At 42.5% G+C, this 72089-nt stretch overlaps 2 protein-coding genes across 2 annotated transcripts; one reads left to right on the top strand and one right to left on the bottom strand.

Moving 5' to 3' along the window:
- Positions 1-28282: 28282 nt before the first annotated feature.
- Positions 28283-29692, top strand: LOC125538736 (uncharacterized; the record flags this gene model as incomplete). Its single annotated transcript, XM_048702012.2, has 2 exons — positions 28283-28357; positions 28857-29692. Coding segments are annotated over 2 exons (657 nt in total), but the record flags the coding sequence as incomplete, so codon positions are not given.
- A 37573-nt stretch (positions 29693-67265) lies between these two features.
- LOC125538735 (eukaryotic translation initiation factor 4B1) lies at positions 67266-71381 on the bottom strand. Its single transcript, XM_048702010.2, has 3 exons — positions 70061-71381; positions 68095-68478; positions 67266-67589 (listed from the first exon to the last, which is right to left on the bottom strand). The coding sequence occupies exons 1-3, from the start codon at positions 71257-71259 to the stop codon at positions 67565-67567; spliced, it is 1608 nt and encodes a 535-aa protein (XP_048557967.1). The 5' UTR covers positions 71260-71381; the 3' UTR covers positions 67266-67564.
- Positions 71382-72089: the final 708 nt, after the last annotated feature.

Here is a 72089-nt window from a genome sequence, read left to right as displayed (position 1 = left end):
CCTTGATTGAGGATCATAAATTTCCTTGCATTGAGCTTTGAATTAGTCAGTTGTTCCTATAATCTGATGCCTTTGCATTCCTTCTTCCTCTGAATGAGAACCGATACTCACATCAGCCCTGTTATGGACCGTCAGATACTTTTTTTGGATTTTATCTGACATCGTCCTTCATATTCAATAATCTTCTGAGCCGTCCTCGGATACATAATGCCTTGGGTAAATTGTATCCTCTACTTTCTCAACCATGTGCTGCTTTCGAGCTTGTATGAATTATTCCTGGAGTTGTGGTATATGTTTCTAAGATGCCCCGATGGGTTGAACATATACCTTCCTTAATATGTGTGAACTCGAAAGTTTTCACGAGTCATACACTTCTGGTATTTTGCCAGATAAAATTTCAACACTACAACTTCCTCGAAAGTGAGAAGTGAGAAAGGGTATGCATTGGAGAAGTGGGAGTCGACCTTGAACTTTGTGTTCATGCCCATGGACACGATGTAGATCTTATCATTAAAGCTTCTTTTAAATTAAATTATTCCTTTGGTATAAGTTCATCTTATATCCGGGATCTGGCCTTTTGCAATAGTGTTTCCGACCATGTTCTCCTTTAAATACCATTTCTCGGACAAGTTGAAGTAATTATCTTCTACAGATCATTGCACCCGACCAACCTTTACTTTGATCTACCGTCGTGTATTACACTCTGGTATCTCAAGAATATCATAGAACTGCATAACTTCTTATGGGTTCTTCATCAACTATTATTTCTCACCGACTCCAATTTTCCCAGGTTCTGGGTTGTCATCAACCGAGGACACCAATAAGTGAATCGATTCCGCACTCTGGTTCAATAACTCTTAAATAATTGTTGTTGCTTACGAGTTAATAATCACTTAAGTCATTCCTAGCCTGATCGGCTATATCATCATGGTGCTAAATTTTAACTGTGCTACTTGGCCCTTCTTCACGGAGCACAATTCTTGACGATGAGCTAAGCTTACGTCGATTTTCCTCATCATATCATTTCACCTTGAACCGCAAGCTTGATTTTGATTTTGTGTCGTAACCATGGTTCCAATAACCTTCCGTTTATCATTCGTTTGACTAGATGTCATCACCGATTGATTACATCTTCATAAAATCTCTCGACAAATGTGTCGTGATCATCATCAGCATTCCGAGCTCTTCCAAGATATCAATTGAGTTCATGATGATAAATACCATCCTTGCCCTCGATGATTTGTGTTACCATCGACCACTTTATTGACTTCCCTCCAGAACAAACTTGTTCGTGTTTTGTGTTATACCTTGAGTTCCTTGCTATCCCGCATTGTTCTTCTTTACCTTGGGGTATTACCATCTTTAATGTCAAGAAAGTCGTGAGGATTTCATCACCTCTTAAGGATTCTTGATACAGGTAATACTTCTCACCATCACCGTTCTTTCTTGGTCCCCGTGTTGGTTCTAACCGGGATTCCAACAAGTGAACGGTACTGCGTGGATTTTGTACTTCTAACAACCCTATTGCTTTGAAGTTGATGGTCGATAGTTCGTTCTTAGACTATTGGTTGTTGAACCACCATTTTAACGTTGATCATGCTACCTAAGCCCATCTTTCGGGTGCACCTTTCAATCAATGTTCAATTGTGTATGCTTTCCTCGAGCATACATCATTATATTATATCATTTGATCTGACAAATGTTATCTCCTTGTTCACATAATTGTGGAAACCCATCCTTTCGAAATCTCGATGAATTGTCACTGAGTTCATCAACTACCTCCTTATTCCTTCCTTGGTTTAATAATGAGCTCTTGTTCTGGAACTCCCTTCCATAGTACATTTCCCGAGAATCTTACAATGTCTTCTCGTCAAATTGTGTCGCACCTATTCTTCTCAGGTATCCAAATGTCTGAGGTATCCTGACACCAACCAGATCTGAATCTCGGCCAGATATGATGGTTGGAACATATTTCCAAGAGTTATAACATTGGTCTTTATATGACCCGGTAAGGTGATGTCATGCCTAGCACACCTGACCGGAGGACCTATTGTTATCGTTTCCTTTTGGCAAGGTTAGTCATTCTTCCGTGAGGAAATTGTAAGACTTATTCTATAAGTTGTTCCTGATGGATCCTTTTTGTTTCCAAAGTCTGATCTTCACCTGTTGACCATGTCAATGCTATCTAAAAGCATGTCTGTGGTACTCTGATTTTCAACAAGAACATTTGAAGCCTAATGCTAAATGTTACTTTCTCAATTATCCAAACACCGTTGTATGGGCAATGTCATGAAAATTCTCTCCCGTACCTAAAGAGTTTTCTACATTATATCCTATCATGGATATCATGCTCTACTTGTCCTTGGGAAGGATATACCTTTCAAATGTGTGTTTAAACCCATTTTCCTTTCCATTGTTCTGTTTAATCTGATAATCATATTTGCCTTTCCATTGGTTGGTTTAACACGTCTTGTGATCTATATGATCTAAGCGGTAATATTCTCCTGCTTATGTAAACACCTCGGTGTACAATTCTGTCAGCAAGACCCTGTTACTATTGTTGATGACATTTCGGTAGCCACCGATGGACGAGAACCTTGCCTATTGGCTCGCCTCGTTCAACGAGCAGGAAAATGGTTCTCTTCGTCCCTCGCCCTTGGTATCGATGTTGTTGCCGACATAGCTGACATGCTATCCTCTGACATGCCTTGCTTACATGATCTTGCAAGACGTCACTGCCCTTCCTACTTTAACCCACATGGTGGGCCCATAACCCACAGTTCCACATGATCGAAACCTGGCTCTCCTGTACACCCCTGTTGCAAAAATTATTTCTCGCGTTTGGCTTCGTATGTAATTCGCGAGCCAACTTCCTAGTGATCCATTCCGGTATCAGACGCAATACTTATTCTCGTTGCTTTGAACCCCTTTCATGCCCTGTTTCAAGCACCGAACAATTGCCTGCTTCTCATGAGACCTTCTTAACTTGCTCTCAATATTTTCTAAGGTTTCAATTCGAGAGTTACTTTCACCACCTTCCTCGATGTTATCGACCAGATAGTCGACCTTGAAGAGGTCTGTTCTCCCTGTATGCCCACCCTTTATTCTTTCATAAGTACGATGGAGTTCCGGAAGAAAGGACGCCGACTTCATCATGATGACCTGGAGCAGAGAAATGAATACATCAATGTATTGGTCCGGCCTCTTCGAGAAGAGCAAGCCAGGATGAGAAGACCCGCTAGATTCATTACCAAACCTTTCCCCCTTTCACTACCTCTTAAATCTCGAGACGATATTTCTTGTAGTGGAGGAGAATTGTGACGCCCGGATAATTAGGCTACAGTAATCCCATGTTAACGATGCCACGTCACCACAGTTACTGTTGTTAATCTCGCGTTAGTTCAAAAACTGATTCGAAATTCAAATTCAAAAATAGGCAAACAACAAAGGTTTTCAAATATTAAAACTAAATTGATCGGGTTGTGTCAGATAAATCATAAGTAATTATGGTGGAGAGGCCACACTTTTATGAAATGTTTAAATGCTCTAAAATGAATAAAACGGGGGCTAAATCAATTATCCTAATGCTTTTAAAATAGTAGACAATGCAAGCTAATTAATTAATGTGCCAAATTAATTGTGGCAGTGGAATGTTTTGAAACACTATTTTAGGTGTTGTTGTGGTATTTTATAGAACTAGGTTTATTAGAATATAAACAGACAACAATAAAAGGTAATAAATAAAAGAAAAGATTAAAACCAGAAAACAAAAGAACAAAAAAAATAGAAAGAGAACCCCCCCTCTCCCCTGGGCCAGGAGGCCCAACTAGCCACACAGCCGGCCCAAACCCCACTCCTTATCCACTCCCCTCACCCCTCGCAACCCTAGCCGACACCCCACTTGCCCCCCACGATCCCCTTCTCCTCCCCCATCGAACTGGATCGGGATCGGCCCCGATCCCGTCGCCCCCGACGCCCTGCGGCCACCCGTGGCCGTCCACCATCGCCCGAGGTCTCCGCCGGCGTCGCCTCCTCGCCCACTCTCTCGGCGCCTACCTCGCCGGAACCATGCCGCCGGCCTCCTCGAGCTCCTCCTCGACCCGATGCCGTCGCCCGTCGTCGCCACCACCACGTTGCCGGCCTGCCTCCTTCTCCTCCTCCCCGGCGGCTGCATCGCGTCGTATTCATCCTCGTCATCGATCATCGCGACCCCGAGCTCCGGCGCCTCCCCGAGCTCATTTTTAGCACAACTACAGGGCCCCGTGAGCATGTTTTCCCCATTCCCCCTCTGTTCCGTCGCCGTTTCGCCGTGGCTGCGCGCTCGCCGCGTCCGCGCGCGCCCCTGCTAGCCGGCCCTGACCGCGTCCACCCCTCCCGGCTGTTTGCCGCCTTGGGACTCCGTCCCTCGCCCGGTCCGACGCCCCGCCTCGCCCAGCCTACCTCACCTCGCCGTGCCTGTGGCCGGCGGCTTCCCCCTTCGATCTGGGCGTACGCCCGCTCGGGCTGGGCGCCAACGCCCGTGCGCCCACTCGCCCATACCCAACCATTGCGGCCCTGTCCGCCCCCTCGTTCGGGCGCTGCCCCGGTGCCCGCAACGCCCGCACCCGCTTAGGCCCACTGGCCCTATGACATAGGGGCCCCACCCCACAGAACGTTTCCAATAATAAAAAAATAATAATAAATAAATAAACTTAATTAATTAATTAACTAAATTAATTAATTTAATTGATCCTAGTTAATTAATCTAACTAATCTGTTAGTTAATTAAACAGTAGTTTGTTTAGCCTAATCTCTAATTAACCTAAACAGTGTATGACAGGTGGGTCCCACTGGACCCACTGGTCAGGTTGACCAAGTCAACTCTGTTGACTGCTGATGTCAGCATGACATCATGCTGGTGTCATTAATCTATTTTTTGAATTAATTTAAATAATTAATTAAATTCCAGAAATTAATAAAATCTTAGAAAATCATATCTTTTAATCCGTAACTCGAATTAAAATATTTTCAACATGAAAGTTGCTCAGAACGTCGAGACAATTCCGGATACGTAGCCCGTTCGTCCGCCACACATCCCTAACATACCGAACTCGCAACTTCCCCCCTCCGGTTCATCTGTTCGAAAATGCAAAACACCGGGAATACGTTCCCGGATGTTTTCCCCCTTCACCGATACCACCTCGAACCGCGTTAGGGCACACCTAGCATCACGTTTTGTCATGTCATGCATCATTATGCAGCTGTTTGCATTATATTTATTGTTTCTTCCCCCTCTTCTCTCGCTAGACACTGAGACCGACGCCGCTGCTACCCAGTACGACTACAGTGTTGACGACCCCTCTCTCTTGCCAGAGCAACCAGGCAAGCCCCCCCTTTGATCACCAGATATCGCCTACTCTTCTCTATACTGCTTGCATTAGAGTAGTGTAGCATGTTACTGCTTTCCGTTATTCCTATCTTGATGCATAGCCTGTCCTTGCTACTACTGTTGTTACCATTACCTGCTATCCTACTGCTTAGTATAGGATGCTAGATTATCATCAGTGGCCCTACATTCTTGTCCGTCTGCCATGCTATACTATCGGGCCGTGATCACTCGGGAGGTGATCACGGATATATACTATATACTTTATACATGATACATGTGATGACCAAAGTCGGGTTGGCTCAAGGAGTACCCGCAGTTGATTCACGAATTGGGGGCTGGAAGGACATACTTTCCCGACGGCCCTCTGTGTGGATCTTTGTGGCGAAGTGACAGGGCAGGTTGAGACCACCTAGGAGAGAGGTGGGCCTGGCCCTGGTCGGCGTTCGCGGATACTTAACACGTTTAACGAGATCTTGGTATTTGATTTGAGTCTGGCTACTGGCCTATACGCACTAACCATCTACGCGGGGACAGTTATGGGCACTCGACGTCGTGGTATCAGCCGAAGCCTTCGTGACGTCAGCGACTGAGCGGCGCGCACCGGATTGGACTGGAACGCCACTAGGCTAGGTCTGCTTCCGGCCGCGTTCGCGACGTGCAGGTGTGCAAAGGGCGATGGGCCCAGACCCTTGCGCCATAGGATTTAGACCGGCGTGCTGACCTCTCACATGTAGATCCCGCCACGATGCTCTGCTTGCAACTGCACCAGCTTACTGCCCCACCATTCAAAATATACACGTATCCGGTTTGTGACTTAGAGTCATCCAGATCTGTGTCGAAGCTAGCATCGACGTAACACTTTACGACGAGCTCTTCGTCACCTCCATAGAGAAGAAACATTTCCTTAGTCCTTTTCAGGTACTTCAGGATATTCTTGACCGCTGTCCAGTGTTCCTTGCCGGGATTACTTTGGTACCTTCCTACCAAACTTACGGCAAGGTTTACATCAGGTCTGGTACACAACATGGCATACATAATAGAACCTATGGCTGAGGCATAGGGGATGACACTCATCTCTTCTATATCTTCTGCCGTGGTCGGACATTGAGCTGAGCTCAATTTCACACCTTGCAACACAGGCAAGAACCCCTTCTTAGACTGATCCATATTGAACTTCTTCAATATCTTATCAAGGTATGTGCTTTGTGAAAGACCTATGAGGCGTCTTGATCTGTCTCTATAGATCATGATGCCTAATATATAAGCAGCTTCTCCAAGGTCCTTCATTGAAAAACTCTTATTCAAGTAGGCCTTTATGCTGTCCAAGAGCTCTATATCATTTCCCATCAAAAGTATGTCATCTACATATAATATGAGAAATGCTACAGAGCTCCCACTCACTTTCTTGTAAACGCAGGCTTCTCCATAAGTCTGCGTAAACCCAAATGCTTTGATCATCTCATCAAAGCGAATGTTCCAACTCCGAGATGCTTGCACCAGCCCATAAATCGAGCGTTGGAGCTTGCACACCTTGTCAGCATTCTTAGGATCGACAAAACCTTCCGGCTGCATCATATATAATTCTTCCTTAAGGAAACCATTAAGGAATGCCGTTTTGACGTCCATTTGCCATATCTCATAATCGTAGAATGCGGCAATTGCTAACATGATTCGGACGGACTTTAGCTTCGCTACCGGTGAGAAAGTCTCATCGTAGTCAACCCCTTGAACTTGTTGATAACCCTTAGCGACAAGCCGAGCTTTATAGATGGTCACATTACCATCCGCGTCTGTCTTCTTCTTAAAGATCCATTTATTTTCTATGGCTCGCCGATCATCGGGCAAGTCAGTCAAAGTCCATACTTCGCTTTCATACATGGATCCTATCTTGGATTTCATGGCTTCCAGCCATTCGTCGGAATCCGGGCCCGCCATCGCTTCTTCATAGTTCGAAGGTTCACCGTTGTCTAACAACATGATTTCCAAGACAGGGTTGCCGTACCACTCTGGTGCGGAACGTGTCCTTGTGGACCTACGAAGTTCAGTAGCAACTTGATCTAAAGTTTCATGATCATCATCATTAACTTCCTCTCTAGTCGGTGCAGGCACCTCAGGAACATTTTCTAGGGTTGCGCCACTTTCCGGTTCAAGAGGTAATACTTCATCAAGTTCTACTTTCCTCCCACTTACTTCTTTCGAGAGAAACTCCTTCTCTAGAAAGGATCCATTCTTGGCAACAAAGATCTTGCCTTCGGATCTGAGGTAGAAGGTATACCCAACAGTTTCTTTAGGGTATCCTATGAAGACGCATTTTTCCGACTTGGGTTCGAGCTTTTCAGGTTGAAGTTTCTTGACATAAGCATTGCATCCCCAAACTTTTAGAAACGACAGCTTAGGTTTCTTCCCAAACCATAATTCAAACGGTGTCGTCTCAACGGATTTCGACGGAGCCCTATTTAAAGTGAATGCGGCAGTCTCTAAAGCATAGCCCCAAAAAGATAGCGGTAAATCAGTAAGAGACATCATAGATCGCACCATATCTAATAGAGTGCGATTACGACGTTCGGACACACCATTACGCTGAGGTGTTCCAGGCGGCGTGAGTTGTGAAACTATTCCACATTTTCTTAAGTGTGTGCCAAATTCGTGACTCAAGTATTCTCCTCCACGATTTGATCGTAGAAACTTGATTTTCCTGTCACGTTGATTCTCAACTTCACTCTGAAATTCCTTGAACTTTTCAAAGGTTTCAGACTTGTGTTTCATTAAGTAGACATACCCATATCTACTCAAGTCATCAGTGAGGGTGAGAACATAACGATAGCCACCGCGAGCCTCAACACTCATTGGACCGCACACATCAGTATGTATGATTTCCAATAAGTTGGTTGCTCGCTCCATTGTTCCTGAGAACGGAGTCTTGGTCATTTTACCCATGAGGCATGGTTCGCACGTGTCAAATGATTCATAATCAAGAGACTCTAAAAGTCCATCTGCTTGGAGCTTCTTCATGCGTTTGACACCTATGTGACCAAGGCGGCATTGCACAAGTATGTGGGACTATCATTATCAACCTTATATCTTTTGGTACTCACACTATGAATATGTGTAGCATTACGCTCGAGATTCATTAAGAATAAACCATTCACCATAGGAGCATGACCATAAAACATATCTCTCATATAAATGGAACAACCATTATTCTCGGATTTAAATGAGTAGCCATCTCGAATTAAACGAGATCCCGATACAATGTTCATGCTCAAAGCTGGCACTAAATAACAATTATTGAGGTTTAAAACTAATCCCGTAGGTAAATGAAGAGGCAGCGTGCCGACGGCAATCACATCGACCTTGGAACCATTCCCGACGCGCATCATCACCTCATCCTTCGCCAGTCTCCGCTTATTCCGTAGCTCCTGTTTTGAGTTACAAATGTGAGCAACCGCACCGGTATCAAATACCCAGGAGCTACTACGAGTACTGGTAAGGTACACATCAATTACATGTATATCACATATACCTTTTGTTTTGCCGGCCTTCTTGTCCGCTAAGTATTTGGGGCAGTTCCGCTTCCAGTGACCACTTTCCTTGCAATAAAAGCACTCTGTCTCGGGCTTGGGTCCATTCTTTGGCTTCTTCCCAGCAGCTTGCTTGCCAGGCGCGGCAACTTCCTTGCCGTCCTTCTTGGAGTTCTTTTTACCCTTGCCCTTCTTGAACTTAGTAGTTTTATTTACCATCAACACTTGATGTTCCTTCTTGACTTCTATCTCTGCTGATTTCAGCATTGCAAATACCCCAGGAATGGTCTTTTGCATCCCCTGCATATTGAAGTTCATCACAAAGCTCTTGTAGCTTGGTGGAAGCGACTGGAGGATTCTGTCAATGACCGCGTCATCCGGGAGATTAACTCCCAGCTGAGTCAAGCGGTTATGTAACCCAGACATAGTGAGTATGTGCTCACTGACAGAACTATTTTCCTCCATCTTACAGCTGAAGAACTTGTCGGAGACCTCATATCTCTCGATTCGGGCATGAGCTTGAAAAACCATTTTCAGCTCTTCGAACATCTCATATGCTCCATGTCTCTCAAAACGCTTTTGGAGCCCCGGCACTAAGCTATAAAGCATGCCGCACTGAACGAGGGAGTAGTCATCAGCACGTGTCTGCCAAGCGTTCATAACGTCTTGGTTCTGTGGGACGGGTGGATCACCTAGCGGTGCTTGTAGGACATAATCTTTCTTGGCAGCTATGAGGATGATCCTCAGGTTCCGGACCCAGTCCGTATAGTTGCTGCCATCGTCTTTCAGCTTGGTTTTCCCTAGGAACGCGTTGAAGTTGAGGACAACGTTGGCCATTTGATCTATAAGACATATTGTAAAGATTTTAGACTAAGTTCATGATAATTAAGTTCATCTAATCAAATTATTCAATGAACTCCCACTTAGATAGACATCCCTCTTCTAGTCATCTAAGTATAACATGATCCGAGTCAACTAGGCCGTGTCCGATCATCACGTGAGATGGACTAGTCAACGTCGGTGAACATCTTCATGTTGATCGTATCTTCTATACGACTCATGCTCGACCTTTCGGTCTTCTGTGTTCCGAGGCCATGTCTATACACATTCTAGGCTCGTCAAGTCAACCTAAGTGTTTGCATGTGTAAATCTGTCTTACACCCATTGTATGTGAACGTTAGAATCTATCACACCCGATCATCACGTGGTGCTTCGAAACAACGAACTGTCGCAACGGTGCACAGTTAGGGGGAACACTTTCTTGAAATTATTATGAGGGATCATCTTATTTACTACCGTCGTTCTAAGTAAACAAGATGCTAAACATGATAAACATCACATGCAATCAAATAATAATAGTGACATGATATGGCCAATATCACATAGCTCCTTTGATCTCCATCTTGGGGCTCCATGATTATCTTGTCACCGGCTTGACACCATGATCTTCATCATCATGATCTCCATCATCGTGTCTCCATGAAGTTGCTCGCCAACTATTACTTCTACTACTATGGCTAACGCGTTTAGCAATAAAGTAAAGTAATTTACATGGCGTTTCTCAATGACACGCAGGTCATACAAAAAATAAAGACAACTCCTATGGCTCCTGCCGGTTGTCATACTCATCGACATGCAAGTCGTGATTCCTATTACAATAGCATGAACATCTCATACATCAGATATAGATCATTCATCATTCATCTCAACTTTGGCCATATCATATCACAAAGCACTTGCTGCAAAAACAAGTTAGACGTCCTCTAATTGTTGTTGCAAGTTTTACGTGGCTGAAGTAGGGTTCTAGGAAGAACGTTTTCTTACCTACGTGAAAGCCACAACGTGATTTGTCAACTTCTATTTACCCTTCATAAGGACCCTTTTCATCGAATCCGCTCCAACTAAAGTAGGAGAGACAGACACCCGCCAGCCACCTTATGCAACTTGTGCATGTTAGTCGGTGGAACCGGTCTCACGTAAGCGTACGTGTAAGGTTGGTCCGGGCCGCTTCATCCCACAATACCGTTGAAGCAAGATAAGACTAGTAACGGCAAGAAAGTTGACAACATCTACACCCACAACAAATTGTGTTCTACTCGCGCAAGAAGAACTACGCATAGACCTAGCTCTGATACCACTGTTGGGGAATGTTGCAGAAAACAAAAATTTTCCTACGGTTTCACCAAGATCCATCTATGAGTTCATCTAGCAACGAGTGATCGGATGCATCTACATACCTTTGTAGATCGCGAGCGGAAGCGTTCAAAGAACGGGGATGAGGTAGTCGAACACAACGTGATCCAAATCACCGGAGATCCTAGCACCGAACGGACGGCACCTCCACGTTCAACACACGTACGGTCAGCGTAACGTCTCCTTCTTCTTGATCCAGCAAGAGGGAAGGAGAGGTTGAGGAAGATGGCTCCAGCAGCAGCACGACGGCGTGGTGGTGATGGAGCTGCAGTACTCTGTCAGGGCTTCGCCAAGCGCTATGGAGGAGGAGGAGGTGTTGGAGAGGGAGAAGGAGGCAACCAAAGGCATGGGTGAAAAAGCCCTCCTCCCCCCACTATATATAGGAGGGCCTAGGGGGGGCGCCGGCCCTAGGAGATCCAATCTCCTAGGGGGGCGGCGGCCAAGGGAGGTTTCCCTCCCCCCCAAGGCACCTAAGGGTGCCTTCCACTTGTGGGACTCTTCCCCTTTGGAAACCCTAGGCGCATGGGCCCCTTGGGGCTGGTGCCCTTGGCCCATGTAGGCCAAGGCGAACCCCCTACAGCCCATGTGGCCCCCGGGGCAGGTGGACCCACCCGGTGGACCCCCGGGACCCTTCCGGTGGTCCCGGTACAATACCGGTGACCCCGAAACTTGTCCCGATGGCCGAAACAGCACTTCCTATATATAATTCTTTACCTCCGGACCATTCTGGAACTCCTCGTGACGTCCGGGATCTCATCCGGGACTCCGAACAACATTCGGGTTACTGCATATACATATCCCTACAACCCTAGCGTCACCGAACCTTAAGTGTGTAGACCCTACGGGTTCGGGAGACATTTAGACATGACCGAGATCGCTCTCCGGTCAATAACCAACAGCGGGATCTGGATACCCATGTTGGCTCCCACATACTCCACGATGATCTCATCGGATGAACCACGATGTCGAGGATTCAAGCAACCCCGTATACAATTCCCTTTGTCAATCGATATGTTACTTGCCCGAGATTCGATCTTCGGTATCCCAATACCTCGTTCAATCTCGTTACCGGCAAGTCACTTTACTCGTACCGTAATGCATGATCCCGTGACCAGACACTTGGTCACTTTGAGCTCATTATGATGATGCATTACCGAGTGGGCCCAGTGATACCTCTCCGTCATACGGAGTGACAAATCCCAGTCTTGATCCGTGTCAACCCAACAGACACTTTCGGAGATACCCATAGTCTACCTTTATAGTCACCCAGTTACGTTGTGACGTTTGGTATACCCAAAGCACTCCTACGGTATCCGGGAGTTACACGATCTCATGGTCTAAGGAAAAGATACTTTGACATTGGAAAAACTCTAGCAAACGAACTATACGATCTTTAAGCTATGTTTAGGATTGGGTCTTGTCCATCACATCATTCTCCTAATGATGTGATCTCGTTATCAATGACATCCAATGTCCATAGTCAGGAAACCATGACTATCTATTGATCAACGAGCTAGTCAACTAGAGGCTTACTAGGGACATGTTGGTGTATGTTATTCACACATGTATTACGATTTCCGGATAACACAATTATAGCATGAATAAAGACAATTATCATGAACAAGGAAATATAATAATAATGCTTTTATTATTGCCTCTAGGGCATATTTCCAACAAAATGTTCTAGTCATATTCTTCATGATGCTCTCTTTATGTTTCAATTCTTATCTTTTATGTGAGCATCATTGAAATCATCATGCCTAGCTAGGGGCGTTAAACGATAGCGCTTGTTGGGAGGCAACCCAACTTTATTTTTATTCCTTGCTTTTTGTTCCTGTTTAGTAATAAATAATTTATCTAGCCTCTGTTATGATTGAGTTTTTTTATGTTTTAATTAGTGTTTGTGCCAAGTAGAACCTTTGGGAAGACTTGGGTGAAGTCGTTATGATCATGCTGTAAAAAACAGAAACTTTAGCGCTCACGAGAATTGCTGCCATTTTTATTTGGAGAGTGCTATTTAGTTAATTATTTTTGCAGATTATTAATAGATAAATTCCTCACGTCCATCAATTTATTTGACAATTTTATGAGTTCCATAAGTATATGCTTGATCCAGATTGCTACAGATTGTTCTATTTTTGACAGATTCTGTTTTCGATGTGTTGTTTGCTTATTTTGATGAATCTATGAGTAGTATCGGAGGGTATGAACCATAGATAAGTTGGAATACAGTAGATATTACACCAATATGAATTTATAATGAGTTCATTACAGTACCTTGAAGTGGTGTTTTGTTTTCTTTCGCTAACGGAGCTTACGAGTTTTCTGTTAAGTTTTGTGTTGTGAAGTTTTCAAGTTTTGGGTAAAGATTCGATGGACTATGGAATAAGGAGTGGCAAGAGCCTAAGCTTGGGGATGCCCAAGGCACCCCAAGGTAATATTCAAGGACAAAAAATAGCCTAAGCTTGGGGATGCCCTGGATGGCATCCCCTCTTTCGTCTTCGTTCATCGGTAACTTTACTTGGCGCTATATTTTTATTCGCCACATGATATGTGTTTTGCTTGGAGCATCATTTTATTTAATTATGTTTTGCTTGCTGTTTGAATAAAATACCAAGATATGAAATTATTAAATGTTAGAGAGTCTTCATATAGTTGCATAATTATTCGACTACTCATTGATCTTCACTTATATCTTTCGGAGTAGTTTGTCATTTGCTCTAGTGCTTCACTTATATCTTTTTAGAACACGGTGGTGGTTTTATTTTGAAGAAATAGATGAACTCTCATGCTTCACTTATATTATTTTGAGAGTCTTAAATAGCATGGTAATTTTCTTAAATAATCCTAATATGCTAGGCATCCAAGGATAGTAAAAACTTTGATATAAGTGTGTTGAATACTAAGAGAAGTTTGATGCTTGATGATTGTTTTGAGATATGGAGGTAATAATATCAAAGTCGTGCTAGTTTAGTAGTTGTGAATTTGAGGAATACTTGTGTTGAAGTTTGCAAGTCCCGTAGCATGCACGTATGGTTAACGTCGTGTAACAAATTTGAAACATGAGGTGTTATTTGATTGTCTTCCTTATGAGTGGCGGTCGGGGACGAGCGATGGTCTTTTCCTACCAATCTATCCCCCTAGGAGCATGCGCGTAGTGCTTGGTTTTTGATGACTTTTATATTTTTGCAATAAGTATGTGAGTTCTCTATGACTAATGTTGAGGCCATGGATTATACGCACTCTCACCCTTCCATCATTGCTAGCCTCTTCGGTACCGTGCATTGCCCTTTCTCACATTGAGAGTTGGTGCAAACTTCGCCAGTGCATCCAAACCCCGTGATATGATACGCTCTTTCACACATAAACCTCCTTATATCTTCCTCAAAACAGCCACCATACCTACCTATTATGGCATTTCCATAGCCATTCCGAGATATATTGCCATGCAACTTTCCACCATTCAGTTTATCATGACACATTCATCATTGTCATATTGCTTAGCATGATCATGTAGTTGACATCGTATTTGTGGCAAAGCCACCGTTCATAATTCATTCATATATGTCACTCTTATTTCATTGCAAATCCCGGTACACCGCCGGAGGCATTCATATAGAGTCATACTTTGTTCTAGTATCGAGTTGTAATCATTGAGTTGTAAATAAATAGAAGTGTGATGATCATCATTTTCTAGAGCATTGTCCCAAGTGAGGAATAAAAAAAGAGAAAGGCCATAAAAAAAGAGAAGGCCCCCCAAAAAAAGAGAAATGCCATATAAAAAAAGAGAAGGCCCCAAAATATATAAATAAATAATAATAATAATGAGAGAAAAAGAGAGAAGGGACAATGCTACTATCCTTTTTTCCATACTTGTGCTTCAAAGTAGCACCATAATCTTCATGATAGAGTCTTTTGTTTTGTCACTTTCATATACTAGTGGGAATTTTCATTATAGAACTTGGCTTGTATATTCCAACAATGGGCCTCCTCAAGTGCCCTAGGTCTTCGTGAGCAAGCAAGTTGGATGCACATCCACTTAGTTTCTTTTGTTGAGCTTTCATACATTTATAGCTCTAGTGCATCCGTTGCATGGCAATACCTACTCCTTGCATTAACATCAATCGATGGGCATCTCCATAGCTCATTGATTAGCCTTGTTGATGTGAGACTTTCTCCTTTTTGTCTTCTCCACATAACCCCCATCATCATATTCTATTCCACCCATAGTGCTATATCCATGGCTCGCGCTCATATATTGCGTGCAAGTTTATAGGTTTGAGATTACTAAAGTATGAAACAATTTCTTGGCTTGTCATCGGGGTTGTGCATGATGAGAGCATTCTTGTGTGACGAAAATGGAGGATGACTAAACTATATGATTTTGTAGGTATGAACTTTCTTTGGCGATGTTATTTTGAGAGGACATGATTGCTTAGTTAGTATGCTTGAAGTATTATTATTTTTATGTCAATATGAATTTTTATCTTGAATCTTTCGGATCTGAATATTCATGCCACAATTAAGAAGAATTACATTGAAATTATGCCAAGTAGCATTCCACATCAAAAATTCTGTTTTTATCATTTACCTACTCGAGGACGAGCAGGAATTAAGCTTGGGGATGTTGATACGTCTCCAACGTATCTATAATTTTTTATTGTTCCATGCTATTATATTATGTGTTTTGGATGTTTATGGGCTTTATTATACACTTTTATATTAATTTTGGGACTACCCTATTGACCCAGAGCCCAGTGCCAGTTCCTGTTTTTTCCCTTGTTTCAGTGTTTCCCAGAAAAGGAAAATCAAACGGAGTCCAATTGACCTGAAACTTCACGGAACTTATTTTTGGAAGGAAAGCAACACGGGAGACTTGGAGTCCACGTAAGGGAAGCAACGAGGAAGCCACGAGGCACAGGGGCGCACCCACCCCCCTGGGAGTGCCCTCCACCCTCGTGGGCCCCTCGTGCCTCCCCTGACATACCTCTTCCTCCTATATATACCCATATACCCTAAAAACATTCGGGAGCACAATAGATCTAGAGTTCCGCCGCTAGAAGCCTCCGTAGCCACTGAAAACCAATCTAGATCCGTTCCGGCACCCTGCCGGAGGGGGGAATCCCTCTCCAGTGGCCATCTTCATCATCCCGGTGCTCTCCATGACGAGGAGGGAGTAGTCCTCCCTCGGGGCTGAGGGTATGTACCAGTAGCTATGTGTTTGATCTCTCTCTCTCGTGTTCTTGAGGTGATACGATCTTGATGTATCGCGAGCTTTGCTATTATAGTTGGATCCTATGATGTTTTCTCCCCCCTCTACTCTCTTGTAATGGATTGAGTTTCCCCTTTGAAGTTATCTTATCGGATTGAGTCTTTAAAGATTTGAGAACACTTGATGTATGTCTTGTCGTGCGTATCTGTGGTGACAATGGGATACCACGTGATTCACTTGATGTATGTTTTGGTGATCAACTTGCGGGTTCCGCCCATGAACCTATGCATAGGGGTTGGCACACGTTTTCGTCGTGATTCTCCGGTAGGAACTTTGGGGCACTCTTTGAGGTTCTATGTGTTGGTTGAATAGATGAATCTAAGATTGTGTGATGCATATCGTATAATCATACCCACGGATACTTGAGGTGACATTGGAGTATCTAGGTGACATTAGGGTTTTGGTTGATTTGTGTCTTAAGGTGTTATTCTAGTACGAACTCTAGGGCTGTTTTTGACACTTATAGGAATAGCCCAACGGATTGATTGGAAAGGATAACTTTGAGGTGGTTTCGTACCCTACCATAATCTCTTCGTTTGCTCTTCGCTATTAGTGAATTTGGGGTGACTCTTTGTTGCATGTTGAGGGATAGTTATGTGATCCAATTATGTTATTATTGTTGAGAGGACTTGCACTAGTGAAAGTATGAACCCTAGGCCTTGTTTCCTAGCATTGCAATACCGTTTACGCTCACTTTTATCATTAGTTACCTTGCTGTTTTTATATTTTCAGATTACAAAAACTATTATCTACTATCCATATACCACTTGTATCACCATCTCTTCGCCGAACTAGTGCACCTATACAATTTACCATTGTATTGGGTGTGTTGGGGACACAAGAGACTCTTTGTTATTTGGTTGCAGGGTTGCTTGAGAGAGACCATCTTCATCCTACGCCTCCTACGGATTGATAAACCTTAGGTCATCCACTTGAGGGAAATTTTCTACTGTCCTACAAACCTCTACACTTGGAGGCCCAACAACATCTACAAGAAGAAGGTTGTGTAGTAGACATCAGGCGACAAATAAACGACCTTGTTCAAACATTACAAAGGACAACATGATTGGCATTCATGGAAATATAATGTCCTTGGTGCATAGCTCCGCTGCAAGGTAGGATCCTTTCAGGACACTCTCATAATATAATTCCGGCTTGCGGTGCTCCTTCCCCTCCGGCGGTCCTCCAGTCATCAGCTTTGGGCATTCATCTTCCCCCAGTGCACCTTTGCGCGGGCGAAGGTCATTCGTGCTCCTTCTATACAGACCGACCGCTTGATGACGTCAAGTCGAGGGCAAGCGCTTACAAGCCGCCTCACAAGCCCGAAGTAGATGCTTGGGATCGGCTTGGCAGGCCATAGCCGGATAATCATATCCTTCATGGCTAGTTCCGTCGCTTTATGCAGTCCGATCAGCTGTTTCAGTTGATCGGCAAAAGGCACCGGATAATTCGGCGCCAAATACTGCGACTAGAAGAGCTTATCTACGGTGTTCCTTTCTTCGGCTCGGTAGAATTGGGCGGTGATACGTCTCCGTCGTATCTATAATTTTTGATTGTTCCATGCCAATATTATTCAACTTTCATATACTTTTGGAAACTTCTATTTTTGGGACTAACATATTGATCTAGTGCCCAGTGCCAGTCCCTGTTTGTTGCATGTTTTTTGTTTCGCAGAATATCCATATCAAACGGAGTCCAAACGGAATAAAAACTGACGGAGATTTTTTTGGAATATATATAATTTTTGGGAAGAAGAATCCATGCGAGACGATGCTCGAGGGGCCCACGAGGTAGGGGGCGCGCCCTGGGGAGGCAGGCGCGCCCCTGACCCTCGTGGCCACCCCGTAAGGCGGTTGATGCCCTTCTTTCGCCACAAGAAAGCTAATTTCCGGATAGAGATCGTGTCAAAATTTCAGCCCAATCAGAGTTACGGATCTCCGGGAATATAAGAAACGGTGAAAGGGAAGAATCTGAGAACGCAGAAACAGAGAGAGACAGAGAGACAGATCCAATCTCGGAGGGGCTCTCACCCCTCCCATGCCATGGAGGCCAAGGACCAGAGGGGAAACCCTTCTCCCATCTAGGGAGGAGGTCAAGGAAGAAGAGGAAGAAGGGGGCCCCTCTCCCCCTCTCCTCCGGTGGCGCCGGAACGCCGCCGTGTCCATCATCATCATCACCGCGATCTTCACCAACACCTCTGCCATCTTCACCAACATCTCCATCACCTTCCACCCTCTATCTACAACGGTCCACTCTCCCACAACCCGCTGTACCCTCTACTTGAACATGGTGCTTTATGCTTCATATTATTATCCAATGATGTGTTGCCATCCTATGATGTCTGAGTAGATTTTCGTTGTCCTATCGGTGGTTGATGAATTGCTATGATTGATTTAATTTGCTTGTGGTTATGTTGTTGTCCTTTGGTGCCCATCATACTATTGCGTGCGTGGATCACACCCTAGGGTTAGTTGTATGTTGATAGGACTATGTATTGGAGGGCAAGAGTGATAGAAGCTTCAACCTAGCATAGAAATTGATGCATACGGGATTGAAGGGGGACCAATATATCTTAATGCTATGGTTGGGTTTTTACCTTAATGAAAGTTAGTAGATGCGGATGCTTGCTAATAGTTCCAATCATAAGTGCATAGAATTCCAAGTCAGGGATGACATGCTAGCAGTGGCCTCTCCCACATAATACTTGCTATCGGTCTAGTAAAGTAGTCAATTGCTTAGGGGCAATTTCGCAACTCCTACCACCACTTTTCCACACTCGCTATATTTACTTTATTGTTTCTTTATCTAAACTGCCCCTACCCTTTATTTACGTAATCTTTATTATCTTGCAAATCTATCCAACAACACCTACAAAGTACTTCTAGTTTCATACTTGTTCTAGGTAAAGCGAACGTCAAGCGTGCGTAGAGTTGTATCGGTGGTCGATAGAACTTGAGGGAATATTTGTTCTACCTTTAGCTCCTCGTTGGGTTCGACACTCTTACTTATCAAAAACTGTTGTGATCCCCTATACTTGTGGGTTATCAAGACTTTTTTCTGGCGCCGTTGCCGGGGAGCAATAGCGTGGGGTGAATATTCTCATGTGTGCTTGTTTGCTTTATCTCTAAGTAATTTTTATTTGTTGTTCTTAGTTGTTTTCTACCTTTATTTATGGGTAGGAAACGCAAAATACCAAAAAAATAGTTGTACCTACTGAACAAATGGTTGAAGAACCACTCAAAATCTATCACACTGCTGAAGATTTTTACTTGGATCATCTTCGATCCCTTTGTGCTCGTGCCGAAACCCCGACTAGCTTAGTTGAGGGAAAATATTTAGATGAGCATGCTTGTTATGTGCGACACCGTATATCTGAAAAAGGGAAACTATTATGGAGTCAAATTCAACGTTTGCAATGCTATGCTTGGAATTTATGTGAATTATATGATTTCACTTGTTGTTCTGAAAACCCTAAGAAACACCTTCCCTACCAATGTGAGTTTAGTGATAATGGAATCATATCTTCGTATGCTAAGGGTGTTTACAATTACTATGATGTTCAACAAATTGAAGAATTTGTTGCTTTTAAGGGTGCTTTTGAAATTGCTTCTTTGATTGAAAAGTATGATGCTACTCTTCACAAATCTGAAATTTTTTCCATACTTGAATATTGTTATGAGAATTATGCTTCTAATGCCTATGTTAAACTATATATTGAGGAATACTCCGCTGTCCAAGAAGAGACTAATATTTTGCAGGAGTCTATGGAAGAAGAAATTGATGAAACTGTGAGCTCATTGGATGAAAAAGATGAGGAGGAGAGCGAAGAACAAAAGGAGGAAGAGCGGATTAGCTACCCGTGCCCACCTTCTAATGAGAGTAACTCTTCAACTCATACATCGTTTAAATTCTCTTCGTGCTTATCGAAGGATGATTGCTATGATGACTGTTATGATCCCTTTGATTCTCTTGAAATATCCCTTTTTGATGATGCTTGCTATGCTTGTGGCCAAGATGCCAATATGAATGATTCTTATGGAGATGAACTTGCTATAGTTCCTTATGTTAAACATGAAATTATTGCTATTGCACCCACGCATGATAGTCCTATTATCTTTTTGAATTCTCCCGACTACACTATATCGGAGAAGTTTGCCCTTATTAAGGATTATATTGATGGGTTGCCTTTTACCGTTGCACATGATGATTTTAATGAATATAATATGCATGTGCTTGATGCTCCTACTTGAAATTATTATGAGAGAGGAACTATATCTCCACCTCTCTATGCTTCCCACATGATAAAATTGCAAGAAACTGTTTATACTATGCATTGGCCTTTACTAGGTGTGCATGAATTGTTCTTTTATGACATGCCGATGCATAGGAAGAGAGTTAGACTTCGTTATTGCTTGATATATGTTGCTTTGTGCTCACTACTAAATTACAAATCATTGTTAATTAAAATTGGCTTTGATATACCTTGGGATCCGGGTGGATTCACTACTTGAGCACTATATGCCTAGCTTAATGGCTTTAAAGAAAGCGCTACCAGGGAGACAACCCGGAAGTTTTAGAGAGTCATTTATTTCTGTTGAGTGCTTTCATACACTATTAGGGAAAAGCCTATACACAGAATTTTACCAGTAGCGCTGTATAAAATCAAGCGCTGCTGCTACTTAGTAGCAGCGCGCGCAAATAAACCGCGCTACTGCTATGACTTTAGCAGTAGCGCGTACTAGCGAAAAGCGCTGCTGCTACGTTTGAACTGGGCGCACATGGCTAGCCCAACCTAGCAGTAGTGCGTATAATGGCCCAGCGCTACTGCTAATCTCCTTAGCTGCAGCGCGCTTACATGTAAAGCGCTGCTGCTAACGGAAATAAAATAAAGTGAAAAACAAGTAGAAAAGTAAATGAAAATGAAAGAAATAGAAAAAGGAGAAAGGGAAAAATAAAATATAAAGAAAAATAAAAGAAAAAAGGGAAAAAAGGAGAAAGGAATAGCAGTAGCGGGTTTCAGTAAACGCGCTATAGCTAACTTAGCTATAGCACGTTTCCGGAAACGCGCTACCGTTACGTTTCACTTAAACAGCGGTTTCCCCCCACCCCGCCCCCGGCCACCAATTCTTCCCCAAATCGTCCCTCGCCCTCGCCGCCGTCTCTTCACCGCCGCCGCCCGAGGCCGCCCTCAGCCTCACCGCCGCCGCCCGAGGCTGCCCTCAGCCTCACAGTGTTGGGGAACGTTGCAGAAAACAAAAAAAATTCCTACGTTTTCACCAAGATCCATCTATGAGTTCATCTAGCAACGAGTGATCGGATGCATCTACATACCTTTGTAGATCGCGAGCAGAAGCGTTCAAAGAACGGGGATGAGGGAGTCGTACTCGTCGTGATCCAAATCACCGAAGATCCTAGCGCCGAACGGACGGCACCTCCGTTTTCAACACACGTACGGTCAGTGTGACGTCTCCTCCTTCTTGATCCAGCAAGGGGGAAGGAGAGGTTGATGAAGATCCAGCAGCACGACGGCGTGGTGGTGGATGCAGCAGTCACCGCAGCAGGGCTTCGCCGTTCTTCTGCGAGAGGGAGAGGTGTAGCAGGGGAGAGGGAGGCGCCAAGACTTCAGGGTGCGGCTGCCCTCCCTCCCCCCTTTATATAGCCCCCCTAGGGGTGCGCCGACCCTAGGAGATGGGATCTCCTAGGGGGTCGGCGGCCAAGGGGTGGAGTGCCCCCCCAAGGCAAGTGGAGGCGCCCCCTCCCCTAGGGTTCCCAACCCTAGGCGCATGGGGGGCCAAGGGGGGGTGCACCAGCCCACTATGGGCTGGTTCCCTCCCCACTTCAGCCCATGGGGCCCTCCGGGATGGGTGGACCCCCGGGACCCTTCCGGTGGTCCCGGTACAATACCGTTGACCCCCGAAACTCTCCCGATGGCCGAAACTGCACTTCCTATATATAATTCTTCACCTCCGGACCATTCCGGAACTCCTCGTGACGTCCGGGATCTCATCCAGGACTCCGAACAACTTTCGGGTTACTGCATACTCATATCTCTACAACCCTAGCGTCATCAAACCTTAAGTGTGTAGACGCTACGGGTTCGGGAGACATGTAGACATGACCGAGACGACTCTCCGGTTAATAACCAACAGCGGGATCTGGATACCCATGTTGGCTCCCACATGCTCCTCGATGATCTCATCGGATGAACCACGATATCGAGGATTCAAGCAACCCCGTATACAATTCCCTTTGTCAATCGGTATGTTACTTGCCCGAGATTCGATCGTCGGTATCCCAATACTTCGTTCAGTCTCGTTACCGGCAAGTCACTTTACTCATACCGTAATGCATGATCCCGTGACCAGACACTTGGTCACTTTGAGCTCATTATGATGATGCATTACCGAGTGGGCCCAGAGATACCTCTCCGTCATACGGAGTGACAAATCCTAGTCTTGATCCGGGTCAACCCAACAGATACTTTCGGAGATACCCGTAGTATACCTTTTATAGTCACCCAGTTACGTTGTGACGTTTGGTACACCCAAAGCACTCCTACGGTATCCGGGAGTTGCACGATCTCATGGTCTAAGGAAAAGATACTTGACATTGGAAAAACTCTAGCAAACGAACTATACGATCTTGTGCTATGTTTAGGATTGGGTCTTGTCCATCACATCATTCTCCTAATGATGTGATCCCGTTATCAATGACATCCAATGTCCATAGTCAGGAAACCATGACTATCTGTTGATCAACGAGCTAGTCAACTAGAGGCTTACTAGGGACATGTTTGGTGTCTATGTATTCACACATGTATTACGATTTCCAGATAACACAATTATAGCATGAATAAAAGACAATTATCATGAACAAGGAAATATAATAATAATCCTTTTATTATTGCCTCTAGGGCATATTTTCAACACATAGCCGCCGCCCAAGGCCGCCCTCCACGTCACCGTCGGCGCCCTCCACCTCACCGCCGCCCGAGCCCGCCCAGGACCGCCCTTGCCCGTGCCCGAGCCCGCCCTCTCCGCCCCTGCCTCCGTCACCGAGCACCTCCCCGCCACCATCTCTCCCCTCTCTGTAAGTCCCCCACCCCTCCCCCTCACTCATCTCTCTCTGTATTTTAGAGAAAAAATTAGATGTTAATTAGATGTTTTTCAGTTAGGGCACTAGAGTTTTGCTAGGTTAATTAGGTTAGTAGTGCTGCTAGTAGTATTGGTACAATAGGTTAATTAGGTGATGTTAAATGAATAACCTAAATGAATGAAATTAGTAGTTAACTGAATTTTTTTCCTTTCATCATTATAGAGCACTAAAGTTAACTGAATTTTGTTCTATTAGTAGTTAAATGAATTTTCTTCTACACTATTTGCACATGTGGTTGCTCGTGTATATTTGGACACTGTTTGCAGGGAATGATGCTTAGTGGCCTATGTTTTGCCGGAATGTTGATTCATTTCTTTTCCGGCAAATTTCAGGTTCTTGATTTGTCCACTTTTTAGCGAAGCTCATGCCAAAAAATTTTGTGAATTTCGGCATGACTTGTGCTACAAACTAGGACATATCGAGTGCCCGTGATTTGCCGCACCAGGAAGGAGTCAACATTCCTGCAAAACAATAGGCCTTTTTTATGTCATTATTCATTTTAGCAAAGCTCAACAAGGTATGAACATCAACACCCCACCTACCCAATTATCGTCGGGTGTCGGGTTGGGTGATAGCGGACGGGGTAAGGAGGAGGCTCCATTAGTCGTTGATGACGTCGCCATGGATGAGGATGAGGACGACGATGGCGCTGCTGAACAGTATGTCTATACTGGCGCCTCCTCAGGGTTTGAGCGTCATGAGTCGGTGCCTGAATTGCCATCTCAACATATTATGGACGACCTTCCGGTAGTAAAGAAGTTTAGGAAGAGAGCGAGGAAAGGCAAAAAAGTTGTTTCTATGATCCAGCCGCCTCAGCAGCCTTGGCTTCAGGACCATATAGATATACCCGGTGCGGATAAATGGCATATCCTCGGTCAACCAATCCTACCTGCAACAACGCTACGGGCCATATTCGGCGATCTAAAGAGACTTCATGACGATGTGTTGCGGGTAGAGAAAGACCTCATCGCCTCGAAAGATCCAGGATACCCACTCTACGTGGTTAACGTTCCGCAGCAAATGTCGTACGTCGACAGCTTCCCCGCGGATAAGTTCTTCCTCCGATTCGATTACATATTCGACATGTTTCACGTGAAGAAGCTGGATTTTACGTTTGTCCGCCTTTATGCCTTGCACATGAACTACATCATCCGGGTTGAGCAGATATCTCATATCTGTGTCGCTGACCCGTACTACATGCACGAGGGCTTCTTGGGAGTCTGCGCAAATCACCGTGAATACGCGAGGGATTACATCGTCAGTTTCATGCTCACCAATAAGGACAAGGGGGCGATTCTCGTGCCTTATCATCTCGTGTAAGTCATCCGCGCTGCTATCCTTCCTTTGATTTCAATCATTCATTTGCACGGTGGAGGCTAATTAATTTGAGGACTTATTTTGCGCAGCGGCGGGCGCGCCGTCCTCATCATCCTCTACCCCCGATTCTCCCACGCTCTTTACTTGGACACGTCGAAGAACATTCACAAAAAGGATTACACCCACATCAAGGATGTTCTCGACAGTGCTATGTATCACTACCAATCACTGGGTGGAGAGGTCAGGGACAAGAAGATGAGGGGCGGCAGGGTCGCCTTCGGCCATAAGACCAACTTCTGCTCCAAGGTCTCGCTCCCCGTTAAACTCTGCTCCAAGGTCTCGCATTTACTTACGGTCTCTTGCAGCTCCTGCTCAGCTTTAATAACTCTGGCCTCGTATTTCTCACGAAGAGTCCGCTCTGTGGACGCCTTTTTCTCGGCCTCGGCCACGACCCTTTTGAGGGCCTCGACTTCGGTCATAACCCCTAGCACAAATTATGCGGCTTATATCATACTAAACATTTATTTCACAATAAATGCGCGCAATGCTTGTGCATACCTTGTTTATCCCTTAACTGCATTTTCAATTGGCCAAGTTCTTCTATGTCCCGCTCCAGACTTTGCTTCAGTCCGGAGATCTCCGCAGTACGAGAGGCTACAGCCGCTACAGGTACCTGCTTGAAACAGAAGAGAAATCAATGTCATTCAACAAGTCTTCCCGCGATCATTGCTACGTCTTGAGCTTGCGTTGGTTTTCCCCGAAGAGGAAGGGATGACGCAGCAGAGTAACGTAAGTATTTCCCTCAGTTTTTGAGAACTAAGGTATCAATCCAGTAGGAGCCCACGCTCAAGTCCCTCGTACCTGCACAAAGCGATAGCTACTCGCAATCAACACGATTAGGGGTTGTCAATCCCTTCACGGTCACTTACGAGAGTGAGATCTGATAGATATAATATTTTTGGTATTTTTGGAATAAAAATGCAAAGTAAAAAGTAAAAGCAAAGTAAAAAAGCAAAGCAAGATTAAAGTGATGGAGATTGATATGATGAGAATAGACCCGGGGGCCATAGGTTTCACTAGTGGCTTCTCTCAAGAACATAAGTATTCTACGGTGGGTGAACAAATTACTGTTAAGCAATTGACAGAATTAAGCATAGTTATGAGAATATCTAGGCATGATCATGTATATAGGCATCACGTCCGTGACAAATAGATCAAAACGATTCTGCATCTACTATTATTACTTCACTCATCGACCGCTATCCAACATGCATCTAGAGTATTTTAACATATAAATGAGGCTAGCCAACTCGTCTTTACGGTTGCCCTCGATTTGCTCCAGTTTCGGCCGTTCGATGTTGGTCAAACAGCAGTTTTCTTCGTTGGTTGACGTTGGATCTGCGGTTGTTTTCGTTTTGACCGCTGAGTGAGTTCGTGCAGCCCATGACCTGTGGGCTCGGCCTCTTATCGGATTGGCTGGGTGAGCCTCTTTCGGGTGCTGGGCGGCCGATCCTGCCGCGCCACGTACGCGATCGTCACGGGCGGGCGGGCGTCGTGGGCGATGCCCGTTTCCCGATCGCCCCTTCTGTGGTACCCGCTCCCCACTGTAGGTGGACCTGCCTTCTCCTTTGTCCCGTGGGTCGGTGTTGTGGCTGTGGTTTTTTTCTGTGCGAGCGGCCTCCCGCGTCTGGATCGTGATTCTGCTGACCGTGGCTGGCGTATGGGATTCTGCTGACCGAGGGGCTCGCGTATGGAGCTGGCGCCATCGCCATGCCGCGTCGCTTCGTGATACTGGTCAAACTGGTTTTCCTTCGAGTCGTTTGTTACCGATTGCGGGCGCGTTCCTCTCTGTCCGGTGGGTCACTTAGCCGCTGCCTCTTCGGTCCCGCTTCCCTTGACCCGCTCGTCATTGGGAATCAACTTTTACCCTGTGTTCTCTTTGACCCGTCGCCCATCTCTGTGCCCTCTGTTCGGGTGGGTGGGTGTGGCTTGCTGGGTGCCATGCTGTTGGACCTGACGCGCGGTGGGGTCGCTGCGGCGTCGTGTACGTCTGCCATGCCCAGGCTGCGGAGTGCCTTGCGCGTGTTCGCCGCTCTCACTGACAGTGGGCTCCGACCCCACGCAGGCCGCGTGTCGGTGTTTGCTTCGTGGGTTCCGATGCCGCTCTGTGCGAGTTGGGCGCGCCGTTGCGGTGGGCAAGGGCCTCCTTTTCTCTTCGGTTTCCCCCTTTTCTTCTTGTCCTGCTTCTCATTCTGTGCACGCTCGCTTCGCCCACTCGCTGCGCGCTCTCTTCATCGCCTCGCTTCGTCCCGTTCGAACGCCCTGTCCTCCGGCTCTGCACCATGGCCATCCGTTCCTCCATTGGTGATGTTGGTTGAGGTTCTTTCTATTCTGCTCCTCCGGTTCTTTCCTGCCATTGTCTCTACGATTTACTGATCTGGTCTGTTTCCATTTGCTCCCTTCGTGCGCAGCTTCCTTGGATTTCGCGTTGGCTCCTCAGTAGGAGCGTGGGTCGTTCGGTCCTTGCTGTTCAGGTTAGTTCGAGCCTCTTTGCTTCTCTATGGGTGCATGCCTGTTAGGTGTTTGATGAAATGCGCGAGGGTTGCTCGATGAATGCTGCCGTGTGTTTTCATCTTGCGTTAGTTGTGCATGTTTCGCGGTGTCAGTTTCCGCGGCCTGTATGAGGATATGATGATGCTGATACTTTTGTATGATAGTGATGTTTGAAGGCGATGTGTCTTTTTGTTTTGCTTCTATTTTGTTGCTTGTTTTACTGTTTGCGTTTGGATGCATGAACGCTTTTGTTTCCATCGTTGCGCCTGTTTTGGAGTTCCCAGGAGAATCACAGGTGAGCACACCCTCCACTTGATAATTAGGTTAGAGATATGTGCCTTTCTTTCTAACTAGAGCTAGAGCCGTACTTTTACAGCAGCTACCAACGGACGCAGAAGAGATATGTGCCATATTTTCTCCAGCCGAAGAACATTCCGTCAATGACCAGCCTAAAGAACAGCCGGATGAGGTTACTTCCTCTCCCCAACAAACCAGATGTTTAGAGTGATTTCTTTACCAATTCCTGTAATGCCTATAATTTCTGTCTTGCCCATACGCCACTGCTCATATTGTTTGACTTCTGGTCCCAGCTCATACTATATTCTGCTGTGATTGACAGAATTCTCTGTGGTTGATGATATGCTACAATTAGGTTCAACCTAGGCATTATAAAATACAGAACGACAGACGCAAATAAACAGAACATGTACAAGTGCAGAATTCCTAAGAAATCTCTTTTATAACCAAACTAAACAATTAATTAATAACTGGAAAAAAGTGTTTTCACCATTATAGTATTCCTCTCCTTAGCTTGCTATGTGCTTCCCTTAAATGTCAACAGCCTGTATAACCTACTAATTAATATCTGCACACTGCAGGATGAGGTGGCAAGCATGGAAGTAACCCACAGGCCACAGCCAGTTTTCTTCATATGCGGCATGGTACAAACAATATGAGAATTCACGGCACGGTTCTGAGGTTAGTGATTACAATTAAAAACAGCCAGTCCCAGTTATTTCAGAGACAACCTAATATTAGCATTGGCCTATATATTATAACGGAATTCAACTAACTCCATTTACAGTTTATTTTAGCCATTTTATTCCTTTGGACCTCAAAATAGTAACTCACATCTTCCCTACGTTGCATAAAATTTTTAGCGCTATCGTATCATGTAACTGATCTCTCGTTACTATCGGAACCTTGATAAAACTCCTGAAAATGAAGCTAAAGCTATGTACAGCCAAAATGTGTGGGTTCTGTTGTTGTTAAACCTATTGCAAGTCAGGCTACCTCACATTGTTTCCAGTATATCAGCGTTTAATCTGTAGAAAGAGATGGTGTTTGCGCTGGTTGTGATTTTTTTTTTATTTTCATTGCTGGAGAGAACAAAATTATCTTATTTCGCAAATTTATACCGCCTCTGTATTATTGTCATGCTACCCTTCTGAACAATGGCATCTATTTAAAACCACAGGCAGTACCAGCGATGGTCAAAATACCTTACGGGATGATGTTGGATGTTCTTTTAGAGACTCTGGGCCTTCCACCAGCTGAGTACCGAACCAGAGTATATGATGGCAGCAGGGTGTGTGTGACTGTATTGTTCCATACACCCACATCATATGTTGGGAATGAAAGGAATCGAATGGCTATTCCCGTGGTACAATCTGTTGATCATTCTATGTCAGAAGACAGTGCTGCTATGGAAGCAATTGGATACATTAAATGCACAGTGAAGACAGAGATAAGAGACTATAATTGCAGCACCATGAAGAAACTCGAGGAGGAAAATCGTTCTCTAAAACATGAGGTTAATATAGCTAGGTACAGCAAGAAGAAGATGAAGACAAAGATCAGATCCATCAAGAACAAGCTAATGATTGCTACATATGAAAAGAAGCAAAACGCTATGGGCTGGTTCGTCTTAACAAGATACATGCATGGATTATCTGATCATATATCCAACGTAACAGTGTTGAATATGTCATCTGGGAAAGGACCCGTAGATAAGATTATCAATGACCCTCTTATCAACATAGAGAAGAAAAGAAGCTAAGAGCCATCAGGATGGGTTTTTAGAACCTGGGCCTTTCAATCTATGTTGTATTCTGCTCCTTTTGCTTGCCGTAGCTGCAGAAGCTAGATGCAATTGTATAATTAGCTTTCTCTTTAAACCAAGACTTGCCAAAGCTATGTGTGTAAGAAGTAATGGTACCGTTTAATATATTCCTATATGAACGATGTAGCCACAATCATTCATGTAAATAACTCATTTTTCTCCCGGTTATGGAAAAGAGCTGATAATGTGAAGCTAATTTACTAAAAAAAATTGATGCAATTAATACATGGTTTTATTTTCCATTTGTTACATACTGTTTGTCCAAAAGTAAAAGAATTAATACATGGTTTTATTTTCAAAGCACACATGAGATCATGGGGCCTCTGCGCCATTTGGCGCAACGGGTCAACTAGTTAAGTTAAAAATAGAGTAACGCCTTAAGCAAGATGACATGATGTAGAGAGATAAATTCATGCAATATGAAATAAACCCCATCTTGTTATCCTCGATGGCAACGATACAATACGTGCCTTGCTGCCCCTTCTGTCACTGGGTAAGGACACCGCAAGATTGAACCCAAAGCTATGCACTTCTCCCATGGCAAGAATTACCAATCTAGTTGGCCAAACCAAACGGATAATTCGAAGAGACTTGCAAAGATAACCAATCATACATAAAAGAATTCAGAGAAGATTCAAATATTATTCATAGATAGACTTGATCATAAACCCACAATTCATCGGTCTCAACAAACACACCGCAAAAAGAAGATTACATCGAATAGATCTCCACAAGAGAGGGGGAGAACTTTGTATTGAGATTCAAAGAGAGAGAAGAAGTCATCTAGCTACTAACTATGGACCCGAAGGTCTGAGGTAAACTACTCACACTTCATTGGAGGGGCTAGGATGATGTAGAAGCCCTCCGTGATGACGGCCCTCTTCCGGCGGAGCTCCGGAACAGGCCCCAAGATGGGATCTCGTGGATACAGAAAGTTGCAGCGGTGGAATTAGGTTTTTGGCTCCTGTTCTGATCGTTTGGGGGTACGTGTGTATATATAGGAGGAAGAAGTATGTCGGAGGAGCAACGAGGGGCCCACGAGGCAGGGGGCGCGCCCTAGGGGGGGCGCCCCCCACCCTCGTGACCGCCTCTTTTGTTCCTTGGAGCAGGGTCCAAGTCTCCTGAATCACGTTCGGTGAGAAAATCATGTTCCCAAAGATTTTATTCCGTTTGGACTCCGTTTGATATTCTGTTTCTTCGAAACACTAAAATAGGGAAAAAAACAGCAATTCTGGGCTGGGCCTCCGGTTAATAGGTTAGTCCCAAAAATAATATAAAAGTGGAAAATAAAGCCCAATATAGTCCAAAACAGTAGATAATATAGCATGGAGCAATCAAAAATTATAGATACGTTGGAGACGTATCAGGCATCCCCAAGCTTAATTCCTGCTCGTCCTCGAGTAGGTAAATGATAAAAAGAGAATTTTTGATGCGGAGTGTTATTGGCATAATTTCGATGCAAATCTTCTTAATTATGGTATGAATATTCAGATTAGAAAGATTCAAGACAAAAGTTTATATTGACATAAAAATAATAATACTTCAAGCATACTAACAAGGCAATTATGTCTTCTCAAAATAACATGGCCAAAGAAAGTTATCCCTACAAAATCATATAGTCTGGCTATGCTCCATCTTCACCACACAAAGTATTTAAATCATGCGCAACCCCTATGATAAGCCAAGCAATTGTTTCGTACTCTTAGGGCCAGTTCTTTTCCTGGCTTTTTTGGGCTTTCAGAATAAGCTGCCCCCTACCCAGCTTATTCTAGAAGCCAAACCAATTTTTTTCTTTTAGAAGCCTACTAGTCAAGTCTTAACTATTAGGCTTCTAAAAAAATAATGTTGGTTGGACTTCTAGAATAAGCTGTGTAGGGGTAGCTTATTTCAGCTTATTCTAGAAGCTAGCAAAAGAACTGGCCCTTAACTTTTTCAAAACTTTTTCAATCTTCACGCAATACATGAGCGTGAGCCATGGATATAGCACTATAGGTGGAATAGAATGGTGGTTGTGGAGAAGACAAAAAGGAGGGAAAGATAGTCTCACATCAACTAGGCGTATCAACGGGCTATGAAGAGGTCCATCAATAGATATCAATGTGAGTGAGTAGGGATTGCCATGCAACGGATGCACTAGAGTTATAAGTATATGTAAGCTCAAAAAGAAACTAAGTGGGTGTGCATCCAACTTGCTTGCTCATGAAGACCTAGAGCAATTTGAGGAAGCCCATCATTGGAATATACAAGCCAAGTTCTATAATGAAAAATTCCCACTAGTATATGAAAGTGATAACATGAGAAACTCTCTACTATGAAGATCATGGTGCTACTTTGAAGCACAAGTGTGGTAAAAGGATAGTAACATTGTCCCTTCTCTCTTTTTCTCTCATCATTTATATATATATATATATATATATTTTTGTTTGGGCCTTTTCTCTTTTTTATGGCCTCTTTTTATTTGGGCTTCTTTGGCCTCTTTTTTTTCGTCCGGAGTCTCATCCCGACTTATGGGGGAATCATAGTCTCCATCATTCTTTCCTCACTGGGACAATGCTCTAATAATGATGATCATCACATTTTTATTTTTCTTACAACTCAATACTTAGAACAAAATATGACTTTATATGAATGCATCCGGCGGTGTACCGGGATATGCAATATGACAATGATGGAGTGTTTCATGATGAACTAGATGGTGGAAAGTTGCATGGCAATATATCTCGGAATGGCTATGGAAATGCCATAATAGGTAGGTATGGTGGCTGTTTTGAGGAAGGTATATGGTAGGTGTATGATACCAGCGAAAGGTGTGCGGTATTAGAGAGGCTAGCAAAGGTGGAAGGGTGAGAGTGCGTATAATCCATGGACTCAATATTAGTCATAAAGAACTCATATACTTATTGCAAAAATCTAGAAGTTATCAAAGCAAAGTATTACGCGCATTCTCCTAGGGGGATAGATTGGTAGGAAAAGACCATCGCTCGTCCCTGACCACCACTCATAAGGAAGACAATCAATAAATAAATAATGCTCCGACTTTATCACATAACGGTTCACCATACGTGCATGCTACGGGAATCACAAACTTTAACACAAGTATTCTTTAAATTCACAACTACTCAACTAGCATGACTTTAATATTATCACCTCCATATCTCAAAACAATTATCATGCTTCAATCTTTTCTTAGTATTCAACACACTCAAAATAAAGTTTCACAAATCTTGAATACCAAGCATATTATTATTAAGCAAATTACCATGCTATTAAGAGACTCTCAAAATAATTTAAGTGAAACATGAGAGATCAATAGTTTCTTTAAAACAAATCCACCACCGTGCTCTAAAAGATCTAAGTGAAGCACATAGAGCAAAATTATAACGCTCAAAACATATAAGTGAATCACATAGAGCAAAATTACTTATCTCAAAAGATATAAGTGAAGCACATAGAGCAAAACTACTTAGCTCAAAAGATTTAAGTGAAGCACATAGAGTATTCTATCAAATTTTAGTCCATGTATGGCTCTCTCAAAAGGTGTGTACAACAAGGATGATTGTGGTATACTAAGACACAAAGACACAAATAATACAAGACGCTCCAAGCAAAACACATATCATGTTGGTGAATAAAAATATAGCTCCAAATAAATTACCGATGGAAGTGGACGAAAGAGGGGATGCCTTCCGGGGCATCCCCAAGCTTTGACTTTTTGGTGTCCTTGGATTATCTTGGGGGTGCCATGGGCATCCCCAAGCTTAGGCTATTGCCACTCCTTGTTCCATGATCCATCAAAAGAATTCACCCCAAACTTGAAAAGTTCACAACACAAAACTCAAAATAGAAAACTCGTGAGCTCCGTTAGCGAAAGAAAACAAAAGACCACTTCAAGGTACTGCAATGAACTCATTCTTTATTTATATTAGTGTTAAATCTACTGTATTCCAACTTCTCTATGGATTATAAACTATTTTACTAGCCATAGATTCATCAAAATAAGCAAACAACACACGAAAAACAGAATCTGTCAAAACAGAACAGTCTGTAGTAATCTGTAGCTAGCGCAAGATCTGGAACCCCAAAAATTCTAAAATAAATTGCTTGACGTGAGGCATTTATATATTAATCATCTGCAAAAAGAATTAACTAAATAGCACTCTTCAAATAAAAATTAAAGTAGTTCTCGTGAGCGCTAAAGTTTCTGTTTTTTACAGCAAGTTCAACAAGACTTTCCCCAAGTCTTCCCAACGGTTCTACTTGGCAAAAACACTAATTAACACAAAAAAACACAACAAAAACAGAGGCTAAATAATTTATTTATTACTAAGCAGGAGCAAAAATCAAGGAGTTAAAATAAAATTGGGTTGCCTCCCAACAAGCGCTATCGTTTAACGCCCCTAGCTAGGCATAAAAGCGAGGATAGATCTAGGTATTGCCATCTTTGGTAGGCAATCCATAAGTGGCTCTCATGATAGTTTCATATGGTAATTTTATTTTCTTTCTAGGAAAGTGTTCCATGCCCTTTTTTAATGGAAATTGAAATCTAATATTCCCTTCCTTCATATCAATAATCGCACCAACCGTTCTAAGGAAAGGTCTACCAAGAATAATAGGGCAAGAAGGATTGCAATCTATATCAAGAACAATGAAATCTACGGGCACATAATTCTTATTTGCAACAATAAGAACATCATTAATCCTTCCCATAGGTTTCTTAATAGTGGAATCCGCAAGATGCAAGTTTAGAGAGCAATCATCAAAATTACGGAAATCTAGTAAATCACACAAAGTCTTGGGAATAGTAGAGACAGTAGCACCCAAATCACACAAAGCATAAAACTCATGATCTTTAATTTTAATTTTAATAGTTGGTTCCCACTCATCATAGAGTTTTCTAGGGATAGAAACTTTCAACTCAAGTTTTTCTTCATAAGATTGCATCAAGGCATCAACAATATGTTTGGTGAAGGCTTTATTTTGACTATAAGCATGTGGAGAATTTAGCACGGATTGCAACAAGGAAACACAATCAATTAAAGAGCAAATTTCATAATTAAATTCCTTGAAATCCAATATAGTGGGTTTAGCAACATCTAGATTTTTATTTCTTTCAATCCCACTTTCATCAATTTCATCATTAAGATCTAAATACTCCGAATTTTTAGAACGCCTTCTAGGTAAAGGAAGATCATATTCAGTTTCATCAAGATTAATATTGCAAAATAAAGATTTAATAGGAGACACATCAATAACTTTTAGATCTTCATCTTGATTTTCATAGGTATTGGAAGAACACGCTTTAGTAAAGGCATCTTTGGAAGCACGCATCCTAGTGGTTCTTTCCTTGCACTCATCAATGGAAATTCTCATGGCTTTGAGAGACCATTGATATCATGCTTAGGAGGAATAGATCTAAGCTTTAAAGAATCAACGTCAAGAGAAATTCTATCAACGTTTCTAGCCAAATCATCAACTTTAAGCAATTTCTCCTCAAGCAAAGCATTAATTTTTTTTGTGAATTTAGAAACTCTTTAACACTATTCTCAAATTCAGAGGGCATCTTATTATAATTTCCATAAGAGTTGTTGTAGGAATTACCATAATTATTAGAAGGATTACTAGGATATGGCCTAGGATTAAAATTCCCTCTATAAGCATTGTTACCAAAATTATTCCTACCAACAAAATTCACATCCATAGATTCATTGTTATTCTCAATCAAAGTAGACAAAGGCATATCATTAGGATCAGAAGAAACACTCTTAGTAGCAAATAATTTCATAAGTTCATCCATCTTTCCACTCAACACATTAATTTCTTCTATCGCATGCACTTTTTTATTAGAAGATTTTTCACTATGCCATTGAGAATAATTAACCATAATATTATCTAGGAGTTTAGTAGCATCTCCTAAAGTGATTTCCATAAAAGTGCCTCCCGCGGCCGAATCTAAAAAATTTCTAGAAGCAAAATTCAATCCGGCATAAAATTTTTGTATAATCATCCACAAATTCAAACCATGAGTAGGGCAATTACGTATCATTAATTTCATTCTCTCCCAAGCTTATGCAACATGTTCATGATCAAGTTGTTTAAAGTTCATAATATCGTTTCTAAGAGAGATGATCTTAGCGGGAGGAAAATACTTAGAGATAAAAACATCTTTGCACTTGTTCCATGAATCAATACTATTCTTAGGCAAAGACGAAAACCAAGCTTTAGCATGATCTCTAAGAGAAAAAGGAAATAGCTTCAATTTAACGACATCATTATTGACATCTTTTTTCTTTTGCATATCACATAAATCAACGAAGCTATTCAGATGAGTAGCGGCATCTTCACTAGGAAGGCCGACGAATTGATCTTTCATAACAAGATTCAACAAAGCAGTATTAATTTCACAAGATTCAGCATCGGTAAGAGGAGCAATCGGAGTGCTAAGGAAATCATTATTATTGGTATTGGTGAAGTCACACAATTTGGTAGTATCTTGAGCCATCGCGACAAGCAAGCAATCTAACACACGAGCAAACAAAAGCAACGGGCAAAAAGAGGCAAATAGAGAGGGAGGACAGAGAGAGAGAGGGCGAATAAAACGGCAAGGGTGAATTGGGGGGGGGAGGAAAACGAGAGATAGGGATTGTGATGGGTACTTGGTATGTTGACTTTTTGCGTAGACTCCCCGGCAACGGCGCCAGAAATGGCTCGTTGTCGGGAGTTAAATCTTGACTTGCGCGAACCTCCCCGACAACGGTGCCAGAAATCCTTCTTGCTATGTCTTGAGCTTGCGTTGGTTTTCCCCGAAGAGGAAGGGATGATGCAGCAGAGTAACGTAAGTATTTCCCTCAGTTTTTGAGAACCAAGGTATCAATCCAGTAGGAGCCCACGCTCAAGTCCCTCGTACCTGCACAAAGCGATAGCTAATCGCAACCAACGCGATTAGGGGTTGTCAATCCCTTCACGGTCACTTACGAGAGTGAGATCTGATAGATATAATATTTTTGGTATTTTTGGTATAAAGATGCAAAGTAAAAAGCAAAGCAAGATTAAAGTGATGGAGATTGATATGATGAGAATAGACCTGGGGGCCATAGGTTTCACTAGTGGCTTCTCTCAAGAGCATAAGTATTCTACGGTGGGTGAACAAATTACTGTTGAGCAATTGACAGAATTGAGCATAGTTATGAGAATATCTAGGCATGATCATGTATATAGGCATCACGTCCGTGACAAGTAGATCGAAACGATTCTGCATCTACTACTATTACTCCACTCATCGACCGCTATCTAGCATGCATCTAGAGTATTAAGTTAAAAACAGAGTAACGCCTTAAGCAAGATGACATGATGTAGAGAGATAAATTCATGCAATATGAAATAAACCCCATTTTGTTGTCCTCGATGGCAACGATACAATACGTGCCTTGCTGCCCCTTCTGTCACTGGGTAAGGACACCGCAAGATCGAACCCAAAGCTAAGCACTTCTCCCATGGCAAGAATTACCAATCTAGTTGGCCAAACCAAACGAATAATTCGAAGAGACTTGCAAAGATAACCAATCATACATAAAAGAATTCAGAGAAGATTCAAATATTATTCATAGATAGACTTGATCATAAACCCACAATTCATCGGTCTCAACAAACACACCGCAAAAAGAAGATTGCATCGAATAGATCTCCACAAGAGAGGGGGAGAACTTTGTATTGAGATTCAAAGAGAGAGAAGAAGCCATCTAGCTACTAACTATGGACCCGAAGGTCTGAGGTAAACTACTCACACTTCATCGGAGGGGCTAGGATGATGTAGAAGCCCTCCGTGATGACGGCCCTCTTCCGGCGGAGCTCCGGAACAGGCCCCAAGATGGGATCTCGTGGATACAGAAAGTTGTGGCGGTGGAATTAGGTTTTTGGCTCCTGTTCTGATCGTTTGGGGGTACGTGTGTATATATAGGAGGAAGAAGTACGCCGGAGGAGCAACGAGGGGCCCACGAGGCAGGGGGCGCGCCCTAGGGGGCCCACCCTCGTGACCGCCTCTTTTCTTCCTTGGAGCAGGGTCCAAGTCTCCTAGATCACGTTCGGTGAGAAAATCATGTTCCCGAAGATTTTATTCCATTTGGACTCCGTTTGATATTCCGTTTCTTCGAAACACTGAAATAGGCAAAAAAACAGCAATTCTGGGCTGGGCCTCCGGTTAATAGGTTAGTCCCAAAAATAATATAAAAGTGGAAAATAAAGCCCAATATAGTCCAAAACAGTAGATAATATAGCATGGAGCAATCAAAAATTATAGATACGTTGGAGACGTATCAATCATCAATTCGATCCCCTGTCCGGTTCTTTCTTTCACCGAACAGTGTATCAGGGGCTACTATCTATACTATGACACTCTTCGACAACTCATAAAACATACCTCAAAGCCTCTTATAAGGCTGATACAGGCTTCGTTCTGTCCACTCTCAGTTGACTGAATCTTCTTAATCACCACACCCATAAGGGCACGGTGTTCATCAACGATGGATGCATCTTGCAATGCCACCAACAAAGCATCTGAAACTTCTGGATGGACAGAGGTCGTCGGTGGAACAGGCACGCCCCCTCCAGCCGAAGGAGGCTGCCTTCTTGATTCTAGAGCCGTATAGGCCTCTGGAATCGCATCCGGTGGGGAGCCGAACTCAGGATCGCCCCCGCCATCAGACCCCATGGGAATCTTTTCCCCCACGTGTCCGGCCCCTACGGTTTGACCGCTAGGAGCCGCCTTCACGGCTTCTTCCTTTCCTCCTTGGCCGGAGTCCTTCTAGGACGAAGCCTCGATGTTATGCACCTGTTTGGAGGAAGGGGCCTTTGGGGGCGTCCCTCTCTCCATAGCATTTGAGCTTAGCAGGTCCTCTGATGAGGATTGTTTGGTATGGGACCTCGCCGAACTACAAAAAATACATATATGCTCAGGCTAAAATACTAAGCCACGATGAGTCTGGGCGCTTAAACGTACTCGGATTTTATATACTTACGAGTTCGCTAGGGGCTGGGCCCTGGGATCCCCTGCCGGGCCGCTGTCGGCGGCGGCAGTGGGTTCCTCCGAAAGAAGAGCCTTTCCCCTTTTGGGCAGTTCGGCCTCCAAGGGTGCGGAGGCCGTCCTCTTCCTTCTTCCCCCCACAGGGGATTCACCTTCCTCCTCCTCTTCGTCCTCTTCGGAGGCGTAATGGGCACCAGAACCTTCGGATATTGCGTCCAAAGTGCCGCGGCGATGAAGTCCGGCCTGAGCCTTTTTGGCCTCCTTCTTGGCCGTCTTCTTCGGCACCTTGTAAGGCGTCGGGACCAGCATCTTCGTCAGAAGTGGGATGGCCGGGTCTTCAGGCAGCGGGGCTGGGCAATGGATCCACTCCGCCTTCTTCGTCCAGTCCTGGGAGAGTTGAATAAACACGCGTTAAGCGCTCCCTTTGGGTCATGCGGATAGAAAAGTTGGATAAACTTACCGAACTTGCAGGGCGGGACAGTTGGTACCTGCGGTCCTCGGCGGAGTCCGGCCATGATTTGCTAGACTTGAAAAACACCTTCCAAATGTCCTTGCGCGAGGAGCCGAAGAACCCTCGCAAGGTTTGGTGCCTGGCCGGATCGAATTCCCATAGATTGCAAGTCCGGTGTTGACAAGGCAGTACCCAGCGGACTAACATCACCTGGACTACGTTGACAAGTTCAATGTTCTTATCTACCATATCTTTAACGCGCGTCCGGAGCACCGACAGTTCGTCAAACAAGGACCAGTCCAGGCCTTTCTTAACCCAGGATGTAAGCCGTAGAGGGGCGCCGGATCGAAACTCGGGAGCGGCGGCCCATTCCTTGCCGCTGTTGTTGCCACTCCTTGACAGAATCATTAAAGGTTCCGTTGGCCATATGACGTTGGGCATCTTGCTCACCATAGCGCCCCCGCACTCAGCGTGCTCGTCGCCCACCACCTTGGGCTTCACATTAAAGACCTTCAGCCGTAAACTGAAGTGCGGCGAAATACGGAGAAAAGCCTCGCACACGACAATGAATGTCGAGATGTTGAGGAAGGAATTAGGGGACAGATCATGAAGATCGATCCCATAATAATGCATGATGCCACGAACGAACGGGTGGAGGGGAAACCCTAGCCCGCGGACAAAGTGAGGGAGGAATACAACCCTCTCGTGGGGTTCCAGAGTGGGGACGATCTATCCCGCCGTCGGGAGACGGTGGCTGATTTTCTTGGCCAGATACCAGGCCTCCCGAAGCTTTTTGATATCCTTCTCTCGGACGGTAGAGGCCATCCATTTGCCTCCTGCTCCGGATCCAGACATCTTTGGAAGACCTTTTGTGGGCAGAGAAGGTGAACGCTTGGGCGCTGAAGCCTGAGCAGAAGGGAATGAATCGATAAGAAGGCGTGGGTGAAAAGAGTGAATCCTTGTCCCTTTATAAGGGCGGAAGAGGCGATGCGCCTCCCCACTCACCTGGTAAAACCTCTCATTCCCCAAGCGCCGTAATTGATGGCGCGGTTGGGTTACCCGCATCCGTATTGATGAGAATCTCGTGATAAGGGGACACGATCTCTGCTTCGACAAGACGTGCTAAGGAAACCACCTCGCGATATGTGCAGTAGCTGGTTGAAGAAAAACGGTTCGAATAATGACCGGGCCATGGCATGATGTCATGTTGCTAAACGTGTCAGCAGATTAGATTTGTGGAAATATTGGTATGTGGAACTTGTTTTGCAGAGCCGGACACTATCCTTGTGTTCAAAGTCTTCTATGGAGTATTTGGAGGAAGAACCCGCCTTGCAATGCCGAAGACAAATCTGCGCGCCAGACTCATCGTCATTGAAGCTTGGTTCAGGGGCTACTGAGGGAGTCCTGGATTAGGGGGTCTCCGGACAGCCGGACTATATCCTTTGGCCGGACTGTTGGACTATGAAGATACAAGATTGAAGACTTCGTCCCATGTCCAGATGGGACTCTCCTTGGCGTGGAAGGCAAGCTTGGAAATATGGATATGTAGATCTCCTCCCTTGTAACCGACTTTGTGTAACCCTAGCCCCATCCGGTGTCTATATAAACCGGAGGGTTTAGTCCGTAGGACAACAGACAATCATACCATAGGCTAGCTTCTAGGGTTTAGCCTCTATGATCTCGTGGTAGATCAATTCTTGTAATACTCATGTCATCAAGATCAATCAAGCAGCACGTAGGGTATTACCTCCATCGAGAGGGCCCGAACCTGGGTAAACATAGTGTCCCCTGCCTCCTGTTACCATCCGCCTTAGACGCACAGTTCGGGACCCCCTACCCGAGATCCACCGGTTTTGACACCGACAACTGTTTTTACCTCCTCCGTTGTATAAGGTGCTAGTAGAGTAGTGTTCATCTCATCAGAAACTTTCCTGGGCACGTGTGATAGGACATGTTCCATCCCTGACACCCCTTCCGAAGTATAGAGATTTTGTAAAAGTCTGTTACCATGGATTTGAGCTCTATGTGGTCATCTGTCAGCACTCCCAAAGAGTTCATGAGTGCCTTAATCATGTTTTTTTTTCTACGTTGGCTAGCACGAAGGTGAAAAAACCAAGTGTTTCTGTCCCCTGCCGAGAACCATTCCAACCTCGATCATTGTCTCCACATAAGCTCCTCTCTGTGATACATCTCTACTAGATTCTTGTTGATCTTTAGTTCAATGCGGGATGGTGCTGTCCTCGTGGGGTCATTACGGAGTCGTTCTAGCTCAAGCTTTAGTTTTCTAATTTCTTTTTTGACTGAGCCAAATGTGTTCCATGCTCCCCTAGATCCTGTGCTACATGCTCGAGCTTCGCCCTCAGTCCTGCCGTGACCGCTGCTTGGCGTCCCTCTATCCAGCTGGACAGAATAGTTTCGGCCCATGAATCATGAGTTTCCCACATAACTTCGTACTTAAACTCTCTCTTCATGTTTGGTGGACGGATTCCTTGATAGTTCAGGATAATGGGGCAGTGGTCGAATGTTGCTGTTGTTAGATGTTTGATATGAGCCTCTGGAAACATCTCGTTCCACTCCACCGTGGCTAAAGCCCGATCCAGCCGGACACGGGTATAACTCCCTCCCGTAACTTTCTTTTCATACATCCAAAAAGGGCCCTGGTAGCCCAAGTCCATCAACATACACACATCAACCGCTTCCCGGAAACCCTGTATCTGCGCATTGCTCCTCTCCCGACACCCACTTGCTCCTCTGGGCGTAATACTTCATTAAAGTCGCCAATGCAAACCCATGGAAGGTCACTTAAAGTGGTAATTCCCTTCATCATGTCCCAGGTCCGGTGCCTCAGATGTGTTTGTGCTTCTCCATAAAAAAAGAGTCAACCTCCACTTGTCCCTATCCGGTTCATCTACAGAGCAGTCGATGTGATAAACAGAATAACCGAGTATTTCAATATTTATTGGGTTGTTCCAAAAGATCCCTAAACCTCCACTTCTTCCTCGGCTACTTACAGCAAAACCATTATCATAACCAATAGATCCTGCTAAGTTTTATACCCTTGTTTTATCTATCTGAGTCTCAACAATACACAAAAAGGTACGTGCAAAGTTTCTCGCTAAATCACGGAGTTCTCGAACTGTCGCGGCTTTGCCCACCCCGCGACAGTTCCAACTCAGAATACTCATTGTGCCCGGTGACACTCCTTGGGGGAGCCCGCCGATCCTGCATGGGGTGTTGTTGCTTCCTCTGGGCCTGTCTTCTCTTCACTTGGGCCTGCCATCATTTCCAGGTGATCATCGGCCCTAGCTTTCTTTACCCTCTTGCTCTCCTTTTTGGGCGAAACATAGATAGGATGGAGGGGTGACTAGTGCCTGAGCGACTACCAGCTCCCTTGGTTGATTCCCTTTTGCCCCGTTTGCCTCAGACGAACTAGCTCCATTCTCAACAGATGTTCTTTTTTTTAAGACTGGATCTGATCTTGCTCTACTCCCTCCCCCGAATGAAGTTTGTCAGGGTCAGCTCTATCATCTCTCTCCCTGTCTTCCGCGACCACCTCATTGGTACTGTTCTGTTGGTGGCGTGCATTAAAACGCCAGCTTTGATTTGGGTTGTAGGCTTCACGGCCCCTTCCACGTCCACCTGATCTAGCTCCTCCCCTTCCGTGTTGTGGCGTGAAGTTTCCCCGCCCAGCGGGTCTGAAGCGGGTGATATCAGCATACAGAAATTCCCCCCACTCAAACTTTGATTCATCGTGCTCCCCATCTCCACATTCCTCGTGCTAGTGCCCAAACTCCCCGCAGTTATAGCAGAAGATGGGTAGTTTTTCATATTTAACCCGATACCTCACCCTTTCTTCTCCCTTCGTCCCTGTGACAAACTGATACGTCTTCAACGTATCTATAATTTTTTATTGCTCCATGCTATATTATCTACTGTTTTGGGCAATATTGGGCTTTATTATCCACTTTTATATTACTTTTGGGACTAACCTATTAACCGGAGGCCCAGCCCAGATTTGTTGTTTTATGCCTATTTTAGTGTTTCGAAGAAAAGGAATATCAAACGGAGTCGAAACGGAACAAAATCAACTGGAGAAGTTATTTTTGGAAGGAAACCTACCGAATAGACTTGGACCCTACGTCAGAAGATGAAGGAGGTGCTCACGAGGGTAGGGGGCGCACCCACCCCCCTGGGGCGCGCCCCCCTGCCTCGTGCCCCCCCCTTCGGTCCACCGACGTACCTCTCGTACCCATATATACCAACATATCGTAAAACTTCCAGAACGCACAATAGATCGGGAGTTCCGCCGCCATAAGCCTCCGTAGCCACCGAAAGCCAATCTAGACCCGTTCCGGCACCCTGCCGGAGGGGGCAATCCCTCTCCGGTGGCCATCTTCATCATCCCGGTGCTCTCCATCACGAGGAGGGAGTAGTTCTCCCTCGGGGCTGAGGGTATGTACCAGTAGCTATGTGTTTGATCTCTATCTCGTGTTCTTGAGGTGTTACGATCTTGATGTATCGCGAGCTTTGCTATTATATTTGGATCCTATGATGTTTTCTCCCCCCTCTACTCTCTTGTAATGGATTGAGTTTCCCCTTTGAAGTAATCTTATCGGATTGAGTCTTTAAAGATTTGAGAACACTTGATGTATGTCTTGACGTGCGTATCTGTGGTGACAATGGGATATCACGTGATTCACTTGATGTATGTTTTGGTGATCAACTTGCGGGTTCCGCCCATGAACCTATGCATAGGGGTTGGCACACGTTTTCGTCGTGATTCTCTGGTAGAAACTTTGGGGCACTCTTTGAGGTCCTTTGTGTTGGTTGAATAGATGAATCTGAGATTGTGTGATGCATATCGTATAATCATACCCATGGATACTTGAGGTGACATTGGAGTATCTAGGTGACATTAGGGTTTTGGTTGATTTGTGTCTTAAGGTGTTATTCTATTACGAACTCTAGGGCTGTTTGTGACACTTATAGGAATAGCCCAACGGATTGATTGGAAAGAATAACTTTGAGGTGGTTCCGTACCCTACCATAATCTCTTCGTTCGTTCTCCGCTATTAGTGACTTTGGAGTGATTCTTTGTTGCATGTTGAGGGATAGTTTTATGATCCAATTATGTTAGTATTGTTGAGAGGACTTACACTAGTGAAAGTATGAACCCTAAGCCTTGTTTCCTAGCATTGCAATACCGTTTACGCTCACTTTTATCACTTATTACCTTGCTGTTTTTATAATTTCAGATTACAAAAACTATTATCTACTATCCATATACCACTTGTATCACCATCTCTTCGCCGAACTAGTGCACCTATACAATTTACCATAGTATTGGGTGTGTTGGGGACACAAGAGACTCTTTGCTATTTGGTTGCAGGGTTGCTTGAGAGAGACCATCTTCATCCTACGCCTCCTACGGATTGATAAACCTTAGGTCATCCACTTGAGGGAAATTTTCTACTGTCCTACAAACCTCTGCACTTGGAGGCCCAACAACGTCTACAAGAAGGTTGTGTAGTAGACATCAAGCTCTTTTCTGGCGCTGTTGCCGGGGAGGTGAGTGCTTGAAGGAATATCTTTAGATATTGCAATCGATTCTTTTAGTTTCTTGTTTTATCACATCAGTTTATAAAAGAAAATTACAAAAAAATGGAATTGAGTTTGTCTCATACGCTTCACCTTTTTAATATCTTTCGTGAGTATGATGGAAAGGATAATTGTGCTCAAGTGCTAGAAGAAGAAATCTATAAAATGTTTGTCACTAAATATTTGAATGATGAGCATGATTGTAATGTTGTTAGTATGAATTCCTTGAATATCTATGACGCTAATGATATGCAAAGCCACAAGCTTGGGGAAGCTATGTTTGATGAAGATGATATTTTTTATCCCCCAAGTTTTGATGAGCAAATTTATTATGATGAAAGCATGCCTCCTATCTATGATGATTATTGTGATGACACGTATGCTTTAAAGAATAATGATAACCATGAAACTTGTCATCTTGATCTTAATTTTCAATCACATGATAGTTATTTTGTTGAGTTTGCTCCCACTATTATTCATGAGAAGAAATTTGCTTATGTGGGGAGTAGTAAATTTTCTATGCTTGTAGATCATGAAAAGAATGCTTTAGGTGCTGGTTATATTGTTGAATTCATTCATGATTCTACTGAAAATTATTATGAGGGAGGAACATATGCTTGTAGGAATTGCAATAATATCAAGTTTCCTCTCTATGTGCTTAAAGTTTTGAAGTTATGCTTGTTTTGCCTTCCTATGCTAGTTGATTATTGCTCCCATAAGTTGTTTTTTCACAAAATACCTATGCATAGGAAGTGGGTTAGACTTAAATGTGTTAGTCATATTCTTCATGATGCTCTCTTTATGTTTCAATTCTTATCCTTTATGTGAGCATCATTGAAATCATCATGCCTAGCTAGGGGTGTTAAACGATAGCGCTTATTGGGAGGCAACCCAATTCTATTTTAGTTCCTTGATTTTTGTTCTCTTTAGTAATAAATAATTCATCTAGCCTCTGTTTAGATGTGGTTTTATGCTTTTAATTAGTGTTTGTGCCAAGTAGAACCTTTGGGAAGACTTGGGGAAAGTCTTGTTGATCATGCTGTAAAAAACAGAAACTTTAGCGCTCACGAGAATTGCTGCCATTTTTATTTGGAGAGTGATATTTAGTTAATTATTTTTGCAGATGATTAATAGATAAATTCCTCATGTCCAGCAATTTATTTGAGAATTTTATGAGTTCCATAAGTATACGTTTGATTCAGATTACTACAGACTGTTCTGTTTTTGACAGATTCTGTTTTTCGTGTGTTGTTTGCTTATTTTGATGAATCTATGGCTAGTAAAATAGTTTATAAACCATACAGAAGTTGGAATAAATTAATTTTAACACCAATATAAATAAATAATGAGTTCATTACAGTACTTTTAAGTGGTGTTTTGTTTTCTTTCGCTAACGGAGCTTACGAGTTTTCTGTTAAGTTTTGTGTTGTGAAGTTTTCAAGTTTTGGGTAAGGATTTGATGGACTATGGAATAAGGAGTGGCAAGAGCCTAACCTTGGGGATTCCCAAGGCACCCCAAGGTAATATTCAAGGATAGACAAGAGACTAAGCTTGGGGATGCCCCGGAAGGCATCCCCTCTTTCGTCTTCGTTCATCGGTAACTTTACTTGGAGCTATATTTTTATTCGCCACATGATATGTGTTTTGCTTGGAGCGTCAATTTATTTTGTTAGGATTTGCTTGCTGTTATTTATAATAATGTTTTTCATCTTTTATTTCAATAAAAGTGGCATTGATAGCCTTTACTATGCCTATGTTACAAGTATACATGTTGCTGTTTGAAAACAGAAAGTTTACCGTTGTTGCAATAATTCCCTAGAAAAGTCAGAATGTGATAAAATGTTGAAACCTTTTGAATATTAAGCTCTGATAAATTTACTATAGTGGGAATTGTCTTTCATAATTTTTGGAGCTAGGGAAGTATGGATGTTGCAGCATTCTTTACAGACTATCCTGTTTAGGCCGATTGCTGTTATGTTTGCATTGTTTGCATATGTTTGCTTCTTTAATGATTCTATTTGAGGATAGGACTATTAAATATGCAGAGGCATTTAGTATGCAATGTTGAATAATAATTTTAGTGATTTGCTACAGTAGAGTATGATAAGGTTTTTGCAATGATTTATACTAACTTATCTCACGAGTCCTTGTTGAGTTTTGTGTGGATGAAGCTTTTGAGATTTAGGGAGACCGTGATATGAGAGGAATTAAGGAGACACAAAAGCTCAAGCCTGGGGATGCCCAAGGCACCCCAAGATAACATTTCAAGAAGTCTCAAGTGTCTAAGCTTGGGGATGCCCCGGTTGGCATCCCACCTTTCTTCTTCAACAACTATCGGTTAGTTTCGGTTGATCCTAAGTTTTTGTTTCTTCACATGATGTTTGCCATTCTTAGAATGTCATTTTATTTTGCTTTGCTTGTTGTTTGAATAAAATACCAAGATCTGAAATTATTAAATGTTAGAGAGTCTTCACATAGTTGCATAATTATTCGACTACTCATTGATCTTCACTTATATCTTTCGGAGTAGTTTGTCATTTGCTCTAGTGCTTCACTTATATCTTTTAGAGTATGGTGGTAGTTTTATTTTGAAGAAATAGATGAACTCTCATGCTTCACTTAGATTATGTTTAGAGTCTTAAATAGCATGGTAATTTGCTTAAAATCCTAATATGCTAGGTATTCAAGAATAATAAAATTCTCTTATGAGTGTGTTGAGTACTAAGAGAAGTTTGATACTTGATGATTGTTTTGAGATATGAGGATGGTAATATTAGAGTCATGCTAGTTGAGTAGTTGTGAATTTGAGAAATACTTGTGTTGAAGTTTGTGATTCCTGTAGCATGCACGTATGGTGAACCGTTATGTGATGAAGTTGGAGCATGATTTATTTATTGATTGCCTTCCTTATGAGTGGCAGTCGGGGACGAGCGATGGTCTTTTCCTACCAATCTATCCCCCTAGGAGCATGCGCGTAGTACTTTGTTTCGATAACTAATAGATGTTTGCAATAAGTATGTGAGTTCTTTATGACTAATGTTGAGTCCATGGGTTATACGCACTCTCACCCTTCCACCATTGCTAGCCTCTCTAGTACCGCGCAACTTTCGTCGGTATCATAAACCCACCATATACCTTCCTCAAAACAGCCACCATATACCTACATATTATGGCATTTCCATAGCCATTCCGAGATATATTGCCATGCAACTTTCCACCATTCCGTTTATTATGACGCGCTCCATCATTGTCATATTGCTTTGCATGATCATGTAGTTGACATCGTATTTGTGGCAAAGCCACCGTTCATAATTCTTTCATACATGTCACTCATGTATCATTGCACATCCCGGTACACCGCCGGAGGCATTCATATAGAGTCATATCTTGTTCTAAGTATCGAGTTGTAGTTCTTGAGTTGTAAGAAAATAAAAGTGTGATGATCATCATTATTAGAGCATTGTCCCAGTGAGGAAAGGATGATAGAGACTATGATTCCCCCACAAGTCGGGATGAGACTCCGGACGAAAAATAAATAAAAGAGGCCAAAGAAGCCCAAATAAAAAAGAGAAAAAAAAGAGGCCATAAAAAAAGAGAAAGGCCCAAATAAAAAAAATAAAAAATGAGAGAAAAAGAGAGAAGGGATAATGCGACTATCCTTTTACCACACTTGTGCTTCAAAGTGTTGGGGAACGTAGCAAAAATTCAAAATTTTCCTACGTGTCACTAAGATCTATCTATGGAGTCATCTAGCAGCGAGGGAGGAGTGGATCTACATACCCTTGTAGATCGCGCGCGGAAGCGTTCAAGAGAACGGGGTTGATGGAGTCGTACTCGTCGTGATCCAAATCACCGATGATCCTAGCGCCGAACGGACGGCACCTCCGTGTTCAACACACGTACGGAGCAGCGACGTCTCCTCCTTCTTGATCCAGCAAGGGGGGAGGAGAGGTTGATGGAGATCCAGCAGCACGACGGCGTGGTGGTGGAAGTAGCGGGATTCCAACAGGGCTTCTCCAAGCGCTGCGGGAGGAGGAAGATGTGTCATGGGAGGGAGAGGGAGGCGCCAGGGCTTAGGTATAGCTTCCCTCTCTTTCCCCCACTATATATAGGGCCAAGGGAGAGGGGGGCGCAGCCTTGGCCCTTCCTCCAAGGAAGGGTGCGCCCAAGGGAGGAGTCCCTCCTCCCCAAGGCACCTCGGAGGTGCCTTCCCCCTTTAGGACTCTTCCTTTTCCCCTTCTCTTGGCGCATGGGCCTCTTGGGGCTGGTTCCCTTGGCCCATATAGGCCAAGGCGCACCCCCGGGGCAGGTGGCCCCACCCGGTGGACCCTCGGGACCCTTCCGGTGGTCCCAGTACAATACCGGTGACCCCGAAACTTGTCCCGATGGCCGAAATAGCACTTCCTATATATAATTCTTTACCTCCGGACCATTCCGGAACTCCTCGTGACGTCCGGGATCTCATCCGGGACTCCGAACAACTTTAGGGTTACCGCATACTAATATCTCTATAACCCTAGCGTCACCGAACCTTAAGTGTGTAGACCCTACGGGTTCGGGAGACATGCAGACATGACCGAGACGTTCTCCGGTCAATAACCAACAGCGGGATATGGATACCCATGTTGGCTCCCACATGTTCCACGATGATCTCATCGGATGAACCACGATGTCAAGGACTTAATCAATCCCGTATACAATTCCCTTGTCTATCGGTATGATACTTGCCCGAGATTCGATCGTCGGTATCCCGATACCTTGTTCAATCTCGTTACCGGAAAGTCTCGTTACTCGTTCCGTAACACATCATCCCGTGATCAACTCCTTGATCACATTGTGCACATTATGATAATGTCCTACCGAGTGGGCCCAGATATACCTCTCCGTCACACGGAGTGACAAATCCCAGTCTCGATTCGTGCCAACCCAACAGACACTTTCGGAGATACTTGTAGTATACCTTTATAGCCACCCAGTTACGTTGTGACGTTTGGCATACCCAAAGTATTCCTACGGTATCCGGGAGTTGCACTATCTCATGGTCTAAGGAAATGATACTTGACATTAGAAAAGCTTTAGCATACGAACTACACGATCTAGTGCTATGCTTAGGATTGGTTCTTGTCCATCACATCATTCTCCTAATGATGTGATCCCATTATCAACGACATCCAATGTCCATGGTTAGGAAACCGTAACCATCTATTGATCAACGAGCTAGTCAACTAGAGGCTTACTAGGGACATGGTGTTGTCTATGTATCCACACATGTATCTGAGTTTCCTATCAATACAATTATAGCATGGATAATAAATGATTATCATGAACAAGGAAATATAATAATAACTAATTTGTTATTGCCTCTAGAGCATATTTCCAACAGTCTCCCACTTGCACTAGAGTCAATAATCTAGTTCACATCGTCATGTGATTAACACTCACAGGTCACATCGCCATGTGATCAACATCCAAAGAGTTTACTAGAGTCAATAATCTAGTTCACATCACTATGTGATTAACACTCAATGAGTTCTAGGTTTGATCATGTTGCATGTGAGAGAGGTTTTAGTCAACGAGTCTGCAACATTCAGATCCATATGTACTTCGCAAATCTCTATGTCATCTTGTAGATGCAGCTACTACGCTATATTTGGAGCTATTCCAAATAACTGTTCTACTTGGAGCTATTCTAAATTGTTGCTCCATTATACGTATCCGGTATCTCTACTCAGAGCTATCCGGATAGGTGTTAAGCTTGCATCGACGTAACCCTTTACGACGAACTCTTTTACCACCTCCATAATCGAGAAAATTCCTTAGTCCACTAGTTACTAAGGATAACTTTGACCGCTGTCTTGTGATCCATTCTTAGGTCACTCTTGTACCCCTTGACTGACTCATGGCAAGGCACATTTCAGGTGCGGTACACATCATAGCATACTGTAGAGCCTATGTCTTAAGCATAGGGAACGACCTTCGTCCTTTCTCTCTATTCTGCCGTGGTCGAGCTTTAAGTCTTAACTTCATACCTTACAACTCAGGCAAGAACTCCTTCTTTGATTGATCCATCTTGAACACCTTCAAGATCATGTCAAGGTATGTGCTCATTTGAAAGTACCATTAAGCGTTTTGATCTATCCTTATAGATCTTGATGCTCAATGTTCAAGTAGCTTAATCTAGGCTTTCCATTGAAAAACACTTTCCAAATAACCCTATATGCTTTCCAGAAATCCTATGTCATTTCTGATCCACAATATGTCAACAACATATACTTATCAGAAATTCTATAGTGCTCCCACTCACTTCTTTGGAAATACAAGTTTCTCATAAACTTTGTATACACCCAAAATCTTTGATCATCTCATCAAAGCATACATTCAACTCCGAGATGCTTACTCCAGTCCCTAGAAGGATTGCTGGAGCTTTGCATACTTATTAGCATCTTTCAGGATTGACAAAACCTTCCGTTTGTATCACATACAACCTTTCCTCAAGAAAATCGTTGAGGAAACAATGTTTTGACATCCTATCTGCAAGATTTCATAAATAATGCAGTAATCGCTAATATAATTCCAACAGACTCTTAGCATCGCTACGAGTGAGAAAGTCTCACCGTAGTCAACTCCTTGAACTTGTCGGAAAACATTTTAACGACAAGTCGAGCTTTCTTAATGGTGACATTTACCATCATTGTCCGTCCAATGGGATATCACGTGATTCACTTGATGTATGTTTTGGTGATCAACTTGCGGGTTCCGCCCATGAACCTATGCATAGGGGTTGGCACACATTTTCATCGTGGTTCTCCGATAGAAACTTTGGGGCACTCTTTGAGGTCCTTTGTGTTGGTTGAATAGATGAATCTGAGATTGTGTGATGCATATCGTATAATCATACCCACGGATACTTGAGGTGACATTGGAGTATCTAGGTGACATTAGGGTTTTGGTTGATTTGTGTCTTAAGGTGTTATTCTAGTACGAATTCTAGGGTTGTTTGTGACACTTATAGGAATAGCCCAACGGATTGATTAAAAAGAATAACTTTGAGGTGGTTTCGTACCCTACCATAATCTCTTCGTTCGTTCTCCGCTATTAGTGACTTTGGAGTGACTCTTTGTTGCATGTTGAGGGATAGTTTTATGATCCAATTATGTTACTATTGTTGAGAGGACTTACACTAGTGAAAGTATGAACCCTAGGCCTTGTTTCCTAGCATTGCAATACCGTTTACGCTCACTTTTATCACTTGTTACCTTGCTGTTTTTATAATTTCAGATTACAAATACCTTTATCTACTATCCATATACCACTTGTATCACCATCTCTTCGCCGAACTAGTGCACCTATACAATTTACCATTGTATTGGGTGTGTTGGGGACACAAGAGACTCTTTGTTATTTGGTTGCAGGGTTGCTTGAGAGAGACCATCTTCATCCTACGCCTCCTACGGATTGATAAATCTTAAGTCATCCACTTGAGGGAAATTTGCTACTGTCCTACAAACCTCTGCACTTGGAGGCTCAATAACGTCTACAAGAAGAAGGTTGTGTAGTAGACATCACAAACCTCTTGATCTTAGCGTTGATGTCAAGCTTCACTCTGACCCTGACAAATTCTCCAAAGAAACCTGCTGGTAATTTCAATTGTACCTCTTGCACTTCCCCGATCCTTGGTGCCAAGCCTATGACCGTTGGCTCAATCAAGAACTTGTCGGGAAGACAATGGATTTGTTCCCATACAGCTAATTTATCCAGTTTAAACGAATCTGGGTTTTTGAACCCGTCGTACTCCTCCATAATAACTGCTTGATCTCTGAACAACCATGGGCCTTCTGACATTGCCTTGTTCCAGTCCCCCCCAGACAGCCAAACTGCGCCGTGAAGAGGTTCTCACGGATCTTCGTCCACACCACCGGTCGTGCCGGGTTCCATGCTGCCCGCATATCCCCATACAGAGCATTGGGGCTGAAGGTTTTTGGTGTATGGACTCTAACGATCGCCAGCCACTTCGCCGGTTCCGCCATGTCCGGCAGCTCTTCCTCCCAGACGAAATCATCCTCTTCCTCCTCCTGCAGGGTGAGCCTCGCACGCAGCACTTCCGTGGTTTCCTCTCCCTTCATCTTCTGCGAACTTGCGCTGCCCGCCATCTCTCCCAATCCGATCTACGCCGGTTGTCTCCTCCTCCCCCTTGACTAGGCCGTCCAGTCAGCCCCTGCCTTCGGGAGAAGCAGCCTCAATCCCAGTCCCGCCGATCAGATCGGCCAATAGTGGGAAAAAATTCATTTGGTACTAGCTTGTTTTTTTTTATTTTGGCTCGCTCGCTTGGACCTCCTGGTCGGCCCACCGGAGATCCTATATGGCGCGTACCGCGCCCGCGAGCACCGTGGCGCGTACCCCCCCCCCCTCGCCCGCTGCTGTTTTTATGGGCTGGCCCATTTCGGGGTTTAACCCGGGTTTTGATGTTTTTCTTCCAGTTTTTCTTTTTCTTTTTTCTTTTTTCGTTTTTTATTTTTCTTTTTCTTTTTTCTTTTCGTTTTTCTTTACTTTTATGTTTTCATTTTTATTCTTGTTTTCCAATTTCCGAAAATGTATTAATTCGCGATTTGTTTCTAAAATGGTATTTTTTTTGAATGATGAACATTTTTCCAAAACCGTGGTTTTACTTTTACTAAATCATTACTCTTAAATCATGAACATTTTTTTTGAAACTGTGAACATTTTTTAAAAACTCACGAACCTTTTTTTTTAAATCATGAACATTTTTTTTAGAAATTTGTGAACATTCTCTTAAGTCATGAACATGTTTTTTAAATCATGAACATTTTTTTTGAAATAATGAACATTTTAAAATTAAAGACTACTTTTTTGAAATCATGAACATTTTTTTTCAAATTCGTGAACATTTTTTAGAATTAGCGAACATTTTTTGAATCGTGAACATTTTTTCCAAATTCGTGAACAGTTTTTTGAATCGTGAACATTTTTTTCTAAATTCGTGAAGGTGGAATAAGGTCTTTCTGCTAAAGAGGATCTAGTAGAGACAGTGTCATTGCAACGGAGAGGAATAAGGTTTCCTGAAGGTGGAATAAGGTTTTCCTCGCCTAGCGTTGTGTTGATGATGTGTCTAGCATCACCGAAGGGTATGTGGGTGTGTCTCCGCCGAATCTCGCGAGATTCGGTTGGTGCTGGTCTTCGGTGAATCTGTATGGATCCAGTACAGTTTGGATCCTTTCGATCTATACTTCTCTTATTCGACGACAATTATTGTTCTGGTGGGGCCTTAGCGTGCTAACTATAGTACAACAAGTTTGGTCCGGCTCCGATGAGGGAGAGATGATGACAGCGGTGCGTCTTAGGCTCGCTCCAGTGCTTATAGTGGTCGTTGGGCGGCCTACGGACATGGATGTAATTTTTGTTATTGTTGTGTTCTTTGCATTGCCATGATGAATAGATTGGAAATCTTTTCAAAAAGATAGTGATTTGTCACGTCATGAAGACACTCCAGGAGGGGAAAAGTTGGCACAACCTCATCACCGCCCAAAAGGGAGATGGGCATCACCCCAATTCCAAGGGTCAGCCTTCCGCGCCAGAGTCGTTGCCTACCCACAACACCACCATCTGGACACCAACATGAAGACACACGAAGCACTCCAACATTCGAAGGACCCGAGACAACTTAAACACCCATCCAACGTCGAAACTGAAAGAACCACTACTTCAGTAAGAGATTTGGAAGAAAAATATTCTTCGTTTTCATCGCCACCTAAACCGAAGTCATGGACAACCAAAAACCCAACTAAGCCCGGCTTTCCCTACCTCCGGCCGCAACCAGAGCATTGGTGGAGGAATTCCGGTGACAAACCGTCTAGGACACATGTTCTTCACATGTGGTGGCTAAGAGCATCTTCAGCCGTTCACCCTCCTCAGGATGCATAAAAATCGCCCTCTGGGGACGAGCCGGCGATCAATCGGCGCTAGGGTTGGTTTCGCGCCCAGTCGTCGCCCCCATGCGCCGATATTGGCCCATTTTTCAGCCCCATTTCGGCGAATAAAGGGCCCATATGGGCGACAATAGACCCATATTCGGCGTGGTTCGCCGTTGTTCGGCGTTCAATTATGCACATAAAATTTTTTATCACACATTTCATCACAGAAATATCAAATACTTCAACAAAATAGTACAAAAACAAATAGTTCAATACAAATTATATAGTTCAACAAATAAAAACTCATATTTCATCACACGTCGCGCCTGGCGTCGCCTTTGAGCCTCCATAGATGCTCTATCAGATCTTGCTGCAGTTGATGATGCACCTGTGGGTCTCGGATCTCCTGACGCATACTGAGATAGGCAGTCCAGGTTGCCGATAGCTGGTGATCAACTTCGGCTAGAGGACCCTGCCTGAGGGTACAATAGAATAAATACTTTCCCCCTGAGGGTAGGAAAATCATGATCGGGATAGCGGACGTAAAGCTATTGAACTTAGGTATGCTCTTTCCTTTTGTCGAAGTGGAATCGTAGAACAGAATGTGATACGATGAGATAGAATGCAATAGAAATAGAAACAAGGATAGCGAACGGGTTACCTACTCCTAAGGGTCAAAGCAAGCCCTTTAATTCAATTCTTTATTCTTACATTAAAATTCTTACATTAAAGAATGAATAAAATCTCCCCAAGTAGGATTCGAACCTACGACCAGTCAGTTAACAGCCGACCGCTCTACCACTGAGCTACTGAGGAACAAGGGGGGATTCGACCTCCTAGAGTTCAACTCCCGCTCTCAACCCATGAACAATATGAGTCCGAAGCTTCTTTCGTAACTCCCATAATTTCTTCGTAGTGGCTCCGTTCCATGCCTCATTTCATAGGGAAGCCCAAAGTGGCTCTATTTCATTCTATTTCACTTCCTAGCACTTCCTATCATTTAATATCCATCCCTTTGGTCTTATTGACATAAGAGATGTCATTTATAGTCTATCTCTTTCTATATATGGAAAGTCAAGAAATTCTCATCGAAACATCGAGAAATTGTGCATATAGAAAACTCTAAAGAAAGAAAAAAAGGAGACCCATGCCATGATTTTCAAATCTTTTCTATTTAGTAGTCTAAGTTTCTCGATGAGGATAATTAATTCGGTCGTTGTGGTCGGACTCTATTATGGATTTCTGACTACATTCTCCATAGGTCCCTCTTAGATCTTCTTTCTCCAATCTTGGATTAGGGAAGAAGGAGATATTCGCGACTACTGGCGATTTCATTATGGGGCAGCTCATGATCTTCATATCGATCTATTATCCACCTCTGTATCTATTCTTTCTTAGCTAAACAGGTGGAAGATCTATCCAATTTGGTTATATTATATCATGGACTCGAAAAACGGATCTGAATTTGACTGAAATGCACGATCTTCACAGGTATCACTTTTCACGATACCTAAAAGGTGGAATAGCGATTTTCGAACCATTTCCTATAAGAGAATGGTTTCCATTACTTTGAGAAATGGATTCTTATATCAAACTATAGCTATTGCATTAAAGAAGAAAAGAAACTAATAGAAGTCGAAGACGCGGAATGATAGTGAATAGAGAGAAAGATTCTTCTGATTTTCTTGTTTCTATCTACTAGACGCCGTAGAGAATTGAGAATTTTCATGTCTTTCAATTCTCGTACTCGTAATTGGAAAGTTATGGAAGGAGACCCATCATTTTGCAATGAAAACAACATATAAAACTCTGGACAATTTCGAAATCAGGCCAAGCGTCTTAATACATATGCAAAAAAATTCATTATTGGCCCACCATTGATTAGAAGATTTAGCTTGTATGAATCGCTATTGGTTTGATACGAATAATGACAATCGTTTCAGTATGTTAAGGATACAGATGTATCCACAATTCATTTAGAGTTACTTAATAGTCTATTTCTTATACCATATCTCTATCCCGTGAAATTCTCGAGCCAAAAGATGGATGCATATGCTGTGTTTCATTTTGCTAAATGATATCAATTAAATGGTGTATCAATTCCATAAATTGCATATAGCAATAAATAAATCAGCAAAATTCTTTCTAATATTTTAGATAGAAGAAACATTTCTTCTATCTAAAATATTAGAAAGAATGTACCCTTCTATCCAAATCCAATTTGCATCGATAAAATAAATCCAAATTCCAGTAGTAGATGAATAATTGCAAATTTGTGTGTGTACGAGATTAGAATAACTTCAAAATAACTGACATAATTTTGTATTTTTCCTGATCAGAAAAATACATGAAAAAGAAAGGAGGTAGAAATTTTTTTGGATTTATGGTTAAAGAAGAAAAAGAAGAAAACAGGGGTTCTGTTGAATTTCAAGTATTCAGTTTCACCAATAAGATACGGAGACTTGCTTCACATTTGGAATTACACAAAAAAGATTTTTCATCGGAAAGAGGTCTACGAAGACTTTTGGGAAAACGTCGACGTTTGCTGGCTTATTTGGCAAAGAAAAATAGAGTACGTTATAAGAAATTAATCGGTCAGTTGAATATTCGGGAGCAGTAATTTAATCGTTCAAATTTTTTTCTTGTTTTATTATTTTTTTAGTAGTCTTATAGTAGTCTTAGATTTTTCATTTTGATGAGCCTCGCTTTGAGGAATTCATGGAATAATCCATTTTCATGGAATAATGAATTAAGGAAGAAAGGATATGAGTCTACCGCTTACAAGAAAAGATCTCATGATAGTCAATATGGGCCCTCAACACCCATCAATGCATGGTGTTCTTCGACTGATCGTTACTCTCGATGGTGAGGATGTTATTGATTGTGAACCCATATTAGGGTATTTACACAGAGGAATGGAAAAAATCGCGGAAAACCGAACTATTATACAATACTTACCTTATGTAACAAGGATATAGAGAGATTGTAGAAAGGGGATAGGATAGTTATTTTTGCAAGAGACTTGTTGTAAATTCCTTAACTTAAGAAAGAAAAAAGAATAAAAACACAGATACATAACATAAAAAAAAGAATAAATAAGACGAGATTCGACCTCCCCCTACATATTTAATTTCCTCTCCTATACAAAAACTAGCAAGACCCACTCCATTGGTAATTCCATCAATAACACCCTTATCAAAAAACTCCGTGAGTTCGGTTAACCCTCTTATACCGAGGGTAAAGACCCTAGTATAGAAAATATCTATATAACCACGATTATATGACCAACTGTATATATTTTTTTTTACTTGATCTAAAAATTCTTTTTTAGGATTTCCTTTGTAAAAAGAGTTTATTAAATCCAAATTCTGAAAAAAAGAATAAGCGGATCCATAGAAGATATATGCTATGAATAAACCAAAGATAGCTAGACTTACAGAAGAAATTGCATTAGTAATAAATTCATATGAATTTACAAAAGAATTAGAACTTTCCTGGGTAAAGTTTATTGAGGGAGTTAACCACTTTGATAATATGGTTAACTCTGCTATTCCATTACCAATTCCTCCATTATCAAAAGAGATTCCTATGAATCCAATGAACAAAGTGAAAAGTAGTAATATAAGAAGAGGAAATAACATAGTATTTCCCGTTTCATGCGGATAGGCAAAAGTTTTTTTAGCCCCAAAAGACGTAGTAAAGGATCCTATCCTATTTCTTGTATTACCTTGAATTTTTGGTATATTTTGTGAAAAAAAAGAAACTCCACTCTTCGTTGTTGATAAAACGAAATCCCTATTCACTCCTTTGGGTATCCTTTTTCCCCATAAGGATATTGAATACAAGGAACTCTCTTTAGTGCTACTGTAATTTTGAAAATGAACACGCAAATACCCATCAAATGTAAGTAAATATATCCGAAACATATAAAAGGCAGTTAATCCTGCAGTAAAGGAGGCTATTATTCCAAAAAAGGGCGAATACAACCAACTATTACTAAGGATTTCATCTTTGGACCAGAAGCAAGCAAGAGGTGGAATACCACAAAGAGAAAGTGTACCCCATAAAAAAGTAGTTCTTGTGATTGGAATGTATTTTCTTAAACCGCCCATAAGAACCATATTTTGACTTTTATCTGGTGAATATCCAACAAGAGGTTCCATTGAATGAATAACGGATCCGGATCCCAAGAACAATAAAGCTTTTGAATAAGCATGAGTGATCAAATGGAATAAAGCAGCTTGATAAGAACCTATACCTAGAGCTAACATCATATAACCCAATTGAGACATTGTAGAATAGGCTAAGCTTCTTTTAATATCTCTCTGAGCAAGAGCTAAAGTAGCTCCTAAGAATAGTGTTATTGTACCTACTAAAGAAATAAAACTCATTATCAAAGGTAAAGATATGAAAAGAGGAAGAAGTCGAGCTAGAAGAAAAATTCCCGCAGCAACCATAGTTGCTGCGTGTATAAGAGCCGAAATAGGAGTGGGCCCTTCCATAGCATCGGGTAACCATACGTGAAGAGGGAATTGTGCGGATTTCGCAACTGCACCAAGGAATAATAAAAAAGCACACAAAGTAGTAAGTAAAGAGTTAATTCCATTATTAGGAATCCAGTTATTAGCTATTTTGAACAAATCCCTAAACTCTAAACTACCTGTTATCCAAAAAAAACCTAAAATTCCTAATAATAGACCAAAATCCCCTACACGATTAGTTACAAAAGCTTTTTGACAAGCACTCGCTGCGATTGGTCGTGTAAACCAAAAGCCTATCAATAAATAAGAACACATTCCCACGAGTTCCCAAAAAAAATAAATTTGTATCAAATTGGAGCTAGTAACCAATCCCAACATGGAAGTATTGAAAAAACTTATATAAACAAAAAATCTCAAATATCCTTCATCGTGAGACATATAACCATCACTATAAATAAGAACCAGGATTCCTACAGTAGTAATTAGTATTAACATAATAGAAGTAAGTGGGTCAATCAAGTATCCAAATTCTAAAGAAAAATCATTATTGACGGTCCAAGACCATAGATATTGATAGATCGAACTTCCATTTATTTGTTGAATAGACAGTTGAACTGAGAATACCATAGCTATACTTAAGAGTAAAACACTAGGAAAAGCCCATATGCGACGAAGATTTTTTGTTGCTGTCGGAATAAGAATAAGGCCAAATCCCATTGACATAATAACTGGAAGTGGGAGAAGAGGGATTACCCATGCATATTGATATGTATGTTCCATAAGAAAAGAAATTGCAATTTTTACTTCAATTTTTACTTCAATTTTTCTATAAAATTGTTTCCGATTCACCAAACCAATTCTTATCTCTTTCTGAAAGAATAAATAAAAAGAATAAGAAAAAATACTGAAATTCTTAATTTTTCCAAAATTTATCTCATTGAAATAATTAAAAATTAAGAATGGGTTTAGTTGGTTAAATTAAAAAAGTTAATAAAATAACTAGGTAACGAAGTTATTTTATTAACTAAATAAAGATATTTATAAAAAAAAAAAGTGGAATCATTTTACTTTCTATTCATAATTCATTTTTATATTTCTTTAAAACAAAGATGAAACAGCTCTCTTGTTCCATAATTAACTGATTGAGTGAATTCCAATGAAAACCTATGTTTATAAGAAATTATCGAATAGTCCTTACTTCATATAGAACTAAAATTCTAATGACTATAAATTACCTAAGTTTTAGAATGTCTTGTTTAAGAGACTCAGTATTTTTTGTTTTGATTGGAATTCCTTTCCTTTATGGAATACCATTCTGAACTTAATTAACTATTTTCATTTTCCCTTCTTTTTATCCCCCCGTCTTATCTTATATGGGGGATAGGCTTCCATACCATATATCTATATATGGAGTATACTTGATATATAAATAGATATAAATAGATTTAAATGAGAAACCCTTCTATATATTCTATATTATTAAAAAAAAGTATAAAATATATAAAGAAAAAATGTTAAAAAATTCTTGTTGTCTTATCCGCATTAGACAAAATGAAGTAAAAAATAATTCAAAATTTAAGTATCTTTCAGTATCTAAGTATAAATACTAATAAAAAGAAGAAAGAAGGATTGATTTGCAGCAATAGATGTCTTTCACATACAACTAGAAAAAAGTAATTTCCTTTTTGAATGGCAGTTCCAAAAAAACGTACTTCAATGTCAAAAAAGCGTATTCGTAAAAATATTTGGAAGAAAAAGACTTATTTTTCCATAGTACAATCTTATTCTTTAGTAAAATCAAGATCATTTTCGAGCGGTAATGAGCATCCAAAACCAAAGGGTTTTTCTGGGCAACAAACAAATAATAAGATTTTGGAATAATATGAATTGACTTATCAAAAAAGAATTCCAATTATTTAATAATTTGGATTCTTCTTTGAATGTACTTTTATGTGTCGAATTACTCGGTACAATATTCTTAGAACAAAAAACCCCTCTTATCTTATATATACAAGAAAAAAAAAGTTTTGTTTGGTATACTGTGTGCTAAGTATTCTTTTCCTATCAATGAACTTTTCATAATTTTCCTAATAGAATATGAGGATTCTATTAGGAAAATTATGAAAAGTGGAGTATTCTTACAATAGGACTTACAACTTCCACCTATCTTCTCCAAAATCATAAGGTTAGTAAATCTTATTAATAAGAGCATAAAGACTTTCATTCTAGAAATTTTTAAAAAATCCAAAAAGCCTTTTCTATTTATCCATTTTATTTTAATTTCATCATTAAATAGAAACCCTTTTGGATTTTTTTCATTGTATTGAAAGAATTTTCAAAATGTAAAGGGGAAATTAATTAGAAAAAATTAGTTCTATAATTGCAAGTTAGAAAAAAGAAGTTCCAACTCTTTCAAGCAGTGTTTGTGTTTCTATTGGGCAAAGCAAGAGTTTATTGTAAAAAAAAAAATGGAAACGATACTACCAAACGAAGTCTATTTTAATGAAAACTCTAATGTTCCTAAATTTTATGGACTTTCCCAATATCGACGATTCCCAAGATAATAGCTATTATTCTTTTAAGTTACCTATTATTTGAAGTTAGCCGCCATGGTGAAATTGGTAGACACGCTGCTCTTAGGAAGCAGTGCTCAAGCATCTCGGTTCGAATCCGAGTGGCGGCATTCTTGAAAAAGAATACAATAGATTAGAAATCAATTCGAAATTTACAATTTTGTAATGGGACCTTCCCCTTATGCTATTTGCAACTTTAGAACATATACTAACTCATATCTCTTTCTCAACGATTTCAATTGTGATTACGATTCATTTTATAACCTTATTAGTTCGTGAACTTGGAGGATTACGCGATTCGTCAGAAAAAGGAATGATAGTTACTTTTTTCTCTATAACAGGATTCTTAGTTTCTCGTTGGGCTTCCTCGGGACATTTTCCATTAAGTAATTTATATGAGTCATTGATCTTCCTTTCATGGGCCCTGTATATTCTTCATACCATTCCTAAAATACAGAACTCTAAAAATGATTTAAGCACAATAACTACGCCAAGTACTATTTTAACGCAAGGCTTTGCCACATCGGGTCTTTTAACTGAAATGCATCAATCCACGATACTAGTACCTGCTCTACAATCTCAGTGGTTAATGATGCATGTCAGTATGATGTTATTAAGCTATGCAACTCTTTTGTGCGGATCCTTATTATCTGCCGCTATTCTAATCATTAGATTTCGAAATAATTTCCATTTCTTTTCTAAAAAGAAAAAAAATGTTTTAAATAAAACATTTTTCTTTAGTGATATTAAATATTTTTATGCAAAAAGAAGTGCTTTAAAAAGAACCTCTGTCCCTTCATTTCCAAATTATTACAAATATCAATTAACGGAGCGTTTGGATTCTTGGAGTTATCGTGTCATTAGCCTAGGATTTACCCTTTTAACCGTAGGTATTCTTTGTGGAGCAGTATGGGCTAATGAGGCCTGGGGATCCTATTGGAATTGGGATCCTAAGGAAACTTGGGCATTTATTACTTGGACCATATTCGCAATTTATTTACATAGTAGAACAAATCCAAATTGGAAGGGTACGAATTCTGCACTTATAGCTTTGATAGGATTTCTTATAATTTGGATTTGTTATTTTGGTATAAATCTATTAGGAATAGGCTTACATAGTTATGGTTCGTTTACATTAACACCTAAATGATTACATAAAATAAAACCTTCATGAAATGAAGGTTTTTACTTTTATGTTTTATTTGAGAACCCCTTGAACGCCTTATCAAAGGGTTCTCAAAAATTCGAGATAGATCTAATTATACTTTTTTACTTATTTCTGCATTATATACTTTTTTACTTATTTCTGCATTAATAGAGCAGACGAGTAAAAAAAAGCAAACCTATTTAGGATAATAATTGGATAAGAGAGCCTCTACCCTGTCAACGGATAGGGAGAGAACAAAATCTGGATAAATACCAATTCCTATTACTGGTAAAAAGATACAGATTAAAATAAAGAGTTCTCGTGGTCCAGAATCCACAAAATTTGCGTTTGGAACATTAAATAGCTTGTATCCATAGAACATCTGGCGTAACATAGATAATAAATAAATAGGAGTTAATATCATTCCAATTGCCATTACAAAAGTAATTAGTGTTTTTGGCATTAACAGAAATTTTGGACTAGTAATTAGTCCAAAAAATACTACTAATTCTGCGACAAAACCACTCATTCCTGGTAAGGCAAGAGAAGCCATTGAAAAGCTACTAAACATGGTAAAAATTTTAGGCATTGGGATAGATATTCCCCCCAGTTCTTCGAGATAAACAAGACGCATTCTATCAGAAGCGGTTCCTGCCAAGAAAAAAAGTGTAGCACCAATAAATCCATGGGATAATATTTGTAAAATAGCTCCATTGAGTCCAATGTTGGTTATGGAACCAATTCCTATAATTATGAAACCCATGTGAGATACAGAGGAATAAGCTATTCTTTTTTTGAAATTTCGTTGACCAAGAGAAGTTGAAGCTGCATAGATTATTTGGATCGCTCCTATTATTACTAACCAGGGCGAAAATAGATAATGAGCATGAGGTAACAATTCCATGTTGATCCGAATCAATCCATATGCTCCCATCTTTAATAATATTCCCGCTAAAAGCATACATGTACTATAATGTGCTTCCCCATGGGTATCTGGTAACCACGTATGTAGGGGTATAATCGGCAATTTGACAGCATAAGCAATAAGGAAGCCAAAATATAAAAGTATTTCCAAGGTTGCAGGGTATGATTGATTAATTAATCTTTCCAAATCTAATCCTGGTTCGTTGGAACCATATAAGCCCATACCCAGAACTCCGATTAAGAAAAAAATGGAACCGCCTGCAGTATACAAAATAAACTTTGTAGCTGAATATAGACGCCTCTTCCCCCCCCCCCCACATGGATAAAAGTAAGTAAACAGGAATTAATTCTAACTCCCACATGATAAAAAAAAGTAAAAGGTCTCGCGAAGAAAATAATCCTATTTGACCACTATACATTGCGAGCATCAGGAAATAGAATAATCGCGAATTCCGTGTAATTGGCCAAGCTGCTAAAGTAGCTAAAGTAGTGATAAATCCTGTCAATAAAATAGATCCTAATGAAAGTCCATCGATTCCCAATCTCCAGTGGAAATCGAAGACATCTATCCATTTATAATCCTCCTTTAATTGGATTAAGGGATCCTCCAGTTGGAAATGATAACAGAACGCATAAGTCATTAGAAGGAATTCTAATAAACAAATAGATATAGTATACCACCTAACGACTTTGTTTCCCTTATGAGGTAAAAAGAAAATTAATGAACCTGCAAATATCGGCAAAACAACAAGTATTGTTAACCAAGGAAAATAACTCATGATAAAGTGATAAAGACAAGATACGTTTTGACCAGAAAAGCCCGTGCTCGATTATTTCGAGCACAGGCTTCTTCGGTAAAGAGGAATCAGACGATTCGAGTGAAGTTTTTTGTAACGTATCAATAAGATAGAGCCATGCTACGTGTTGTTTCAGGCCCTAAATAAACGCGGACACTTAAAAAATCGGTCGGGCAGGCAGATTCACATCTCTTACAACCCACACAATCTTCGGTTCTCGGCGCGGAAGCAATTTGCTTGGCTTTACATCCATCCCAGGGTATCATTTCTAATACATCTGTTGGACAAGCTCGTACACATTGAGTGCATCCTATACATGTATCGTAAATTTTTACGGAATGTGACATTGGATCTATAAATTTTTCTTTTCAACATAAAATTTTTCGATCTGGTAAAAATGAAATTAGTACTATAATGAGTCATATGTATTGTAGACACCAGACGAAGCAATGGTTTATCCAAACTTCAAAAAAAAAATCTATTTTTTAATCTGTTTGTGAGAAAGCGTGAAGAGAGCCAAGAGACTTTAATTTTGGATTTCAACAATAAATAAGAAATAAGAAAGAATTTTACGAATTGTACAGACGAATTCGAATTAGCCAATAAATTGGCTATCGTCTTTTCAATATAAATTATTGCAATATTCAAATTGCAATATCAATGAATTACAAATACAAAAATTCATTTAAGTGAAAAAGAATACTATGCAATAATCTACTAAAAAAAATGGATATTCTCAAATAATACTAAGAAAATAGTATTGATTTCTATTTATTTTAATAGTATTTATTTATGGTTCTGTGTCAAACACTGGGTCTTCTTGCTCGCTCTCGATGATCATATTGTGCAAGATGACACAGCAAGTCATAATCTCACACATTTGATCTTTCGACCAGGTTTGACCGGGGTACCGGACAACAGCAAATCGAGATTGGAGCACACCAAATGCCCGCTCGACATCCTTCCTGCAAGCCTCCCGAACCTTCGCAAACCAGGCGTTCTTGCCTCCTGGCACAAGGTTTGAGATCGTCTTCACAAATGTCGACCATCTCGGATAGATGCCATCAGCTAGATAGTACCCCTTGTTGTAGTGCCGGCCATTGATCTCGAAGTTCACCGGAGGATAATGACCTTCAACAAGCTTGGCAAAGACAGGAGAGCACTGCAGCACGTTGATGTCATTGTGAGTTCCTGGCATACCAAAGAAGGAGTGCCAAATCCAGAGGTCCTGTGTGGCCACCGCCTCAAGTACCACACTGCAACCGCCTTTGGCGCCTTTGTACATCCCCTGCCAAGCAAATGGGCAATTCTTCCATTTCCAATGCATGCAGTCGATGCTTCCAAGCATCCCAGGAAATCCTCTTGCTGCATTATGCGCTAGGATCCGAGCAGTGTCTTCTGCATTGGGTGTTCTCAAGTATTGCGGTCCAAACACTGCCACCACTGCCCGACAGAACTTATAGAAACACTCTATGCTGGTGGACTCGGCCATGCGTCCATAGTCGTCGAGTGAATCACCGGGAGCTCCGTATGCAAGCATCCTCATCGTTGTCGTGCACTTCTGGATGGAGGTGAATCCAAGGGCGCCGGTGCAATCCATCTTGCACTTGAAGTAGTTGTCGAACTCCCGGATGGAATTCACAATCCTGAGGAAGAGCTTTCGGCTCATCCGATAACGGCGCCGAAATGTTTTCTCGCCGTGAAGTGGAGCATCGGCGAAGTAGTCGGAGTAGAGCATGCAGTAGCCTTCGAGACGATGCCGGTTCTTTGCTTTCACCCGCCCCGGCGTCGAGCCACCTCGCCGTGGCTTTTCATTGCTCGCCAACAGCTGGGCGAGGGCGGCGAGCACCATGAGATTCTCTTCTTCCTGGACGTCGGCCTCGGCTTCCTCCTCCAGCAGCGCGGCGAGCGCTTCCTCGTCATCCGAGTCCATCGCCGAGGCAGGCAAATCGTCAAACACCTTGCGCCCGGTGGGCGTGTACCCGCCGCTAAACTGTCCCTCCACGGCCGGAAACGGCGGCCGGAAATGCCCAGCTGTTGTTGGAAGGGCTGCCGCGGCGAAGCTCTGCTATTTTTCCGACTTGGAATGGCTATCTAGTGGTGAAAGGCGGCGGGTAGCGTCGGGATATAGCTACTGGCGACCGAGGGCGCGGGGGGTGGAAGGCGAGTCGAGGAAGAAAACCTTCTTTTCCCCTGACAGGGTGGGCCAGCCGCGCTTTTCCCTTGCGCCGGAGCCTCGAACTGCCCTTCAGTGCGCCGGGTTTGGCCTGTGACCGCCGGACGAAAAAAAAAAGGCCGAACCAACGTTTTTCGGCGTCCTGGGGCGTTTTTTTGGCGTCGGCGCCGAAAAAGTGGTCTGGAAGGGCCTGTTGAGGGAGCAGCTGGAGATGCTCTAAGTTCCAGGGTGAGAGACTATTTTCGAGGCAGGCCTGTGGCAGTGGACCTTTTCAAGGAGCACATTTACGTTTGGTTTGCCCAAACTCGTCTTCCAAAAATTTGTCTAGCGGAAATGTGAGCGTGGGTTTGCTTGCCTGTGACTTGTCAGTGCTGACAATAAAATCTATCAAGAGTTAAGCCTAAATTCTACACCCTTTTTAATAAACTAATACAAGACCTTTTAGATCACTAAGTAGTAACGCTACTGTTTCGCAATGGAGATGGAATTTGGCAACAATTCAGATACCAGATACGCTACTGTTTCGCTAAACACAGCTACACGACCATGATCTGATAGTGATACTCCAAGGAAATGCTGGTAGAGTAATGCAAACACAGAAATACTACTCTCGCAACCTACATATATTGCAGGCGAACAACACATGCACAGAACAGAATATCAACAAACAGCTGAACACAAGGATCCATGACTCAAGAGCAATAGTCAGTTAGCATAATTTTTTGACAAGTTTTGTTTTGACACGAAATGGCAAAAGAAAGAAGCAAAAAGAAACCTACAGCAAAGGTGGTAACCAATAGCTTCACGCGGAGTAAACCTTTGTTGACAAAGATTAACTCCAATCTTCTACCTCGAACAAAATGAGAGTCAAGCACAACAAAAATTAAATGACTTATTCTTTCCCACTTTCAAAACCCCCAAAACGACAGCGATCAGAAGTTTCCTTGACAGTTGATTCTTCAAACTCCTCTTCACCATCCCTGCCTTGTTGATGACCTGAAAAAGAACGACCAAGTAAACAATAAGATGAGTGCACTACCTAAATGACGACATCAAATGTAATGCTTGAAAGACAAGTGTGATTTGCAGCATAACTCTTTCCACTTAAATACAGCAGATTATGGTACGATGAGAGCTGCCATGCCTAGTTGATTACCATGATGAATCGAGTAATATTTGTTCTCACTCACAAACAAGCAGCATACATAGTAATGATCTAGAAGCAGTGGGTATCGAAGTTCTATTTGTCTTGAACATGATATATAGCAGCATACTTAGCACGCAATCTAAAAGCGGTTGGAATCAAAGTTCTATTGCCTTGAAACATGATACATATGCTATTTTTATACCTAGCGAAATCACTACCTAAATGATCCAGTATTCAGCTAAACATGGTGGAAATAACATAACAGAGCATAACATCTACATCCATCATACTACAAGACCTGTCTGAACTCTGGAAAACATGCATGATCGAACTTAGCAAAGAAACTGCACAAACCTGTCTGAACTTCCGCCTCCACCAAAAGAGCCTCTTTCCCTGCTACCATGAAATCCCCACCTTTCTTCAACTGGTTTCGGATATGTTTCCACACCACCACGGGAACGCGGTCTGTCCATGTGGGCCACTGCAACATGTGGTTCCTCACTAGCGGATGGAAATGCTGCAGCCCTTCCAGCTCCAGAACTAGGTCTTTGCCCAAATCGAATTTTGTCATCCAACTCAACTGTAAGCAGATCAAGCTGCTTTTCCATCTGAGATATCTTCTCAGACACTTCTTTTGCTTGCTCAGAACCATCACCTGCAATGGCCTCAATTTCCTTCAAGTCCACCTTGAGAAGGTTGATTTCTTCTTTCAAATTCTTCTCTTCTTCTGACTCCGGCCTGAAAAATAGGATTCAAGTAAACACCTAGAAGCTAAAATAATAGACTTTTCACAGAAAAGGTATGGTTCAAGCAAACAGCGGCACCTACAAGCTAGAAGGATAGGCCTCTCAAGGAAAAGGAACAGCGAATTACAAACATATCCATTTGGCGGGATGAAGTATTCACTAGTTCACTACCAAAGCAGTTCATTTAATTCATCAGAGTGTCGGGTTAAATATTAAGAGTGCTGCTATAAATATCTGTATGAGTAGTTTCCTCATTTATTATAAAAACGACAAGAGTCAAGCACGAATGTGAGAAAGGTGGAATCAGACAGGGTCCATTTATTCATATATAAAGCCCAGAATTTAACGAAAAGTGCATGTCTCAAAAATGATTCAACCATCATGTCGAGAGATCAGCTTATCACAAAGCAAGACAATAGTGAATCATCATAGGTTGAAACTAAATAGTACAAAATCAAGCTAAGAATACATCTAAGTGTTCATTTCAGTTAAGCTTCCTTCACAGCCATGTTAACACAATCACGAGTCCTAAGATAAAAATAAACATTGATTAAACTCTTTACAATGTAGCAAATAAAGCAATAACAAGTCCAGCTAAAATGATTTGAATTCACAGACCCAAAAGGAGACAAAAACAAATGCCCTAATTACAAAGAACAAAAGCAACGCTGTCCCTAGCGGAGCACAGAGCACATGAACAAAATTATGCAACACTTTGCCAGATTGTGCATAAAGCTACTTAAGTACTCAGCCGAAATAGAAGGCCCACAAAAAAATTAACAAAAAACACATTTTCTGTTATTCAAAATATACTTCCTCAAAATATGGATCAGAGTGAGTAGTTAATTAGCTAGAAAAGTGTATAAAATTTACTCGCAACCTGGTTTGATGTGGTTATTATCAAATTTTATGTCTAAAGTAGAATACTACATATTACAAAATGAAATAAATAAATAAAATAACTCAGGTCACAGGATGCTAGCAAATTAGCAAGACAAGAATATTTCGGGAGCCTTTTTCTCACATTTACATAATGCAGCATTTTGTATGCAAAAGAAAGAAAACATGACTAAAACAAAATATGTGACATACCTCTAGAATCTCAGTAACCTACGAGACTTAACATTGATGACCTTGCTATCCATGGGTCATGACTTCAAAAAACAATGACGATTTTTTTTGCCAAAAGGCATGCTATACTTGCAGAATATGACGGCATTCCCTACAACCCTCGCTCAGTTGCTTACATACTTTCATATCAACAAGGAAGTGCCAACACTGAATAGCTTAAATGCAATCATCTAGGCAAACAAGTTTCCATATTACCACTAGATTCAGGACAAACGAGATTATTTTAGCCATAGCATTCTTGCAAATCTCAACACTACGCCAATTCAGATGACTTACAGCAAGCATAATCAGATATGCCGAAGGCCAGCCAGTTGTTACTTAGCAAAATTATTTCTTTTCCGCAAGTTTGTAACATTCTTAACCTATTATGTATGCACTTCCAGTTATACATTATCAAAAGAAACACTACATGCTGTCAAGAGGCGGGCTAATATATAACATACCTATTAACTGCCCGATGCTCCAGCTCAAGGTCAATTTTCCTCCAGTCTTTTCCTTTCTCCTGCAGCACCACTTCCCGTGGCTTGGCATCACCGAATGGATTTACCTTTGGCCGTGCTCTTGGTGCTCCCTCACTCCCAACTGCGGAGACCTGTGATCCAGGGCTTCCAGGGCGGGAGGAATGTGCGCTGTTCGGCCTACTGGAGTGCGAGCTAGTAGGCCGACTGGTTTTCTTCTCAATCTCCCCCTCCATCTTCCTCCAATCAAGGCCCTTCTCAGCCAGCACCTCCTCACGGGGCTTAGCAGCCCCGAAGGGGCTTGGTCTGCTGCGTGCGACCTCAGCAGCTGGCACAGGGGTGGCTGAGGGATCACGCTTTGGTGGATTGAGGTTGAGGCGCGGCCTATCACCATTGTTGGTCATAGGGGCAGGGACAGCACCACGGACCCAGCGATCAGAGTCAGATGGCCCCGGTGAGTCACGGAAACCGCCACCAGATGATTCACGGAAACCACCACCAGATGGTTCGCGGAAACCACCGCCAGATGATTCACGGAAACCACCGCCAGATGATTCACGGAAACCGCCACCGGTTCCAAGGCTGGGGTAGCGCGACGGGAGTGGCTTCTTGTCGCGCGACCAGTTGTCGATGTCATCAGAGCGGCCGAGCGGAGACGAGCCACTGAGCCTATCACGCCGGCCAGAGTCGGTAGGAGCCGGCGAGAAACTCTTATTCTTACCCCAGTTGTCCGACTCGTCGGCACGCGAGGGCATATCGAGATCCGAATCCCTGCTGGAGCGGCGGTCGTCGTCGAATCCGCCACTGCGCGGCTCCCTGTCGCCGCCATAGGAGCGGAACCCGCGGGATCGGTCCAGCTCGTCCTCCGAGCGCTCCCTCGGGCCGGTGGGGAGCATCATCATCTCCTGCGGGGTGAGGCCCTTGGGCTCGGCGGGGGCGACGCGGCGAGGCGCGCCGGCCGCGCCGTAGGTGGTGAACTCGGAGAGCGAGAGGGTGGTGCCCTTCTTCTTCTTCTGCTTGCCGCCGCCGGCGACGACGGCCTCCTTGAGGCTGGGGAAGCTGGCGGCGCCGCCCGCGGCGGCGGGCGGGTCGGGCGCGGGGAAGGCGGCGGCGTGCTCGCGCTCCTCGTCCTCGCGCTCAGCGTCGAGCGCCCAGGCGCCGACGCCGCCCCAGGGCTTGGCCATGGCGTCGGCTTCGCGCTGCTGCTGCGAGATCTAGGGTTGGGTCGGTGCTCGGGAGCGAACAATCGAGGGGCGATTCGTTTGGGGTGCGTTGTTGGGTTGGGTGGGTCTGCGCTGGGGGTTGGCTGTGCTTTTGATTCTGACGGGGGGCCGTCGTGACCCACTCGTGGACGGTCGTGACTCCGCCGTCAGATCAAACTCGGCTTTCCTCTGTCCTCTCCTGTCTGTACACGGCACGGAAAAAACAACGTAAAAAGTGTCCGATGCTTAATCTGAAAATCTCGTGATTTCTGTATATAAATTTAAAAAATACAGTACTTATCATATACAGTAGTAAGTTTTTAAAAAATATGATATATTCATCAACTGTCAAGGTAGTACAATAAACACTAGAAGGTAGTACATCGCGATGACGTCCACCCAGCTTCGTCGTTGATCCTCAAAGAGCTGCGTGCTTCTTGGGGCGGAGGTTCGGGCAACCGTGGTGGGTCTCGTGATGATGGGCACACGGCGCCAGCAAATGATGGCTCTGAAATTGGGAAGAACAGGCAACTTGGTAGATGATACAGACCAGGACCATAGCAGGAAGAGGTCGGGGACCTTCGCCCTGCGGATGAGACAGTGTTATTCTCTGAGACTTCTCAGGTCCAAGATGTGCACATTAAACATGCCCTTGATGCCTATGAGTGAGCCACTGGTCAATGTTTAAACTATGACAAATGTTCAAATTTGTTTGGGGGTGCTTACCCCAGGAATGTTCAAGATCAAGTGCGTGTTGTTCTTCATGTGACCACCTCATGTTTTGAAGAGAAATATCTTGGACTTCCAACCTC

Source organism: Triticum urartu, chromosome 2A, assembly GCF_056163025.1.
Source record: "Triticum urartu cultivar PI428250 chromosome 2A, HENAU_Tu73, whole genome shotgun sequence".
Classification (NCBI taxonomy): domain Eukaryota; kingdom Viridiplantae; phylum Streptophyta; class Magnoliopsida; order Poales; family Poaceae; genus Triticum; species Triticum urartu.
The sequence above is the reverse complement of the archived record's forward strand: the minus strand, read 5'-3'. Positions and strand labels throughout refer to the sequence as shown.

What these genes read in the sequence shown, in the direction of transcription:
- LOC125538735 (XM_048702010.2), bottom strand. Translation starts at nt 71,259, where the DNA reads ATGGCCAAGCCCTGGGGCGGCGTCGGCGCCTGGGCGCTCGACGCTGAG. An exon ending in GAGCATCGGGCAGTTAATAG is followed by an intron (nt 68,479 to 70,060) that starts GTATGTTATATA and finishes CCTATTTTTCAG; the next exon opens with GCCGGAGTCAGAAGAAGAGA. An exon ending in GGAGGCGGAAGTTCAGACAG is followed by an intron (nt 67,590 to 68,094) that starts GTTTGTGCAGTT and finishes GTTCTTTTTCAG; the next exon opens with GTCATCAACAAGGCAGGGAT.